The 72,089-nt window shown below is 41.0% G+C and overlaps 1 protein-coding gene across 6 annotated transcripts; it reads right to left on the bottom strand.

Annotated features, from left to right (window-relative positions):
* Nucleotides 1–41,591: 41,591 nt before the first annotated feature.
* On the bottom strand, nucleotides 41,592–70,562 carry SDR16C5 (short chain dehydrogenase/reductase family 16C member 5). Of its 6 annotated transcripts, none has more exons than XR_011493200.1 (10): nucleotides 70,287–70,523; nucleotides 67,003–67,349; nucleotides 60,993–61,124; nucleotides 58,116–58,215; nucleotides 55,941–56,085; nucleotides 55,139–55,264; nucleotides 48,495–48,571; nucleotides 46,995–47,119; nucleotides 43,107–43,406; nucleotides 41,600–41,744 (listed from the first exon to the last, which is right to left on the bottom strand). XR_011493200.1 is itself a non-coding variant. In XM_070481229.1 (10 exons), exons 2-9 carry the CDS (start codon nucleotides 67,333–67,335, stop codon nucleotides 43,144–43,146), a joined length of 1,350 nt encoding a protein of 449 aa, XP_070337330.1. In that variant the 5' UTR covers nucleotides 67,336–67,349; nucleotides 70,287–70,523; the 3' UTR covers nucleotides 41,600–41,744; nucleotides 43,107–43,143. The 6 variants fall into 6 exon arrangements, 5 of the variants coding, with proteins under 5 accessions (XP_070337331.1, XP_070337330.1, XP_070337332.1 ...); XM_070481229.1 differs by having other exon boundaries at nucleotides 46,995–47,168; XM_070481230.1 differs by lacking the exon at nucleotides 67,003–67,349 and having other exon boundaries at nucleotides 41,592–41,744; nucleotides 46,995–47,168; nucleotides 70,287–70,562.
* Nucleotides 70,563–72,089: the final 1,527 nt, after the last annotated feature.

Here is a 72,089-nt window from a genome sequence, read left to right as displayed (position 1 = left end):
GATGGCTAGTGATGTTGAGCATTGTTTTATGTGCATGTTGGCTTCTTGTATATCTTCTTTGGAGAAATGTTCATTCAAATCCTTTGCCCATTTTTAAATTGGGTGTGTATCTTTATTATTAAGTTGTAAGAATTTTTTATTAGTATATAGAAGGCATTTTACTGTGTTCACATGCATCTCTTGTAAGAAGCATCTCGGCACAGATTCTCCACATGATGGGGGAGGGTGGCACACTGTGTGTATAGTATGTAAAAATTCTTTTGAGAATCTGTATCTTATTTGAAAGCTCCTGGAGGATATAAGGAATATCATTCATGGTTATATCCATAATGCTTGGCGTAAGCTTCTAATGTGTAATGATCAACAAATGTGTATGTGTTTGGGGAGATGTGGCTTTTAAAATTGAACACATTGAAAAACATGCAGGTTCAAACAATGCAAAAGGATATACAGTGTCAATCAATCTGCCCAGAAGCAGCCAATGTCAAGCGTTGTCAACATTTTCCATGCATATACAAGCGTATCTGTATATTTGTTTTGCACAAAAGGAACACCATAGTGCATGAGCTGGAGGTACCTTGCTTTTTTCATTTAGTGATATAATTTGGAATAATTCATCATCAGTGATTATAGATTTACTCCATTTCTTTAAATGGCTACAGTTTTCCATTGTGTAGATAAACCATCGTTCAACTGTCTCCCACTGATGGGTTTGCTATTAGAAGCAAGGTTGCAACAAGCATCTTTGTGTATGAGTCTGCTTATTCTGTTTTTGTCTATATGATAAATTTCTTAAGAGTGGAGTTTCTAGGTTAAAGATCTCTGCATTTAACATTTTGTAGATATTGACAAATCATACTTCTATGACGAGAACACCAATTTATACTCCCGTAGACAGAGCCTCTGAGTGTTGCTTTCCTCACACCCTGAGTCCTACTGAGTACTTTAAAACTTGCAGCCTTACAAGTGATGGGTGAAAAATGGAATGGATGTGTTTATTTCCTTTGCCCATTAGATTATTGCTGTGAATGATCTGGGGAATTCTTTGTATATTAAGAAAATTATCTCTTGTCATATATATTCTGTGTATTTTTCCCAGTTTTTAAATTTCGCATTTTTTTTTCAGTGCAGTGCTTTACATTTTAATGTAGTTAAATGCATCAATCTTTTTGTTTATGGTTTCTGGTGCTCAGTAAATATTAAATGAATCCAAGGACAAGTACTACTATTATCGTTCAATTCTCCACAAATATTTGCTAAGTGTCTGTAATGTGCGAAGTGCTAGGCTAACCGGTGTGGAGGAGCATGGTGAGTACGTTACAGCCTGGCCCTCCAAGCACTGCACTATGCTACACGGGAGGAGGACATGAGCGCCACGGTAGTAACAAGGGTGAATGTCTAAGACGGTAAGTAGCCTTAAGAAACACAAAGGGGCACACACACGCGGCGTATTTAGTGACTAGTCCTGACTGAAACCAGGGTATGTGAAGGCAAGTAGCAGGAGGAAAAAAACTAGATAGGTAGAACCGTTCACTTTATGAAGGGCCTCGAACACTGGGCTTGGGACTTTAAACGTGATTCTATAGATAAAGGAATGCTATGACGGTTTTTGAGGTGCAGAGGGTCAAATCCAGTTTGCGTTTAGAAGAGTAATTCTGGAGGTGTTGCTACTGAGAGGTTATTACCATGATCCCGGATCACGCAACTGTCTAAACTTTTCCCTCAAATTCTTACCCCACTTGATTCCTTCTCTTTACTGTGGCCAGGGAAGTCTTTCTAAAATGCAAATACAGTAATTTCCCTGCTTAAAATTCCCATTGCCTCAGGATAAACGTCCAAATTCCTTCCTTTGGTTTACAAGGTCCTCTAAGATCTGCGGACATTTACGAAGAGTGCAGGCTTCAGGAAGTTGGGAAGGGGGTTGTGTTTGGAAACACAAGATCCAGGCTCTGTCCTTAAGGACCTTAGATTTCAGTGAGGGAGACAGATGTGAAATATCTGACTGTATCCCCGCCATGCACAGTATCTTCCTGCCACACTCACCGTTCCCCGAACACACCCTACTTTCTCAATTTGAATGGCCCTCCCTAAGTGTTGCAGTCGAAATGCCACAAGCCCTTTCAACTCACGTGTAATCTCTCCAAAGCCTTTCTAGTACCCCAGTCAGAGTTCTTCTCACCTCCTCTTTGTTCGCCTCCCGTCTGTACTGTGGCATTCACTTTGTGAGCCCCCAGTAGCTGGGTACGTAGGTGGATGTGGTAGGAAATAAAGTCATCCAAACATTCTTTTAATTTTTCACCTTCTGTTTTTATTTTGCAGAGGAAGAATAAGAAAAATGTTGGTTAAGTGTCAAGTGCTTTATTTGAAAAGGAGACTAAAAGAGGTGGGCTTGTTTTGCTTTTCGGTTACAAATGCAGGAACAATTTTCAGTGACAGGATTCTATTGTGGGTGAGTGTGAGGTCTGACACCCGCTGCCTTCACACTCCGGAAGCCCTTTGGATTTCTCTCAGGGGGTGCTGGGCTCTTCTGACAACTGGATGGAGCTATTGCACTATGAAATGTAGTCTGTTTCAGAACGCCTGCTTTTTTTCCAGGGAAACTCTTAAATTACGTTTAAAACTCTGTTCGCCTACAAAAACTGTCACTAGTCTACAAAAGTTACCTAGGTCTGTGCACTCAATTTTTTTTTTCTTGTATCACCGTGTTTAGAGACCACAAATGAACTGGCTTGAGACCAACTCAGATTCCTCTGCCAGTCCTAAGAGTCCTCCCAAAGAAACCAAATAAAGTAAGGATCATTTCAAAGCATTGCACTTCGGTATTGTCGGGATGAGGGAAAGGGGGCCAGTTACAAGGAAGCTTAGACAAGGGGGAGAGAGAAGAATTGATAAAGGTGAGGAGACACTGAGAGAAGAGAAGAGAGTGAGTCAATGAGTACAGGGCACTGGCTATGGATTGCAATGAGGACTGAAGAATAAAAAATAAAGATGATTCACAATGAAAATAAAGGTTCTAAAGCCAGTACCTAAACAAAAAAATTCTGCTTGATACACAGAAGTAAAACATGACATGATATGGAAATAGCATTAAATTTGGAGTCAAAACATCTGGGTTTGAGTTCTGGATCTGCCACTTTTTGCCTGTACAGTCTCGAGTAAATCGCTTAATCTTTTAGAGCCTTTCCTACTGTGAATGTGTATTTTTAAAAATGCTCTAACTCTCCTATAGGTTGTTGTGAGACGCACAGAAGGTTTCTCATGTGTTGTGCAAGTAGATATTAATATTTGAAATGCATTTATAAAAATAGATACTGGATTTATTTGTAATAAGTGGAAGCCTAGCTAGCGCTTGGTCTACTCTGGTAGAGCTATAATATCACTGCTACAACCCTCTCTCTTGACCTCTTCCCTCAAGCTCTCCCCTAAGAAAATCCACCAAACTCCATCTCTGCTACAAGAGGTTACAAAAAGCAAAATTGATCGTTGTTTTATTTCACTCCTTCACTTCTACAGTTTCCTTGTATAATTTGGCCCAGAATGTTCTCTCCTTACAATTTTCTTCTCGCTCACACCTTACCACTATCCTGGTTGCTTCGTGTATACCTGAAGTCTCCAATAAGCAAGAATAAGTACAAAAAAAAATCATTTTTAGAGGAAGATTATAAAAAGAACTGGAAATATTTGCCAAGTCACTCAGGAGAAACTTAATATTATCCATCAATGTTCAGGGCATGACATGCGTAAATAAAACTGACTGTAGGTTACATTGTCCCTCTACCCATGAACAAGATGGGTAGATGGGTAGAAAGATCGCCTTTCTCTTCTGGTCAAAAGCTGTCCTCCATTCCTTTCAGGAATCGCCTTGAGCCTCTTCCACCCCCTTCAATCTTTGTGTGTCAATTGTGCCTCACACTCCTCCTATTCCCAAAGTGACTCCTTAATGTTATACACAGCCTCCCCTCTTTGCGCCTTCCCTGTACCTCAGCACTAAGTGCAGCTCTGGTTGACTCTGTCCATGATTATATGTTGGAACCTATCATTTTGTCCCTGCATTGTATACATAGGTTGTGTCTGTCATGTCCTGAACTAAATTGCAAAAGCAGAGACCATTTTGATACTTCACATTTGTACAGCACCTTGCAGTTTATAAGGTATTGTCAGAAACATGATCATGTTTAAAACTCACTCCAAGCCTGTGAGGTTGGTATTCTTCCTGGCTCGCAGACTCAAGATTAAGACTCTTGCAGCTTAAGCAACCTGCGATCGAGCACAGTTGCCGTGTTGCCTCCCCCGACCGACTCCCATTTTCTCTGTGTGGGCTCTGCCTCCTCACTGTCTTTCATTTCCTTTGCAGCTCTTGACTTGGCTATTATTCAAATTACTATTCAGTTCATCATTTAGTACTTGTTGAGTCTGTACATGCATAAAAGCTTCTGTAGGGGATGTAACAGTGAATGAGAGAATTTATACTCTAGCAGGAAATTTACAAATTAATCAGCATCATTGACTGTATAACTGATTCTCTACCAAGCCTTTTCATAGACTCTAAGAAGTCTTTCAAAATGGTTGACTCTGTGCCGTCAACCCTGTCTCTGTCTTCTGCTCTTGAAGTAACTGTGAGACGTGACATTCATGAGAGATGGCAGTGAAATAGCTAGAAAGAGTAAGGTGAAAGGCCTGGGTGATCTGCAGAGTGGATTTTTTTTCCTGGATAAACAGGTTGGTTTTGTCATTTTGTTATACTGAAGAGTTTCCTCACATGTATGTAGGCTCCTTAAGACTTGGGAATTGTGGGTTGGGTGGGAGTGTTTCCAATTTATAGTTCATATACTTGGCAACTGGAGTGTCATCTTGTCTCCCTGTTTCTTTCACCTCAAATGTATATGTCATCTTGTAGAACAGCATTCCAAACCCCTGACAGCTTCTGTATATAATTCCCACTTATGAAGAAGGTCTTTCACAACCCCAATAGACTACATTTCTCTACCTCTTGGGAAAATAAAACCAAACGACAACAGCAAAACCCAGACTGGTTAATTCTGCTGTGGTCCTGTTAACCATGGGTTTACATCTCCAGCCCCTTACAGCCTTATGACCTCTGAAATGTAGCACAGCAGTGTTTAGAGTAGTGTTTTGGTCAGTTACCTACAATATCTTTTAAAAAATCCCCTTATTGATTTATAATTTTGGGATGGGGGCATGGAGAGACGTGAAAAGCTGAGGAAATAAAGTGTAGTTTGGGAGGTGTGCATTTGGTGGTTGCAGGTGTGAGCCCTGCTTTGTACTGAATAGATTTATAACCCCACTTCTTTCCAACTGTCCTAAGCTGTGGGCTTTGGATAAATTACTTGGACATAAAAGTCTCAAGTTCTGCAACTATAAAATGCCAACCTCAGAGAGTGGTTTGTGGGCATTAAGTAGGATGATGTCTATAAAAAGCTTAGCACGATGACTGGACCATAGGAAGCATCAATAAATATTTGCTATTTTTATTCTCTATTCCTAGCTTTGAGGAGAAGAAAAAGTAAAAAAGATCTCATGAAATCTCCATGCAAGTAATGGGGTTTAAAGGTTGAAAATCAGGAGCCCTATATTTTGTTTTTCATTTACTGGAATAATAGATCAATACTACCTAGTTCCGTGTTGTCGAACTCCTCATATTCTCAAAATAGCATCCTGGTCTTGAGTAAAAATTCTTTAGTGCTGAGTGATTACAAACTAATTATAGTAATTTTACTATCTGGGTATCTCTAAGGGAGAGGGCCAGCTGCGTAAGATTGTATGGTTTAGCAACTCAATTATCTTCAAGAAGACAGAAGCATATTTACAAAAATAGAGCATTACGTTAATTTGAGACCTTTAGGAGACCTTTCTCCTGAAATGTTTATGGCTCTGAGGTTCTGAATACTTTTCTAAACAATAAAACAAATGATGGGATGGATTTACTTAGAACGAGGGAATAACCAAGAGAGAGAATGCATTATATGTTGAAACATGGGGCCCTAAGAATAATATGGGTCAGAGCGACCAAAGAAATGGGTGTGTTTAGATTAAGTAAAAGGTCTGGGCCACAGGAATGTGGGAGGAAGGTAAGGAAAGAGAGTAGAAGAAAGACATGGACAAAATTTGAAATTTCAACCAAGTTTTGTTCCTAGAGGTGAAGAAAATAAACAAGGAAGAGATTTAGCAGTCAGTAGGAGATGCTTTACGACGTCAGCATATGAGAAGTACCCATCTTTCAGCATTCATTCATTTGTACAGCAAATATTTATTCAATACCTACTATGTGTTACACCGTCCTTGGAATTTGGGATTCATTACTGAAGAAAATAGGCAAACACCCCTGCCCTCATGGGACTCACATGATTGTAGAGAGAGAGAGACGATTGGCAATAAACTCAATAAATGAACTAGATAGCATGCTAAAAAGTTATAAGTGCTGTGAACAAAAGGACCCTTAAGGCAAGAGAAGAGGGCAAGGAGTAATACCACGGAGGGGAAGGGTGTGGACGTACCAAGTATGGCAAGGGTCAGAGGCCACAAAGCTCATTCCTCCCTGGCAGTACTTGGGGCCACCACTCAAATAGTGGGTTTGCTTCTTGCTGTTCTGTCTGACTTTGCTTTTCTAATGACCGTCTTCTGGGCTTTAGGATGTGGAAGTAAAAGAGGTCCTATGAGTGTTCCTGTGAGAGCAGAAGTAGGCATTTAAATCACATTTATTGAGGTAATGAAAATGCTCCAGTGAAAAGTAGTGTCGACACTTTCCAGGGTCCAGGCAGCAGAGGACAACAGGGAAGGCAGGAGAATGAGAAAGTGCAAAGAACTTAAAAACCACGTGCAGCAAGGAGAGAGTAGGTGCTGTTGTCATACATAAAATAAACAAAGGCCATGCATGAAGTTTTGGGATTCAAAAACACTTTGAATTTTGAACCTAAAGAATACTAAAGGCTTTCGAAGAAAAATTCCTTCCCATGGGGGATTCCAAGATCCTAACTGAAAAATTTCATTGGTGGTCTGCTGATGTGACGCCAGGCACCTAGACGATTGCTTCTGTTTCTCACCTTTCTCCAGGACATCATTGCACTGTGTACTCATGGTCAAGCTTGGCGCTTTGATCACAGGGCTAGTATAAAATAATTAAGACCAATTTGAGAGTGGACTAATGTATTCTCAGAGAGAAGGAAGAAACACTTTTTTCCCTTTCAGGAAATGTGCTGTGTGTTATACTATGCTAAACACATTGTGTATTGGACCTTTGTCTCTGACAGAGGCAAGCAAACCTAATGAATCCACGTCTTAGCATGGGGAGGGTGCTTCTAAGCCATAGGGAGAATTTGTCAACCTCTGATCTATGGTGACACGTTTATGCCATAGTGGGGTACTGCTCTCCAATTCTCATCCCTGGACTGGAGAACTGGTTTAGGAGAAGGGGAGGAATAAGAGCCCTTGTGGCAAATTCTGAGACCTTCCCAGGGCCACCCCCAGTGTGATTGCACCAAATGTCTGCGTATTGGAGGAAGTGATATGAGCAAGAATTCTCTGAGCCACATATCTAGTTAAACAGGGCTTCTCCCCTCAGATGCTTCAGGTTGGTGCTTGAAATTTCACAAAATAAGATAAGATGTCACTTCTCAGCAGATGCTGGAGGCAGTGATGTTTCCCAGAATGCACCGAATCAGACAAAATTACCTCTACACTTGAGAACACCCTAGATATCCCACCCACACAAGAAGTTGCTCAAGTCAAAATATTTCACAATACTGTATTCCACCCAAATTAGAACAATGGAGACAACTGGAAAGTGTAATAGGAACTGTACAGAACCAAAGGAAGAGAGAAAAGAGTCTGTGTGCATCTTTTCTTAACATCAACAGGCAAACAGAAATTGTAAGCGAAGAATAGGCACCTAAATTTTTTTGCAATTCTTTTTTCAAGTTTGGGGAATTCTTTTGCAGCAGATTTTCTGGACATCAGAAAAGGGATTCAGGAGGTGTAAGAGAAGTGACAAGTGTAAGCCAGAGAGAAGCGGACAGAGCCAGGGGCATAGGAAGCATACTTAATTTTCATTTGAACCTAAACATTTTTACAGAGACTGTCAGAGTTTATTGGCTTAGCTGTGTAACCCTGCTACAAATTGCAATTGTTCCATAATGCAGAAATGAGGAAATGTTCCATGGAATTGTGTTTTTCCCCTTTGGTGTTCCTTGCTTCGGTGCAAAATGTTAAGAAAAAGTTTACTCTGTGGTTTATTCTAAACAAATTCAATTCAGCATCCAGGTATTATTGCTCAATCAGCCAACTTAAGTACTTATTTTTAAAAGTGTATTTTTGACTTTAAACACTTAAATCCATTGTGGTTTATCATGTCAATATATATTTTGGCTCACGCACAGCTCCGAGAAGGCCTGGTAAAATTCCTTAAAGGAGTCTGTGAAAGGCTCCTCCAGCAGAAGCACGGCCTCCCTGTTTCCAGAGAAGATAGATCTGCCTCCGAATACCTCAAAGCCTCCTCTGAAACTGCCTGACCCTCCTGTTTGAGAGCCAAATTCAGGCCCCGACGATGGGGTAAACGTACCAACCAAATACGTTGCTTTTCACTTAGCACAAACAAAATCCAAGAACTGGGTGCATGTGGGTGAGTGAGCTCACATTTTGAAATAAGAACAACTTAAATTTGTACAACGACTTCAATTACAATTCGATCCAAGTTTTTCCTCATCTGATCTCCAATAACAACCTTGGAAAACAGGCAGGGCAGCAACTAAGGTTCCTATTTTCATAGATGAGGAAACAGATGAAAAAATATTCAGCGATGGTCCAGGGCCACAGTATTCCATCCAAGACAGTAGATGGAGGAGCATTTAACATACAATTTGTTTGGTTTTGTACCAACTTCAAATCCAGTGCACGTCTATTATGTAACAGAGCCTCTTGAGAATAAATTGACTTCAGGTAAATACTTAAAGTTCATAATACTAGGCTACTGAAAATTTTTATATTAGAAATATTGGCAGGAATTCTTATTTTTATTAGTATCCCAACTATTAAAGTAGCACAAGAAAGACTTTTAATAAATCAAATGGAACAGCTCAGAAGGGAAAAAAATGTTTCCCCATCTAGAATATTACTGGATGCCATACACTCCCAGTTCATCCAGAACATTCTTTCAAAGGCCCTTGCACTGTTCAGAGAAGATGGGTATTTGTAATGAGCTCCAGTCAAAGATGGAAACATTAATTCTGCCAAGAACATTTTTCAGAGATATTCCACTGTTAATAATTATAAGTTGTCTCCCAAATAGAGCAATATTACTACCCCTACTGCTGTTGCTGCTGCTATATTTCCATTAATATAACAATAACTAATATTTTAAAAATGTTTACTGTGCACCGAGTACTGTGCCATGCACTTTCTGTGGATACATTGCTTTTCTTTCTTGTTCATTCCTCATGACAGGCTTCATCCTCATATTACAGAACAAAAGCCTGTGACTTGAGATAAATAATTTTCCCATAGTCACATAATTAGCATGGGATGGAGCCAGGATTTTAACTTAGGCAATATAATTTCAGGATTTTAATTTAGGCAATATAATTTCAGAACCCACAAGCCTAAATGCTATGTGATATTGCCTTCTCAGCAGCTGCTTATAATAATAATAATTATCATAACAACTAAAATATGTTGATTTTTTATTATCAAACTTGTTTTTAGAAATGATCTGAATGAGAGTTGAAGAGGTGAAGGGATTTACCCGCGTTCCCACGGCTAGTAAGTTAAAGAATAGAGGTTCATATTCAGACAGTCTGATTTTCAGATGAGGGAAACTGAATCCCACGATTTCCCTTCCCGTGAATGATCTCACAAATTAAACTGTAGGTCTAGATTCTCTAGAATGAGGACCTCAGACCTTACATCCTTCTAAATCCAGATTTCACGTTAGGAATTCTCAAACTCTTGAGTTGATGGGGATTCGCTTTCATTCCTCTGGAATATTATGGATTACAAAACAGCTTGAGAGACTTGGGCAGGCATAGAGTCACATTTAAAAAAACCTTCCAGATGATTAGGGATATTTTTATTGACAGTGTAGATGCCTGAGACCTTGAGAGTCAAGAAATTACATTTATGTTTGTCCTGAAGATGCTTTCTACCTGATTTAAAAAATCTGTTTTCCTGAGAAAATATTGCAACAGGTTGTGTGATAGCAGGTTCTGCTGCTGTCTCTCTGGATTCTAAGGCTTTGGAGAGTGGTCCTCACATAGAGCAGGATGAGCTCATCCAGCCTTCACAGGGTCTCGGGATTAACCCACAAAGCGCCGTGGAAGGCTCACTGCAAGGCTAAGGGCATGAGGCTTGTGTGCTTTGTTCCCTCACATCATTAAATGGAAACCACCACAACCATCTCAGGTAATGAAGGTTACTTTTATTATTGCCAATAGGTATAATGAAGGGAATTATCTTCTACCATGGGGTTCTTCTTACCTCTATCTACTCTTTCCTGAGAAGAGACATGTTGTTGTGTTGCTATATGCAGTTTGGCTTTTATTTTTGGCATGTTAGTTTGAATTCAGAATGCTCACAGGGTGCTAGAGTTCCATGGCTTTCTAACTTTCCAAATTTCTGGATGATGCTTTGATGGACATATAAGCCCCTAGAGCAATATGTAAATGTGTTCTCCTACTGCCATTGTAAAAAAGAAAGCACGTGAATAGTTGTGTCTGGAGAGTTGCCTATGGTTGTATTCTTGGGGCCCATCTTAGAGAGGGACCCACATCAGGGAGGGTGTGCTTCTTGGACCCCATCCCTGACAGGTAAAATGACTGCAGTACTGCAAAAAGTCTCCTTGTACATGACCTACCTAAGCTGACAGGCAGTCTCAGAGGTATGAACAGGGATGAAGTGTGTGAATCAATGCCAAAAGTGAAGTATGGCCATGGTTTCAATAAGACCACCAGAGACCAGCCCAATACTGACTGGTTAGAAGTGTTCTATGGATAAGGACGCACGACAGTGAGACACTAGTCAGATGTTTTGAGAGTAAGCCACCATTCTGTGTGATCATTGACAAATCACTCAGCCAGCCTGGTCTTTACGTTCCTCATGTACTAAATAAAAAGTTGGACTTCTTGTTCTTCAACCCTGCCATTCTCACTCTGAAATGCTCTGATCTCTACTCTAGACTTGTATACCATGCTTTGAGAATCATTGATCTAGTAACCAAAAAAACTCACTGTACATTACTTCCCAAGCTGTAGAAAGGATAAAGGAAGAAAAACTTCCTCACTGCTAGAATTTGGTTTCAGAGATATTTAATGACAGCATTGAAGATGTGTCATTCATCCATAGTTGGTAAGAGTCACGGTCAACTGTTTTATTAAATCATATATCATCTCGTTCCACAATTACCAGTCTCTAATTATGTAATTCTATTCCACCAGTTTGTGTGAGGGGAGTCTTCTTCTTCTACTCTCTGCATCTAAACCCTAAAATAAACTTATGACATTCATGATCATCTTACATTCTGTTGCATTCCAAAATTTTTCTGCTCTTGATTTTACTTACGATTATTCCTACTTTCCCTCATTATAGAATCATAATCTTTCAGAACTAAAAGTGATTTCAGAAATGATTTAATCCTGTCTCTGTTTTACTTAATTAAAAATTGAGAACAGGAAAGATCATACAATTTGCCAAAGGCTTACAGCTGGTTAGTGGTAGAGTTATGCTAAGTATCAGGTGCCTAACCCTTGACCTGAAGTTTTTAGTGAGACCCAGGAAGCTCTGGCTTAACCAGAGGGCAGAGCCCAATCTGATCTGATCTGAGAGATTTGGATACAGCCACCTGACCTCAGAAATGCCCAGGTAGTGAGCCATAGTGTAAGCTAGTGTTTGGGTAGCTGGCTAAAGACAGGAGGAGTGGAGAGGGGAGAATAAAAGTGGAGTTGGGAGCATTTGGTCTCCTTTTCAATTTGGCAGAAGGTGAACTCTAGGGATGGGCGAGGGTAGAAAGGATTTAAACAAAGTTAGGATGCCTTCAAATGCTAAAATATTCAGCCAGACCCTTCATTATGTATTTTGCCAAAATCTCTACTTCTGAGGTTTTTTTGTTGAATGTGTACAACTTCATTGAAAGTTCCAAACACAAAAAGCACATGTTTTAAAGAATCCATTGGATAACTATTAGAAATAATTAACAACTACAGTAAAGTTGCGGGGTACAAAATCAACTTACAAAAATCAGTTGCATTTCTACACTTTAATAACGAACTTACAGAAAGAGAACTCAAGAATACAATTCCATTTATGATTGCAACTAAGAGAATAAAGTACCTAGGAATAAATTTAACCAAGGAAGTGAAGGACTTATACAATGAAAACTATAAGACATTACTGAAAGAAATAGATAAGGACATAAAGAGATGGAGAGAGATTCTACGCAAATGGATTAGAAGAATAAACATAGTTAAAATGTCCATACTACCCAAAGCAATCTACAGATTCAATGCAATCCCAGTCAGAATCCCAATGATATTCTTCACGGGAATAGAACACAAAGAATCCTAAAATTCATATGGGGCAACCAAAGACCCCGAATTGCAAAAGCAATACTCAGAAAAAAAAGAACAAAGCTGGAGCGACTGGTACAAAAACAGGCACATAGATCAATGATACAGAATTGAAAGCCCAGAAGGAAAACTGAACATCTATGGAGAGCTAATCTTCAACAAAGATGCCAAGAACATACAATGGAGAAAAGATAGCCTCTTCAATAAATGATGTTGGGAAAACTGGGCAGCCACATGCAAAAGAATGACAGTAGACCATTATCTCATATTTTTCCAAAGAAGATATACAGATGGCCAATAAACACATGAAAATATGTTCAACATCACTAATCATCAGGGAAATGCAAATCAAAACTACACTAAGATGCCACCTTACACCTGTTAAAATGGCTATAATCACTAAGACTAAGAATAACAAATGTTGGAGAGGCTGTGGAGAAAAGGGAACCGTCACATACTGCCGGTGGGAATGCAAACTGGTGCAGCCACTATGGAAAACAGTATGGAGATTCCTCAAAAAACTAAAAATAGAACTACCAGATGACACAGCTATCCCACTACTGGGTATCTATGCAAACAGCTTGAAATCAACAATCCAAAGTAACATATGCACCCCTATGTTCATTGCAGCACTGTTCACAATAGCCAAGACATGGAAACAATGCAAGTGCATTGATGATTGGATAAAGAAGATGTGGTATATATATATACAATGGGATACTACTCAGCCAGAAAAAAAGACAAAATCATCCCATTTGCAACAACATGGGTGGACCTGGAGGGAATAAGTCAGACTGAGAAAGACAAACACCAGATGATTTCACTCGTACGTGGAATATGAACAAACACATGGACAAAGAAAACAATTCAGTGGTTACAAGGGGAAGATGGGTGGGGGTGAGCACAGGGGGTGAAGAGAAGCACTTATGTGGTGACAGTCAAGAACTAATGTACAACTGAAATTTCACATTGATGTAAACTATTATGAACTCAATTAAAAAATTGAAATTGTGCATGGGGATGTAATATACAGCATGGTGACTATAGTTAATACTGTAGCACATATTTGAACGTTGCTGAGAGTAGGTGGTAAAAGTTCTCATCACAAGAAAGAAAACTTGTAACTATGTGTGGTGACAGAATGGTAACTAGACTTGTGGTGATTGTTTTGCATTGTATACAAATATCGAATTAGTATGTTGTACACCTGAAACTAATGTAATGTTGTGTGTCAACTACACTTCAACAAAAAAATTAAATTGTGGTAAAAGAAAAAAAAGGCACGTGTTAGCTGCTTTGGTGAGAATAGACAGGGAGGGGTCAGGTAAAGGCTGGAGCCCAGCCTCTAGTCAAGACATGATGGAGGCTTGGAGGAAACCTGTAGGCACAGGAACACCTGTAGGCTAGGCAGGTGGATTGTGGGTGATTTTATTTTCTTTTTAAATTTTCCTTTTTTCTTGGTACATATTTTATTAAGAAAAGAATAAAAGTAAAAATTGCTTTACTGGATGTTCGCCTGAAATGACATTCTGCCTACCTCTTTTTTATGGTTACCTTTTATTTTGAAACAATTTCAAACTTTTACAGAAGTTGTAAGAATAGTTTAAAAGAATTTGATATACTCCACTCAGATCCACCAATTGTTAATATTTGCTATGTTTGCACATTCTTTTTCTCTCTCTCACCCTACACATGAAAATTACATATTCGTTCTGAATCACTTGAGAGTACATTGCTTTTTACCCCTAAATACTTTATGTATATTTCTTAAGAACACAGACATCCACTTATATAACCATGGACAACTATCAAAATCAGGAAACTTTACATGGATACATTATTATTATCTCACCTATAGACCTTGTGCAAATTTCACCGTGTCCCCGTATTGTCCTGTACAGCAATTTTCTCCTGGCTGAGATCCAACGCAGGATCACATTGCATTTAGTTTTCCCATCTCTTTAGTTTCCTTTAATCTGGATCAGTTTCTCCTCCGTCTTTTGCCTTTCATGACTGACATTTTTGAAGAGTACAGGTTTTTTATTTGTAGAATGTTCCTCAATTTGGGTTTATCTGCGATTTCCTCATGATGGGATTCAGGTTATACTTTTTGGAAGGAGTCCTTTCTGAGAACTGTTGTGGTTTTTCAGGGCATCGTGTTGGGAGACACATAATGTGGTTTGTTAATGTTGCTGATAAAGTTAACTATTGGTGATATTAACTTTAGGGTAAGACTACATATTTCAATAGTGGATATTTTTGTTGTCTTCAGCTCAATGCAGTGTCATTATTAAATAATAGTTTTGGAAATATTTTTAAAATTAACACGGGCTCACATTTAATCCATGTTAAAGTTAGGCGCACCTACAGAAACAAGGGTTGTGAGCATAATTGCAATACCAGGCCGAGTTCTATCACAATAAAAATGTAGATTAGGGGGAAATTTCAGGTAAAAGTGAATGTTGACCTAAGCGGAAATAACTGCTCGTTTTCGGCTTCTGCATGTGTGTACTTTCCAGGGTATTATTTGGATACATACATTTTTCACATCTGTTGCCTAAAATCTAAGCATCAAATGTAAATTATAGCATTTGGGGGACATTATGTATACTTGTGAGCTTCTCCTGGAATGACTTACTTGGTCCTGATTAAAAATGAATGGATTCAGAATGATGGTCCTATAATATTTTAATCTACGATGGATCACTGCAATGTTATTCCTGTTTGTGGCTATGAAAGAAAATGACTTGTTTCTTTAGAGCAACAATGAAAGTTCATAAAGACTTTGGATTTTTGGATGAAATATACTTTATTTGTATTAATCCATTTAGAAACCATTCAGTATTTGAAAATTGATCTTAAAGATGTTGATGAGATAATACTTAACTTTTCTGCAAAAAAGCAATTGGATTTCTATGGCATCTTTGTTTTTGAACTACCCTCATCAGAATTATCACTGGTGGTGCTGTTAAGTGTGGCAAAGGGTGTTTTGTTTTAATAAAAGTTTTAGCTGTAGCTGAACCATCGTGGGTTTAAAAGGTACAGCTAAAATGCTTGCCGCAGAGCAGACCCTGCAATTCTTTACTTTGGGTGTAGAAGGATTCTCTTTCGTATTAAATCAGATTTACTAGTTATTCCACATTCCCAACAACAGTAAGAAGAAAAGGTGGAGTGAGGGAAAGTGGATGGAAACAGGATTTCAGGAACACCAGCGCCCAGGGCTTAGATGGTGCAATAGAGGGAGTCTGGCTGGGATAATTCCTATTTCCATTGCTGTGAACCCAATTCTTTGGAATGTTGCGTCCAGTTCAGCGTTGTGAAGCCGCAGTGCTGCCCAGGGGTGAAAATGGCAGTAGCTCTATGCTGCCATCTGGTGGTAGACTGCTGCACTGCCTCCCCCAGTGAGTCATGGGCCCTTGACCGACCCAGGCGCCAAGGTACAAAACTGGAAAGTTCGGCCTGTTTGTCCACTATGTACCACAGATACATCTCTACTCTTTTGGTGTTATTTTCTCCTCTGTGGACTATGTCTCTCCTCCCTTCAGATAGCTTGATGCCCTTTGTACTGTCTCTCCTTTTCCCATCAGTCCAAGAACAAGAGTAAGAACAACTAACATTTATTGTGTCTGTCCTTGCTCCCAGGTGCTCTAAATGTTCTGTAAATATTATGTTATTTAATCCTGGAAAAAAACACATGGCATAGAGATAGTTATTAAGACATTTTATAGAAAATAAAACATATTTAATAATGGCTGAGCCCATGTTGGATCATTGGCCTGTCTCTCTAGAGCCTGAACTCTTAATCAATACATTGCTTTCACACCTGTGAGTGAAATTGAATAAAATATTACCTATCCCATGGACATTTTATTTGGTCTTATTTCTAATTGTGGAATGAAAGATTTATCTCTTATGAAAAGATGTCAAGACTTAGTGAGCTGGTTGCAAAAATATTTGGGGGATATAGGGACCCTTTAACTAGTGCCTTAAATTTGCCTATAATTAAGGCAGCCATGATTCTGAGCCAATCTGGAGAAAATGGAATAATTTAATAATTATGAAAGTCAAATGAGACAATGCACATGAATTGGGTTTGGACAGCCTACACCACATGAATTAGTGTTATGTCATACTGTTGCATAGATTTCTAATTAATGTTCACACATGAAGCAGTATATTCAGTAGAGGGGTAAATATTCAATTTGTGATGCATTTGAGTTGAGTGCAACTTCTTTTACTTGGAGAATAAAAATTCTGTCCGATTGACTTTAAAGCAAGATTATTTTTTAGAATACTCAAAAAATATTACATATGTTGCATTATTTTTAGCATACACTGTAACCAAAAATAATAGTCAACCAACCAACTAGTCATCCAACCTTCTAAGTGCAGATTCTTATTAAACTTAAGGATTTATGAAATGATACCATGTTTCCAAGAATTTCTTTCTGGTCTGGTTTTTAGATACACGAAATATTTATGATTAAAATATAGACTTTAGGGGCTGGCCCCGTGGCCGAGTGGTTAAGTTCGCGTGCTCTGCTGCAGGCGGCCCAGTGTTTCGTTGGTTTGAATCCTGGACGCGGACATGGCACTGCTCATCAAACCACGCTGAGGCGGCGTCCCACATGCAGAAGGACCTACAACTAAGAATCTACAACTATGTACTGGGGGGCTTTGGGGAGAAAAAGGAAAAAAATAAAACCTTTAAAATATAGACTTTAATATTTTGTATTATATTATGTATATTTAATATTTAGTATTTTATAATTAAAATATAGACTTTAAGCTTGTGGCAAGTGGTGGGTATTCCATAAATATTCCCTTCTGGAGCCCCACCTGAGCACTGGTGTTCCTGAAACCCTATTTCCATTCACTTTCTCTCCCTCAGCCTTTTTGATCTGTGAGGATCCCCGAGTGGGATTCCGAGCTGTATACAACCTGTAGATTCAGCCATGTCTAGAGATATGTAGGAGACCTCCTAGAGATTAACTAACATGAGATGCTAGAGAGGGCATTGGAAAGAATTTCCTTGAAAAGGCCTGGTACACTTACAAGTTTCTTTCAAGCTTTAGAGTAAGAAAGGAGGGGAGATCGTGGGAAAGTCAGTATAGTAAGGTGGTATTGCTCAGATTGTCCCATAGTATGCTATCTCCCACGCTCAGCGTTATGAGGAAAGGAGGCTGTGTCATACACACAAGGCCACAGCCTCCACATCTCTGTGAGATGCTGAACACGGCCAAAAGGACTGTGTGGGGCCCACGTTGATGTGGGGCACCAATAAGAACAAGGACATTGTCTTCTCTTGGACGAACAATGGTGAGAGCACGTTGGAGAATGGAAGAGAGCAAAGGCACTGGGTTAGATTCTGTAGCTTGGTTACTCTAAAAGTCATTCCTAATGTCCTTTCCCTTCCTCTACCATATGGGCTGGAAGGCTGACACACCTTTCCAGATGCCCTTGCAGGAAGAGGTTTCCATATGAGCTAGTTCTGGGTAATGAGATGTAAGTGGAAGCCATTAGTTTGGGTTACTGGGAATGTTTTGGAAAAAGACAATTTTGGCTGGAATGCTTCTTCAGCCCTTTGCGTTTCTCCTTCTTTATCCTTCCCACTTGGAACCAGTTCAGGACACTTAAACTGCTAGATTTCTTTTTGCATAGATAAACAAATCCCTATTTTTTCCTCAAACTCTTTATAGTAGGAATTTCTGCTGTTTGCCTTTGAATGCATTCCTGACTGATTAAGGCTCCATGAAGCACAAGTGCTAGCTGATAAACTTCAAGGTGGTGTCGCTAGCTCCCTGGACCAACCCACTCAGGGCAGTGGAAGCCAGGAATATGGGACGCATTGTCAGAAGTGGTGGTGGGAGAGCTCACGGATGCCAAGGGTACATAAACTTTGGTAGGTATGTGCTTGGGCTGGAGTTCCTAAATTTCTGCAAGTGGGGTGGGAGGCTCAACTAAAGAACTACACTTTGGGTTTTCTTTATTGTGATTGCTTTGTAGTCATCAGCTGGTGTAGCTTGAGGAAACTTGGGTTGCATGTGTATTGGTGTTCATGTTCATGGATTTCAATGTATCAATTTGCTGAGTTTTTACAAGTATCTACCACATGCTTAACAGTTTACTGGATCAAGTTTTCACAAACTCTTGTAAAGGGGCACATAGTAAATATTTCAGGCTATGCAGGTCATTCAGTCTGTCACAACTACTCAACACTGCCCGTTGTTGCATGAAAAGAGCCATTGATAATATGTAAATAGTTGAGTATAGCTGTCTTCAATAAAACTTTATTTACCAAAACAGGTGGTGGGCTGGATTTGACCTGAGAGCTATAGTTTGCCAACCATTTGCTCTGGATCTTAGAGTGGCACAAAAAATGAGTTAGGTTTTCTCTTAAGTTAGATTTACATGTCCCTTAAATCATGTTTATACTTTAATTTGTACAGCAAAATTCATTTGTCTCCATAGAATTTTTCTTAGGATTTCCCCCATAGATGTTGGATGATGTTGAGCAGATTTTCTGGGCCACTTGCCTTTCTGATGCATAAGACCCTCGTAGCAGTGTTTCTGAAACTGTGTTCTGCAGGACATCAGTTCCGTTGGATAGCTCAAAAAAAAAAAAAAAAATAAGGTAGGGATAAGTAAACTTGAAAAGTACTGAATTTAAAAAGTTAAATCAATTTCTCTGTCTTATATGGTACAACATCTATCTGGTCACCCAAGCTAGAAATTTATGGGTTACTTATTTATTTCTGTCCCGCATCTAATCTATTTCCAAGACCTATTAATTTTGCTTCCTAAATATTTTTCCTCCCTCTCTCTCCGTCTTTATTCTCCCATATATCTTATTTCAAGTTGTGGTACCCTTCATATTCAGTCTCTCCCAGACCTCAACCCCACCTGCCAGAATCTTGTGTCAAAAATGCAAATCTAACCATGTGGCTGCCCTGCTTAAAACCCATCCACACCTCCTTGCTGGCCAGGGCAGCGTTTTCTAACTTGTGTTCACTAGGATATGAGATGTGGTGCAAGAATAATTCTGCGTGAAACCTAGAATAAACCAATTTCAACAGAGTGTTTTTGTTTTGTTTTACCTCTCAGGGCTCTTAATACACTAATGAACATTTTGACCCTTAAGAGAAGATATGAGATTTCCCACATCCACTTGGACATGCAGCACCCATTTTTCCTGGGGACAGTGTGAGTGATTAGGATTCCAGTCAACATTTTTGAGAAACACTTCCCGATAGATATTGCAAAGAAGTCAAATTAGTGGGGATTTAATCAGCTCTATATCCCCGATCTAAGGATCTGTTTCTCTTTTGATGCTGCTTACAACAGTTTTTCTTGTTTAGATTGTTTACTGTTCCCTTGCCATGCATGTAGCCTGGGCACGTGGAGAAGAAATTAGGCTTATGAGTCACAGAGTTTGGCTTTGGAATTTCAACTACTTATTAGATGTAGGAGCTCATGTATGTTTCTTCAGTTGCTTTGAATCTCTTTTTCTTCATCATTAAACTCGACAGAAAACCTACCTTATACGAATATTTTGATTAAATTATACAGTATCTATAAGATAAAAAGCTCAGTGACTGGCATGTGGAAACTGCTCAATAAATGCTATTTCTATGTATGTTTGAACTTTCAGGAATTCTTAGCAGGAATGCTGTGGAACCAACTCTATGTTTGGTTCGGCCTTCTACCTGAATAATAACAAAGTCTCTGTGTACAAGGAAGGATCTTGAGAAAATATCTTACGCAACCTACAGAGTATTATCCACACTCTGCCAGTAGGAACTAACGAGCCCTCTAACTAAGGGGGAACAAAGGTGGCCCTCTCTTCGTTTGTGGTTCAGGTGATTTCATCTTCTCCATCGTGTGTATGACAACGCCGAGGATGCCTTCTCGCACAGGCTCCAACGATGCATTTAATTGCACGTTGTTTGTCTTTTGTGTGAAATAATGTGAACATATCTGGTCCTTGCCTTGTGTCAAAAATTCTTCCCCCTCCCTGAATTTATTAACAAAATAAATGATAGATATTTTTGTCTGTTAACGAATGATAGTCTGAACTTTGGGGCTGTGCTATCCACAAATGTTTATTTTTAAAATTTTAATTAAAGACCTTAAAAAATACACTACAAATTTTAAGGAAAATATGAACAAAGTGTGATGTATTTAAAAATGGGCATGGAATATTATTGAGGAGATATAAAATTTTCTGAGATATTAATGCTTTTAAAATAATCTAGAAAAATATTTAATAAAATATGCAGTGGACAGAGCAAGAATTTAGGTAGGGCAGTTCCTAGAAACAGCTTAAAAATGAGAAATCTGAAGCTTTCACTTCTCTGTTATGCTCCATTTTCTCAGTAGATGGCACCCTTCTCCTACCTTCAAAGCTTTTTGTTTTTACACTAGGGTGTAAAAGGCTGACAATCCATTACAACAGTTACTAAATCCTCTTTGGGTCTTAGCTAATTAATTACAGCCCTACAGTACCTTGCACACAGAATAGATTGCATGGTTAAGACAATATTTTAACTACAGTGAAGAAATTTATTCTTGCATTTTACTTTAATAGATTTGCAAAATTCAATTCTTTCATTCATCTCTTGGTGATTCACATCCATAGTCTCAAATATTGTCCTCTTTCCAATATTCTAGCTTCATCCTAGTCCTCTTACTGCAGAAGGTGACCCATCTACTGTTTTATCAAGAAGATCAAGTCATTCATTGTTTCATTTATTCAATTGACAATCGTTCATTCAGTACTTACCATATGCCAGATGCTGTTAAGCTCAAAGGATGCAAAGATGCCTGAGCTATGGTCTTTGCCTTTAAAGAGCTCAAAACTTATTTGGAGGAGACAGAGAGAAACAATTATAATATATGCACAATTATACTTATTACAATATTAGAGATACACCCTCGGTGTTAAGGGAGCCCAGAGAGAGTGGACCAAACCCAGCCTGTGGGAGGGAGTGTGGGAGAGTTCCCTGAAATTATTAACATTACCTAAGCCGAGTCTTCAGAAATGAAGAGGAATTAGTTTTCAAATATCAGGGCGGAGGTACATTCCAGGTAGGGAGTGTTTTGGGTGAAGCACTAGAGGTGAGATACATCATAGATGTGTAGGCACTTTTCAGAGCAGCTCCACCTTAAATGCTATCGGTACTTCTCCATCCTGGCTGCATATTAGATTCACTTAGGGACCTCTAAAAAAATACCAATTTCTGGACTTCATTCCCAGATAGTCTTCTTTAATTCATCTCAAGATGCCTGGGCACTGGTGTTAAAAAATTTCCCTGGGTGATTTTAACAAGGATCCAGGGTTGGGAAATATTGTTTTTGTTGGTGAGGGTCTGAGTGAGTGATGACAAATTAGCTCGGGGGAAGGGCGAGTGTAGACAGGAGTCTTCACATGTTTCATTTGTCAAACCTGGTAATTTTGTAGAATCTGGGCCCTCTCTCAGCAATTCTGTTGAGCAGACCTGAGGTGAAATCCAGGAATATGAATTTCTAACAGTTTCCAAATGAATCTGATAAAAGTGCTTAGGACGTCACATCTGAGAAACACCAGAAGGCATCAAGGAAGCCTTGAGTTATGCTAAGGTTCTCGGACTTTGTCCTGTTGTCAGTGTGGTACTGTTAAAGAAGTTTTGTTTTTCGGCTTTTTGTGTTTTTGCAAGGGACTGAGACGGTTTTGGAATTGCTCTTGAGAGGGGCCACTCCAGCCATCCTGTGGACAGGATGATGTGCCAGGAGGCAGGGAGACAATTGAGAAAGCTCTTTAAAATTCCAGGTGAGAGGGGAAGAGCCTAACCGGGGTGGTGGTTGTTAAGGATGAGGGTGGGGTGGTGGGATAGTGGGCATGCCAGAGATATTTAGAATGACAAGTTGTCAGGACATGGTGACCAATAGGGGCTAAAAGAGAAGGAAAGGCCTAGACCGAGGTTTTTAGGGACCCAAAGTATTAAAAATGAGCTGGTTTGGAGGGAGCTTAAAAATGAACAAACAAGCATGATTTCTAATATGGGGAAAGGCAGTTAAATCTTTTTACAATTTAGTATAGATGTTGATGGAACACTACATATTCCTTTCCTGATTAAATTTTAGACTATGCCCCCCTTTTTAAAGTTTTGCTTTTGATGGAATTTAATTATTTAACTTAGTTGACACAAATAAGAATCTATACTAAAACTGTGACTTGCTATTCAATCACGTACTATAGAGTAGTAAGAACTGGTTTAGAAGGAAGGAAGTTGAACAATTATAAGGCAGAATAGTAATTAGTACAATTGCCACATATAAATATCTACACATATAAATGCATGCATGTATGTATCCATTACATAGATATGCTCATACACACACATGCACACAGCTTACCACAAGGAAAAAATACAGTGAGTCAATAGCATATATAATTTACAAGATATGGTTTCTCCTTGCCTTGAAAATCATGAATTATGAACTTTTGTGTGCATACTTTTGCTCAATACTACTTATAAATTTATTTATTTTTTGAAAATGAAAATACAGCAAATATATATATCAGAATAACTTTATAAATAACTTTACGTTCTGTCATCTATACAGCATAAACATCAGAACCTGTATATACATATATAATACATACAAGCCTTTAGCATTTGATTCTTGTTTTCACAAAATTTGGTAATGATTACGTTATGAAAACATAAATGACTGTGAAAATAAGCCTGATTTTATAGAAGTGGTAAAATCACAGACCAGAAACCAAGTGTGAATATTTTATTGAGGGGAACTCAGGCTAAAACTGTATTTTATTTTCAAAATAGCAATGTCTTCACTTCACCTACACATTATCTTTATTTTATTTCAAAGGGAAATTTTTCATTTAGTTATAGTAATACTCTAGTACTTTAAAATGATTAGACTGCAACAAATGTGCTATATATTTAGGAGAATAGGTTATAGCTATTAAACACTATGATTTAGAGACTTTTAATAAGTTGGAAATATGTAAGATATAATGGTGAGTGGAAAAAAGATAGGGTTTTTTTATTCCAATTTCATAAAAACCACAAAATAAAGGAGTTGAAAAAGACTACATTAAAATGTTGGTAGTGATCATTTCTCTATAGTGTTATTATGTAGAATTTCTCTTTTTAATTTACATATTTCTGAGTTTTTTACATGTTTACAAAAATTCCTTTTTAAAATTTTATATACTTATAAAATTTATAAATGTATATTTATATTTCTTATAAATGTATTTTTATTTATAAAATAAAATTTTATAAAAATATATTTATACTTATTCTTTCTTTCTTTTTCTTGTTTTGGTTGAGGAAGATTATTGCTGAGCTGACATCTGTGCTAATTTCCCTCTGTTTTTTATGTGGGAGGCCACCACAGCATGGCTTGATGAGCGGGGTGAGGTCCACACCCAGAATCTGAACCTGTGAACTCCAGGCCACCAAAGCAGAGAGTGCAAACTTAACCCCTATGCCAAGGGGCTGGCCCCTATACTTCTTCTGATTAATGATCTCTAAATAGAAGAAAATCTAGTGATCTTACCCCTCACTCCCCCAAATAAGATTGTGTTGCCTCATTGTACATGTATATATATATTTTTTGAGAATTTCTTTTTTGAGGAGGATTAGCCCTGAGCTAACATCCACTGCCAATCCTCCTCTTTTTGCTGAGGAAGACTGGCCCATCTTCCTCTACTTTATATGTGGGACACCTACCACAGCACGGCTTGCCAAGCGGTGCTATGTCTGCACCCGGGATCTGAACTGGCAAACCCTGGGCCGCTGAAGCAGAATGTGTGAACTTAACCGCCGTGCCACTGGGCTGGCCCCATACGTATAATTTTTAAAAGTTATAATGGGCCATATAATGAGTATAAGGAAATTCACCCAAGTTCTGTTTTTTGATTTTTTTCCTGTAGTAAATTTTTTTTGTGTGTGTGCTATTTCAAATATTGAATTCTTTCCAGATATTTTTTCTTGTGTCCTTCAGTTGCTGGTACCTTGAAATTCAATACTACTGAGGGAGAATGGAGGATGAATTCCAGGGGGCTTGGATGGATGGTGGTTCCACCAACCGACACAGAGGGTATCAGGGCGGAGGGTCCTGTTTTATTTGAAGGGGATGGATCAGTGCCCATGTCCATCAGGTTTCACATATCCAAGTCCAGGGGCAAGAGCTGGGACTCAGATGCAGATTTGGGAGCAATGGGCATATTTGTGGTTGTTGAAAAAATAGGAGGTGATGATTATTTTTGTTTTATGAAATACACTTGATTGTTTATCAAACCAAGGAAGGTGCCACAGCGAACATCAGAGTGATGTGAGGAAGAAACCCCAGGGACGGCCTGCACTTCAGAGGTGTTGAAGAAAGATGTGAAGAAGAACAAAAAGAAATATCAGTGAGGTAGAAGGAAATTTTTAACAGGAAGCCAGCTGTTAGTTCAGGTGATAAAACAATTTTGTTATGTAACAGACTGAAAAACATGTTCATTGAAGACAGTATTATAAAGGAATACAGGTTGACAATGATAGAATGGAAGGAACCTGCTGAAGTAGGGGAGAAAGATGTAAATATGAGAGAGTTAGAGGAACTGGAGATGGTAATCACAACGGGATACTGAAATTGAAGACATCAGGGATGAGGGAACAGGGCAGGCAAATGTCTTAGTCAGCTTGGGCTACTATAAAAACTACACCAGGGGCTGTCCCGGTGGCGCAGTGGTTAAGTGCACACGTTCCACTTCTTGGTGGCCTGGGGTTCACCGGTTCAGATCCCAGGTGCGGACATGGTACCACTTGGCAAAAGCCATGCTGTGGTAGGCGTCCCATGTATAAAGCAGAGGAAGATGGGCACAGATGTTAGCTCAGGGCTGGGCTTCCTCAGCAAAAAGAGGAGGATTGGCAGGAGTTAGCTCAGGGCTAATCTTCCTCAAAAAAAGAAAAAAATATATATACATACCACAAGGGCTGGCCCCGTGGCCTAGTGGTTAAGTTTGGTGCACTTCACTTTGGCAGCCTGGGTTCAGTTTGTTGTTGCAGACCTTCAGCACTCGTCAACCGCCATGCTGTGGTGGTGTCCCATATGCAAAATAAAGGAAGATTGGCACGGATGTTAGCTCAGGGCGAATCTTCCTCAAGCAAAAAGAGGAAGATTGGCAACAGATGTTAGCTCAGGGTGAACCTTCCTCAGGAAAAAAAAATATGTATATACCACAGACTGTATGGCTCCAATTCTGAATACCATCACATTGAGGGGTTAGGATTTCAACATATGAATTTTGGAGGGACACAAACATTCCATCCATTACAGCAAACTATAGGGAAGCCCATAGACAAGGTGATGCTAGAGAGGAGTAGTGATCCTGGAGAGCTGAACTAGTCATGGGTACAATGACAGCATCATCCAAGTTATCAAAAGGGTGGTAGGATGAAGGGGCAGGATGGAGCCATGAACCAGAGAACTAGGTTCAAATTCTATGAATGAAGGAAAAATTGGGAGAATTGTTAGGTATCAGAGAAATAGAGGGTGGTTTAAACTGAAGACATCACGCAAAGATGGAGGAGTAATAGTCTAGAACCTTGTAAACTAATCTTTGTTGAGTCCTTCCTATATGCTAGGCACTACTTGAGACTGCTGAACATATATTAACTTATTTAATTGTCATAGCAACTTTATAGGATAAATGCTATCATTATCTACATATTACAGATGAAGTAAAAAAGTAATTTCTCGTGGTCACAAAGCTCTTAAGTGGTGAAGCCTAGGTTTGAGTGTGCCATCTGGCTTCAGTGTCCAAACCTCTCCCCACCTCCCTGGGCACAAGTGGTAATCCACTCGGAGCATCTTCCTTTTCTTTTTTCTCCACTCTGACATGTCTGGATTTTCATTCCTTTTCTTCGTTATTTGCTTTTTTGTAGATTGTGCTTATTTGATTAAGGAGGTACTCTCCTGTTCTCAGTTTGCTGAGTTTCTTTTTTATTTTATCATCATTAAATACTTTTTCTGCATATATTGAGATAACCATATGATTTTTTTTTTCTACTTTAAATTTGCTTTCCTGGAACAACCCCAAGTTGGTCTTGATTCGATTTTTTAATCCATTGTTGAGGTAGTTTGCCATTATTTTTGTTTAGGATTTTTCCATCTATGCCAATCAGTGATGTTGCTAGGACACTATTAATAAAGTGAAAAGACAACCACAGAATGGAAGAAAATATTTGCAAATCATATATCTGATAAGGGACTTGCATCTAGAATATATCAATAACTCTAACAACTCAATAATAAAAAGGAAAATAATAATCCAATTAAAACAGGGGCAAAGGATCTGAATAGGTATTTTTCCAAAGAAGAATATATAAATGGCTAGTAAGCACATAAGAAGATGTTCGACATCATCAGTCATCATTGAAATGCAAATGAAAACCAAGATGAGATACCACTTTGCACTCCCTAAGGGAGCTAGAATAAAAAAGTCAGATAATAATTGTTGGCCGGGATGTGAAGAAATTGGAACCCTAATACATTGCTGGTGGGAATACAAAATGGTACCGCTGCTTTGGAAAACAGTCTGGCAGTTCCTCACGTGGTTAAACTTAGAGTTAGCATTTGACCCAGAAATTCCACTCTAGGTATATACCCAAGAGAAATAAAAACATATTTCCATATAAAAACTTGTTACATGAATGTTCACAGAAGCATTATTCATAATCGGCAAAACGTGGAAACAACCCAAATGTTCATCACTGATGAATAGATAAAATGTGGAATATATTTTGAGCTTTAAAATGAATGAAGTATTAATATGTACTACAACATGTCTGAACCTTGAAAACATCATACTAAGTGGAAGAAGTCCATCACAAATGAGCACATATTATATGATTCCATTTATATGAAGTGTCAAGAATAGGAAAAATCTGTGGAGGCAGAAAGTAGATTAGTTACTGCCTAGGGCTGGGGCTGGGGGATAGGCTAACTGGGGTTGATAAATAATGGGAATGGGATATCTTTTTGGGGTAATGAAAACGTTATAATATTGATTGTGGAGAATATCACACAATTCTATGAATAGTGAATATTGTATACTAAAACCCATTAAATCATACACTTAAATGGGTGAATTGTATGGTACGTGAATTATAGATCAATACAGCTGTTAGAAAAAAAGAAGAAGAGGAAGGAAGGGAGGAAGAGGAGAAAGAAAGACTGCAGTTTCCATCTTGGGTGCTTTCACTTGCTTTCTCTCTCTGTCAGATCCCTTGCTACGGGAGGAAGCAAGCTGCTGGGTTTGAGAGACCCATGTGGTGAGGAACTGAAGTCTCTGGCCTACAGCAAGCAAGGAACTAAGTTCTTCCAAGAACCATGAGAGTGAGCAGATTCTCTCCCAGCCCAGCCCTCAGATGAGACTGCAGTCTTGGCAGACAGCTTGATTGCAACTTCATGAGAGACTTGAATGAGAACCACCAAACTAAGATGCTTCTAGATTCTTGACCCATGGAAAATGCAAGATAATAAATGTTGGTTATTTTAAGCTGCTAAATTTTGGGGTAATTTGTTACACAGCAATAGACAACTAATATACCACTTGTTGGTCGCAATGTTCTAGAACCATCTACTAGATCAAGTTTGTTCATTTGCTGTTCACAACTGCTATGTTCTTAGTGATTTTTGTTTCCTTGACCAATCAATTATAGAACGGAGTGTGTTAAAATCTCCTACTCTGATTATGAATTTGTATTTGACTCCTATTAGTTCTGTCAACTGTAGCTTTATATATTAGCTTTACACATTTGAGGATACTTTATTAGGTAAATGCAAGAACTGGTATATTGGACACTTTATCATCCTATAGTAACTCACTTTATTATGAGATGGATCCCCTCATTTACTGCTGGGTTTCCCAGTGTATTGTAGTTCATAGTGGAAAGGCAAGCTAAAATATTGATTCTTTCCCTTTCTGTAATAGTTTTCAAGATAATAATTTCTTCCCTATCATCCTTCTAAGGATGACCCATTTTTAAAAAATATATCATTATGAAATCATGTGTTGAAATATATTGATGAGTTATTAATTGATGAATTATTGATGAATTTGAGCTTTTTGAAACTCAAATTGTCCAATCTTGGGCCAGTGGGAGCCTCTTCAAGTTGACCCCTGAATCCTTTTAACACAATCTTAGCAATCTTTGATAGCTTCCTTGCTGTTGGGTATGATAACTTTTCTAGGTACATCTAGCGTATTTCATGCCCCAGTCTTGCAAGCAGCTCCAAGAAGCTCCAGTTTCTTTTAGTGGTAAATGATATTTCAAGACCACACTCTGGGCACTTGGGATATTTGTTGCTACTGAGTTACTTTTTCTAGGCCTCCCATACACACACATTCAAATCAGGACTAGAAGATAATTTTAGTAATCTCTTCTCTGTTACATCTTTATCTCCTTTCCTTCACACTAAGAATACTGTTCTTGGGGACACAGGAGATTACAGAATTAGAATGTCCAATTATTTCATCACACATTACACACATAAGTTTCAGAATAACAATAGTAATACTACCAATAAATATATTTATTGATCAATGTATTTACTGGGAAGACTAAACTTTTTTTGTATATGCTTCCCCACTCCCCCATTTTTATAGGTGTACAATATCTAAATTGAGCAGACATTGCATGTCAGACTATCTCCCTTTTAGCCCCTATTTAACTTTAGTTCGACTAGTAATCACATGTTGTAGTGCTCACTGCCAATCCTTATGTTGATGTCTGCAAGGCCTTAGCCAACAACAAATGTTAGAGGGTATACAGTCCACACAAAACTGCCCTCCCTTCTGATACCAACTGCAAGTTTGGAAGAGTTCCCCAAATCACCCTCCTGTTCAATAATTTGCTAGAACTCACTGAAAGCTATTATACTAATGGTTATGATTTATTATAGGGAAAGGCTACAGATTAAAATCAGCCAAGAGGAGGGGTTGGCCCAGTGGCGTAGTAGTTGAGTTCAGACATTCAGCTTCGGTGGCCCAGGGTTTGCCAGTTCGGATCCTGGGTGTGGACCTGTGCACCACTTATCAAGCCGTGCTGTGGCAGGCGTCCCGCATATAAAGAGGAGGAAGATGGGCACAGATATTAGCTCAGGGCCAATCTGCTTCAGCACAAAGAGGAGGATTGGTGGCACATGTTAGCTCACGGCTAATCTTCCTCAAAAAAACACAAAACAAGCAAACAAAAAATAAATAAAATCAGCCAAGAAAAGAAGCACATAGGGTGGAGACTGGGCAGATAACAAATGCAGAGCTCCTGTCCTTTCTCCATGGAGTCAGGATGAGTTACTTTCCTGGCATCAATGTGTGACAATATATATGCAGTTTTGTCAACCAGGCCTTGGTGTCCAGAGCTCTTACTGGGGCTCCCCCACCTAGCGTGGTTGCTCCTGTGATTGAGCTCCAGGTTAACCGATTCCATCTGACTCAAAGCCCCACCTCAAATCATATCATTGTTCTTTTTTGGTGTGGCCAGCTCCACCTTAAGGTATGGTCAGTCCCTACTCCAAATTAAATTATTAGACTATCCAGTGTGACTCAAGGTCCCCAGGCAAACAAAGACACTCCTATCAGCCATGATATTCTAAGTTCCTAGAGATTACTTTCCAGAAACCCAAGAAAGGCCAGACCTCTTTTGGGTAAGGATTAAATTCTTTACTACACATGTTTCTGTAGTCTTTTTTTGCTTGTCTGATGTTTATGCTCTAGTAGATTCCACAGGAAGGACTCATAGGAACACTCTTCCCTGAATATTATCGTGCTGATCATACTTTGTCTGTGCCCTTTATACTTGATATTCTTCTCAATATAAAAAGCCTTGGCTCACATTTTCTTTCTTTCAGTATCCTAAATATGTTACCTCCTTTTTTCCTGCGTAAATGTTGCTGTAGAAAAGTCTGGAGATAATTCATTTTTTTATTGCTGAATAATATTCCATTGTATGGATATGTCACTTTTTTTTTAAACCATTCATCAATTGATGAACATTTGTTTCTACTTTTTGGCTATGATGAATGCACTGCTATGAACAGTCATGTAAAATCCTTCATTTAGCTTTGATTTTTATCATTTCTCTCCTTTTCACTCTGTATTTATTTGTCAGTATTATCTGTTGTGTTTATTCACTTGTTCCTGCTGGTTTAGTTTTCACTTCTGAAATAAACTTTCTTTTTATTTCTTTTTCCTTAGTTGTGCGACCTTATTTCGGAGTTTTTCTGGTTCTGAATTATGTTTTTCCTTCTTGTATTCTATTGTTTTCTTCATTTTTGGGGGCTCATTTTAAAAGAAGAGAAAGTTATAGTTTTGACCTGTTCTATGGGCATTCCTTTTGGCATACTTCCATCCATTGTTTCAAAAGATGTTATTTTTCTCCCTGTTCTTTTTTATTAAAGTAACTTTGAGTGAGATTTGACCTTGACTTTTCTGTTGTGTTTTTAATGAGAAGTTAGTTTTCTTGACAATTAGAAGGTGGTGGTGTTCAGGGTAGCTTTTCTAACTTCATAACTCTCCTTTCTTCCTATCTCTTTCTCCTCTCCTCTCTTCTATACAGACTCTCTTTCCTTCTTTTCTGTTGTTCTTATCCTGTACAATTTTGATTCCACTCCCAGGACTTTCTCCTAATGGTTGTGCCCTGTCCTGGAAGGGAGCTCTGGTTAGTCAGCTTGTAGGATTGTTAGAGACTAGGCTCCTCCAGCCCCTGCTCCTCACCGTAGACACATCATACTCACCTTCCATAAGAGTGGCAAACCTCTCCTATTTGGGTCGCTGTTCTCAAAGTGGCCAGACACACATTCGCAGGCTCCTACTGGCTCTTTGGGATTTTCCTGTCAGGCATCTTGTTTCCCTGGGCAAGTTCCCTTACAGGGGCTGTATATCACACAGGTCTTGATGATTTCTTCTCACTTATTTGTCACCTAATTTTGCTGAAAATGTTAACTATGGGTTTTGCTTTTGCTCTTGAGGCTCTGTCTGTTTTTTTTTTTCCCTGTAAGGATTTGGATAAATTGAAAAGCTTTGTCACAGTCTCTGGCATCTCCCCACAATTCCAATTCTGCTTTTTCTATGATACTTTTTCTTTCTTTCCCATGGCTTCTCTCTTTTTAGAATTATTGAATATATTTTCTCATTTCATAGATTTTCCTCCTATTTGTTGAAAGTTATATACTATATTTCTACCTTTTAAAAATTTTATAACCCAAGCAATGTTAGCATATACATTTAATTTTTTAAAATCTGAAATCAATATCTCCTCTCAAGTAGTACATGCGCCTCAGAATACTCTCCTGACTTATCTCTTAATAGTTTTGGATGTGTTTAATCCCACCTTTTTTTAACCCTTCAAAACTATACATTTATTATTGTTTTATAAAGCACATGTTCATTTAGAGTTATTCACAATTTACTACTTTCTGTGCTCACCGTTCTCTCTGGGATCATTTTTTCCCACCTGTGGCATGATCCTTTAGAGTTTAAATAGTGAGGGTTTGCTGGTGGCCACTCTCCCAGTTTTCATGTGTCTGAAATTGTTTTATTCCCTTCTCATTTCTAAAGGATACATTGCTAAAAAGATATTTTAAATAAAATAGACATTTTAGATCACTCATTTCTAAAAAAAATCTTCTAAAAGATATTTCTAAAAGAATTTTTGTTTTGTCCAAACATATTTTGTACAGTTTTATGGTGACAGTTAATTTTTCTCACCTTGAAGACATTATTTCACTCTCTCCTGATTGTAAAGATTGCTTTCGAGAGTTCAGCAGTAACCCTAGTGGTCATTTCTGTTTAGGTAATATATCTAGGTGTGGATTTATTTTTATTTTATTCTGCGTGAAGTTATTTGAACCCTTGGAATCTGAGGATTAGTGTTCTTTCACCAGTTTATCAATTCTAGAACATTTTCCGCCATTGCATTTTCACATATTGTATTTCTTCCATTTTCTCATTCTTCTGGAATTCTAATATGGCATTTATGTTAGAACTTCATACTCTGTGAGCATTAACGTGATAAAAAGATCCTCAGGCTTTATGGCCACTCCCATTTGCCCATCTACCTGCCCCTTCCCCAGACCTCCTTCTCTCTGATAGTTCAAATCTGCTCCTTCCAGGCTCCGATCCCCATGAGCCATTTCTCACCGCACAAGAGTCTGTGTGTATCCTCACTTTGAACCGCTTCTCTTTCACAAAGGAGATGACCAGATATACTGCTTGAAGCTCTGCCCATTAGGATGATTTCTGTTCCCCGCTGTCTTGTAGCTTCCCAGCCCCAGTGGGGTTGAAGTGTAGAAGCAGTCCTTTTTTGACTTGTACCAACACACGGAAGCTACCGGAGTGTGAACAAAGCCCAAGTTTTTTCCTCTGTCACCTGGTCATGGGGGACTTTCTATAGGTGTGAGTTAAAGGAGTGGAACCAATGCAACAGTGGAAGGTGACTTGGGAGCCTGACTGATCTGTATGTGCACCTTACTTGTGCTTTCTGAGCCTGTCCAAGCTTGATCCTGGATAAACCACATCCATCTTGTGATGAAATGAAGCTAGATTTGCCTAATCTTATGTCTTGGTGACATCAGCCAGTTCTTATCTCATATGGGAAGTTCTTGCTACATAGTTACTCAACGTTCAACAGCCAGATGCTCTATCTCTACCACGGCCCAGTTAGATGCCAGTAGCTGATTTCCTACTACGGATAGTGTGATCTTGCTGCAGAAATCCAGAAGTATGCTAGCATCTTTCCTGTTGGATTTCTAGTATCAGGGAGTCTTCCGGGTCATATGGCCCAAGTAGTAGGGCTACGTATGCCACAGCTTATACAGCTCACCTGCAGAGCCCTTTCTTATTCTGGGCCACTTAAAACTCCCAGCCTTCCCACCACTCAATAAATGGGTTGGTTGCTAAAAACCTGTAGGGCTGTGAGGGAAGTTGTATAGGGAAGAGGAAAGAGCTAAGCAGAGTGTGGGCAAGTAAGGTCTTATCTTGACTGGCTCCTCAGGGTGGAGGGGGTCTGGAGCTTAAATTGTATCACTGAGTGGTCTCCCTTATTTCCTGAAATAAGCAAACACAGGCCCTGAGGTGGGTGATTGGATCTAGTTAGGCAAGGAAGAGTCTGGGGAGAAGGTTACAGATGTAAGCTGTTAGCAATCACTTGCGGCAGCGGGGGTGGGTGTGTCAGCGGGTGAAGGAGATCTGGGTGGGGCACCAACAGCATCTATGACACCCACATTGCAGTTTGAAAGATACAGGAAAGAGAAGTGAAAAATCAACCTTAGTCACATTACCCATTGAGGCAACACCTAAGATAGTTTGGGGGCCTGTACATAAGGTATTCCCCAAATGATCTTAAATTGCTTAAAATGTTTTTTGTGTAGTTGTGATTATACACAATTTGTTATCCAAGTTTGTAAAGCCTTGTATCAATTAAAGCCTCTAGCTCCTAAATCTCTTAATCTCACTCCTTTCCCAATTTCAAATCTTTCTTGGTGCAGCTTCAGACATGTCTCAGGGCCTGGCCAAGCTACTTGCCTTGGGAGGCTAAACAGTGCACATCTCTATTAAAAAGGCAGCCTCTTTGGCAAATCCCAGTGCTATTAATTTTTTCTAGAAAAAAATATGTAGATGTTAAAATAAATACACAAGCCCCAACTTCCAATAAAGGCAATGTGGGTATAGAACAAATAGGTGGATTTGCTATCATTTGTAATACAGAAGAGGGGAAACAATTACAGAGAGAGATCTATAATTAAAGATTATTATAAACAGCTACATGATAACAGAAAGCCTGAATGAAATGGCTAAATTCCTAGAAAGAGATAAAACTTCAAAATGAATGCAAGAGGAAATAGAGAACTTGAATCAACCAGTAAAAACTAAACATATGAAAATGATGATCAAAGATCCTCCTTCTCAAAACTTGCAAACCCGTGCAGTTTTATGAGTACAGTTTATCAAATTTTCAAGGAAGAGCTAATTCCAGTTTTATAAGTTACGTCAGAAAACTAAAAGAAATCACACATTTATGATCTTAGTAAAAGAAACTTTAATACACTGGCTCTAAAAATTTAATGGAGGAATTGAAGACTAAGGGCCATGAGAATCCAAGTCAATCTTAAGAAGAACGTATTGAGGACTGCTCTGCCAGACATTAAGAAAACTAGAGGTTTGTCAGTTTTCTTGGTCTCTTTTCTGCCTTCTCTAGTTTTCACCATTTTGTATGATTCCATTTTATCTCCTATCTCAGCATTTCACTGATTTTCTCTATTGTTTTCCTGTTTTCAACTTTACTGATTTCTACTTTAATTTTTATTATTTCTTTTCTTCTCCTTGCTGTAGGTTTAAATTGCTCTTTTCTGCAACGTGGATGCTTAGGTTATTGACTTGAAAGCCTTCTTTTTTCCTAAAGGATACATTTAATGACATAAATTTTCCTCTAAGCACTTTTTTTGCTGCATTCCATACATTTTGGTAAGTTGTATTTTCATTTGTATTTAGTTGAAAGCGATTTTTTTAAAAGATTTTATTTTTCCTTGTTTTCTCCCAAAGCCCCCCAGTACATAGTTGTGTATTTTTAATTGTGAGTCCTTCTAGTTGTGGCATGTGGGACGCTGCCTCAGCGTGGCTTGATGAGTGGTACCATGTCCGCGCCCAGGATTCGCACTGGCGAAACCCTGGGCCACTGAAGCAGAGTGCGTGAACTTAATCACTCGGCCACGGGGCTGGCCCCCTCATTGAAAGTATTTTTAAGTTTCTCTTTAGACTTCCTCTTTGACTTATGTGTTATCTAGAAGTGTGGTAATTTCCAAATATTTGGCAGCTTTTTAGATATTTTTCTGTTATTGATTTCTAGTTCAATTCTATTTTGGTCAGAGAATAGACTTCTTTGGATTTCCATTCTTGTAAATTTGTTATGGTGTGTTTTATGGCCCAGTATGTGGTCTATCTTGATGGATGTTCCAGATGAGCTTGAGAAAAATGTATATTCTGCCATTGTTGGATGGTGTATTTTATAAATGTCAACTAGATCAATCGATAGTGCTATCCAGATGATCTGTATCCTTCCTAATTTTCTACTTGCTTTATTTATGCATTACTGATGGAGGGATATTGAATCTCTAACTATACTAGTAGGTTTGTTTAATTTTTCTTTCAGTTCTATTAGTTTTTACCTTATCTATTTTGACCCTCTGTTGTTAATGCATACACATTTAAGATTATGATGTCTTCAAAGAGAATTGACCCCCTTTATGATTAAGTAATGTTTCTCTTTATCCCTGATAAAGCTTTTTGAAGCCTACTTTGTCTTAAAATTAATACAGCTACTTCAGCTGTCTTTTGGTTAGTGTTAGCATGGTATATCTTTCTCCATCCCTTTATTCTTAACTTGAGTCTTTATATTTAAAGTGAGTTTCTTGTAATATATAGTTGAGTCCTATTTTTGTACTCCACTTTGACAATTTCTGCCTTTTAACTGGTGTATTAAACCATTCACATTTGAAGTGATTTTTCATATAGATTAATTAAGCATTTTCTGCTTGTTGAATTTGTTCTTTGTTTCTTCCCTGCCCCCTTTTTCTTCTTTCTCTGGTTTTAATTAACCATTTTGTATAATTCTATTTTATTTCCTTTCTTAGTGTATCAATTTATACTTCTTAAAAATTTTTTTTAATGGTTGATCTAGAGTTTACAATATATAGCTTTAACTAATCTAAATCTACTTTTAAATAACATTATACAGTTTCATGTGGCATGCAGGTACCTTATAACAGAGTATTACCAATTCCTGCCTTCCATTCTTTGTGACATTGCTGTTATTCATTTCACTTCTCCCCATGCATAATCAGACATACATCGTCACTATTATTACTTTAAATATACAATTGGCCTTTAGATGAATTAAGAATAATAAAAATAAAAGGTTTTATTTTACCCTCATTTATTCCTAACACTCTTCCTTTCTTTATGTAGATCCAAATTTCAGACCTATATATCATTTTCCTTCTCTCAAAAGAACTTCTTTTAACATTTCTTGCTTTCAGGGTAGGTTTACTGGTGATGAATTCCTTCAGCTTTTGTTTGCCTGAGAAAGTCTTTATTTCTCCTTTACTTTTGAGGGATAATTTTGCTGGATATAGAGTTCTAGGTAGGTAGTCTTTTTCTTTCAACACTTTAAATATTTAACATGCACTCTCTTCTTTCTAACATGTTTCTGATGAAAGGCCCCCTGAAATTCTTATCTTTGTTCTTCTATATGTCAGGTTTTTCATTCTTTAGCTTCTTTAAGATTTTAGTCTTTGATTTTTTACAGTTTGAATATGGGGTGTGTGTGTGTGTGTGTGTGTGTGTTTGGTGTCTGTCCTGCTTGTTATTCTTTGAGCTTCCTGAATGTGTGATTTGGTGTTGACATTAATTTTGGAAAGTTCTCAAATATATCTTCTTCTTCCTATTCTCTTTCTTTACCTTCTGGTATTCCAGTTACACATGTGATACACCTTATGAAATTGCCCCCCAGTTCTTGGATGTTCTGTTCTGGTTTTTTTCCCCCTTTTCTCCCGTTCTTTTTTTCTTTTTGTTTTTCGATTTGGGAGGTTCCTGTTGATCTATCTTCAATCTCATTGATTCTTTCCTTGGCTGTGTCTAGTCTACTGATGAGCTCATTGAAGGCATTCTTCATTTCTACTATGGTGTTTTCTATTTCTAGTATTTCTTTTTGATTCCTTCTTAGAGTTTCCATCTCTCTGTTTACATTACTCTGATGCGTGTTTTCCAACACCACCAAATTGGAAAGACATATTCCTCCTGTGTTTCTCCTTGACTCTCATACTACTATCCACTCACAACACTTCTGACACCAGATGTATGGATTTTTTTCCCACACTAAGCCATTTTCCAATTCTCAGTGGACACTGATTAGGTGTCCTACAATTTAACTCAATTCTGACACTATCTACCTGGAGATAGCATCAAATCCCACAGGTTAACGGCTCAATCCCACAAGATGGCCCCACTTCCTTGAAGCCCTGGCCCACATGAACTATTTTTTCCCCTTAGGTGAGACAGGAGGGCTAGAAGGGGGTAGAATGGGGAGGAATGTCCTTACTCCAGCTGGAATAAGGCTCTGGCAAAGTCCTTTCCCTGGAGAGTGGGCATTGCTATGGGGAAGGCTTGGGGCTTATTTCACAATGGTTCCTCTTCCCTAGAGCCAGGAGGAGATCTTTCTGGGAGCTTCACTGTGAGGACCTGCTGGAATTCCTGGAGATAAAGCCCACTTAGGTGTAGGGGCCCTCCAAAGACTTTGATCCCAAGAGTTTCTCACTTCCATGCTAACTCATACTCAGCTTGCAACAATTTGTCAAAATTGCCATTTAAGTATTCCTCCTAGTTTATAGCTCCAGTGGCTTCTGCTCTGTCTCTCTGAATGATCTTGTTTCTCCAGATTTTGGGTGGCAGTTTGCCCTCAGTTCTCTGGTGGGTTAAAGAAAAAGTAACTTATTTTCAGTTTATCCTGGTTTTTGTTGTTAAAGATGGGAATGATGTGGGGCTGGCTTGGTGGCATAATGGTTAAGTTCACACACGCCACTTTGGTAGCCCGGGTTTCACAGGTTTGGATCGTGGGTGTAGACTTACACACTGCTCATCAAGCCATGGTAGTGTCTCACATACAAAACAGAGGAAGATTGGCACAGATGGTAGCTTAGCAACAATCTTCCTCAAGCAAAATGAGGAAGATTGGCAACAGATTTTAGCTCATGGTCAATCTTCTTCACCAAAAAAAGAAAAAAAAAAAAAGATGGGAATGACAACTTCCATGTCAGAGATGAAACCTGAGATTTGGAAGATAAAACCTGAAACCTGAGGTTGCTATCTATTAACCTGTCTTGCATGGATATATTTAGTACTCTTTTTTTTGAGGAAGATTACCTCTGAGCTAACATCTGCCACCAATCTTCTTCTTTTTGCTGAGGAAGATTGGCCCTGAGCTAACATCCATGCCCATCTTCCTCTACTTTTTTTTTTTTATATGTGGGGTGCCTGCCATAGCATGGCTTGATAAGTGGTGTGTAGGTCCACACCAGGGATCAGAACTGGTGAATCCTGGGCTGCCAAAGTGGAATGTGGGAACTTAATTACCGTGCCACCAGGCCAGCCCAAGTGCTATTTTTTTTTAAGAACATAAAAGTACTTATTTTACCACCCATGTGCTAATTTGGTTCAGCCAAAATTTCAAGACATCGAGTAAATGTTCCATTTAACAGCCTATAATATATATTTGCATACATACCACAGAGTACTTTGCAAAGTGATTGAAACATAATGGACATTCAGTACATATTTTTGAAAGGAAGAAAGGAAGAGGTAGGGAGACAGAGAAGTTAGAAAGAAGAAAATGAGGAGGAAAGGGGGCATAAATAGGAATCATAAGTAGAAAGAGAGCCAAGATCCAAAGTTTATCCAAAATTAGATCAATATAAATGGCCCACCAAGAGTATACTGAATAGTGATGTGAGTAGAAACTCAAAGCAGAGCATTATATCTTCTCTTTCCTAGTATACTCTCCAAGGCTTTCAGATTACAAAGCATTGAAAGAAACCTCATTCTATAAAAATCCATAGCTCTAAATAATTCTACTTCCCCACAACAAAATAAGAAAATGCCCTTAAATACTAGTTAAAAAATGTCAACATAAATCTGATCTAAAGAGATTTCAAGTGGTACCAGACACATTGTCACAAACTAGAAGTTCAAGGTCAGAGTTTAGCTGGGGACAGAGTAGAGGCTGGTGTTTATTGAGCATTAATATGTACCAAACCCTACATTAGGCATTTTATATCTGCCAGCTCACCTAATCCTTACAACAGTCATATGAGGAATTACAGTCATTTGAAGAACCGGAAAAGGGTTACGGAAATTGCAAATGGCCTGACCTGAGTTGCATTGCTAAACTGATTTGGGTCCCCACCTGTGGGGGGGGGGTGACTTTGGAGAGCCTATGGCCAAGATTACTAATGCCCCCTTTTCCCATTCCTGGAAACCTCTGCAGTTATTAGATAGAATCATGGCTGCTATGATAAAAACTATAATCCCCAGCCTCACTTACACCTGACTAATAACGTTTGAAGAGAGTGTTGTGTAGCTGCTTCTAGAAATATTCTTAAAAGGAAAATTGGTGCCTTTGGCCTTTTTGTCTTTATCCCTTCCTACATCTGTTGCCTGGAAGGTGGCCAGAATGGCTGCCATTTTGATGACAATGATCCTTGCCACACTCTCAAGATGGGCGAGTGGGGTGTTGTCAGTAGCCCTGATCCCTGGAACTTCACAGAGCAGAACCAACATAGAAGACGTGGTTCATCTATCTCAGGACTTTGACGCGATGGAGTACACATTCATAGTTCTTAAATCGCTGTTATTTAGGATCATTGTTACAGCTGAACCTCACTTTAAACTAATAGAGAGCTCAGCACCTTGTAGAGGACGGCTGCACATAAGAGAAATGGAAGTACGTGATATAACTAGGGTTAGGTTTCCAGGTGAGGGGTGGCAAGTGCTCAGAATCTTACAGACTAGAAGTCTGGAAATACTTTTTGGCAAACAGAGGCCAGGCTCGAAACAGTCTGTAATTCTTCATCCCTCTAGTGTGACATACACAATTATAGTCTGCAAAGCTTACCTCACATATGGCCTTGGAAAAAAGCAAACAACAAAGAGTTTCCAGGGCTATGGAAGGCAAGGACAAGGGGACAGTTCACAGAGCAGAACCAGAGAGAACCACCTGAGAAAGTGATTCCTTTCTCAGGAGGCCTTCTGATTCTTGCTCAGCAGGATTTTGTCACTATAGACCATTGCTGTGTTTCCTCTGCCACCCTCCTGTTTTTGAATGGAAGGTTATTTTTTCTCTTTCTTTTCTCTATCTTTCTAATATGGCTATCCTGCTTCCCATGCACCATTGCATATTGAGTGTGATGGGGATAAATCACTTACCTTTTACCTTCTTGGTTGCTGCCGAGACCAGCTAGGCAGCCAGCCGAAGGGTTGGAGGGAATTAATAGACAGAACACGATCTATATTATTCAATGGGACAGGAGACCATCAGCCCCAAGGACTGAGGTGAGGTCCCTCGGATCGCCACATATTTATCTGCTGGTAAAGAATCACAAGCAATTACAATAGCAGAAACTCATGCCTGCAGGGACACGCAGGCCAGAGTCCAAAGGTTCTAGTCTTCATTCCCCAAAGCACACCAGCCCATCCCAGGTCATTCCCTTGAGGAGTATCTTAAGGACAACCAGCAAGGTATGCAGGCAGTGTTCTGTTCCTGCAAGGGCCCGGGGATCCTAAGCCCCTTGCCTTTATGCCCAATAACATATTCCCCTCGGGCCTGAGAGTCCAAAGCACAAGCAATCTGGTATAATGATTATGAGAATCAGCAGATCACATATCCCGCCAGTCACCCATTTGGAATTTACTTTTCCTTAGGCTTAAAGCCTAGCAAGAATGCTGCTATGATCTCCTGCAGCATTTCCCCCTTTATGTTTTGTAAGAGGAGGTAGGCGGTCCGGGCAGTTTCTCTCTTAGTCAGTTCTCGGAAGGTTTTTCTCATGCATCTGAGGACTAAGCAGAAAATAACGAAAAATATACATCCTGATATAACAGTTCCAATAAGGCCACTGCCAATGGTTTTTATCCAGTCAGTAGGAAACATCTTTGATAAGTCAGTATGTATACTATCAAATAGTTCAGATTCAGGTAGCAATGATAGTTTAGCATCTTGCATATGTTTTACTTTAGCTTGCAATAATCTATATCTAATGTGAGATTTTCCTTGAAGTGGCCCTTTAAATGCCACCTTATAGTGCTCCAGGCATGCTCACTATCATCATAAGGATGTGGTGTAATACAGAATTCAGTAACATTCCAATCACATTGAAGTCTGATCAGCTTTTTTTTTTTTTTAAAGATTTTATTTTTTCCTTTTTCTCCCCAAAGCCCCCCAGTACATAGTTGTATATTCTTCATTGTGGGTCCTTCTAGTTGTGGCATGTGGGACGCTGCCTCAGCGTGGTTTGATGAGCAGTGCCATGTCCGCACCCAGGATTTGAACCAACGAAACACTGGGTCACCTGCAGCAGAGTGAGTGAACTTAACCACTTGGCCACGGGGCCAGCCCCTGATTAGCCTTTTAAAGTTATGTACTTCGTCTCCCAAATTAATACAGCATTTTCCAGATCCACTAGCCGTTCACTGATTCCCTGATCAATTCTTATCTGACTGTTCCATGCTTCACAAGCATTTTTGTGCCGTTGTTGAACAAAGGTAGTGGTTTGAATTGTTTGATGCAGTACCACCCCAGCACCAGTGGCAGTGGATGCTATTGCTATAATGCCTGATATAGCAGCAATTAATAATCCTATAAATCTTTTTAAGATTTTCTCAATTATTTGTAGTAAGGCGTGGCTATCAGGAGAGCCTTCCCATGGCCTATTTTGACTTACTGGAAGTCAAACGCCCAAACGTCGCCTCAATAGCATATATGAGTGAGAATCATTGTATAAGGAGCTATTGATGCAAGTGTATAATTTGCAATCCTCACAATCCACAGTTTTACCTGCTTCATTAATAGATACCGTACCTACGGCCAATACATATGGATCTCGGACACAGGCTTTGATGTAAAAAGTCCAATTGGCAGATGTGTTGAAAGACAATTTTGTGTTCTCATAGTTTCCATCCCAAATTCTGAATCATCTTAGACTGAAGGCTAGTTTCCATAAGTCAATCTGTGGTCTACCCATATTAAATTGAGGTTGCAGAGGAGAAAATCCTTCCCCGCGCCATAAAATGGGATATACACTATGTGTTGTAATAGTAGTGTGCTTAGACCCTGAAATTTGCCATCTTAACCTTTTATAGGGATTGTAGGCGGAGTCTGTATGGGAGCAATTTGAGAGTGCATACCCCTTGTAGGACCAGTCCCATACTGTTCCATAGGAACCATTAATCAAAATTACCCCCTCCGTCCCACGACAAACATCTCACTGTATTTGATCAATGTTGTCCACCCATAATCTTTGGCTAGCACACACTGGATGATTTGGAGCAGTAAGATTGTTTTGGGGGGCAATAGAATAGTGGAAACTGTAGCCCCATAACATGTGTAATTGTGTTTTGCTGTGATTTCTATCGAGCATGTAAGTAGTTAGCCAAGCCTGTGTAGTGAAATTTAAACAGCCTCTTCCTCTTCCTATGCAAATAGGCCAAGGGTCGAAACCAAAATCAGTTGTTTCATATGGGGTACCTTCTTCCTTTTCAAATATAGGTAGACGGACATCCTCGGGCCCCAGGACCCAGGATGAATCATTAACATATACAGGGATGGAATTTTCTCCCCAGTTCACTACTCTGATCAATGGGGGGTTAGGAGTATAAGCCCAATATGTGTAAGTACTGTTATTCGGCTGGGCTATGGCCCTGGGTATACTTACGGCCACCAACACCAGCGCGAACATTGCCAGAGCCAAGTTATTTGGAATGACAGATGTATTTTCTTGTTCTAACAACTTCTCTGCTTGTTGACTCAATTTCTTTATTTGTCCCCAGGTTGGAATTGATGCATGATGCATCTGTGGCAGTGGGAATGTGATTTTGGTAGTCTTCAGGCTTAGACCCTGAAACCTCATCACCGGTGGTTCGACGTCCCACGTGAATCGACGTTTTCTTGGTGGGGTGCTCATGATATGGCTTAAGATGTCTAGAAGGAGCCCAGATCGCCTTTTCTAAGTCTCCTGTCGAAACACAAGCAAAACCTCGTCCACATGTTATTAGTGACCCCCTATTCTATGTATTACTCCTAGGATCGAACCACCAGATAGATGGTTTGTTTTTCTTCTTCCGCTCTTGTGCATAATGCTTTTCTGCTGGGGTCCCTTCCTCATATGGTTGCAAAAAATTCAAAGTGAATAATGCTTTATAAATTCTTTGTGGAGGGGAGATAGTGGCATCTCCCCCTTTTTGTTTTCGTAGCATGGCTTTCAGAGTTTGATTTGCTCGTTCTACAATGGCCTGTCCCTGAGGATTGTATGGAATGCCTGCAGAATGGCGGATACCCCAATCTGTTAAGAATTTAGCAAGAGAGACGCTGGTATAGGCCAGACCGTTATCTGTCTTTATGGCTTTAGATTGGCCCATTACTGCCATGCAACTATGAAAGTGCATAATCACACGTTTGACAGTCTCTCCCATAGTGGCAGTTGCCCAAATATAATGAGAAAAAGTATCAATACAAACATGTACAAATGACATCTTCCCAAAGGAGGGAATATGAGTAACATCCATTTGCCAGAGGTCATTAGGTTTTAAACCTCTAGGATTAACTCCTGTATGAGTTTCAGGGACTATGTTTACTTCTTGGCAAGTGGGACAAGTACGTACAACTTGATTAGCTTGGGCGCATGTTAAGTCATATTGCATCTTTAAACCTTTAGCATTATAGTGAGTTAAAGCATGAAAATGTTGAGCGTCAGAAAAAATTGAGAATAGTAATGCATCTGCTCAGGCGTTTCCCTCTGTGAGAGGTCCTGGAAGAGAAGTATGGGCTAATTATTGTAGCATTAATAGCTCTCAAATCGGTTAACCTTCTCCATTTTTCTGTTTTCTTTTTAATTACAAAAACAGGAGAATTCCACGGGCTAAATGTCTCTTTGATATGCCCCTTTTCGAGTTGTTCATTAACTAATTCTTTAAGAGCTTCCAATTTCTCCTTTTTTAAAGGCCACTGCTCTACCCACACTGGTTTGTCAGATTTCCATACCAGTGCTATAGGCATCGGTGGGGGAAGCTTTATATGAGTGGTGATCTCCATTGAAAAGGCGAGTATCCTAATCCATGCTTATTCTGTTTCCCACTAGGGGCTACAGGGCTTACTTCTCCCTGTAATTGCTTTCCTAGTCCTAAACCTGGGACATATTGTTGTTTTTCCATAATTTTTTGTGACTGCTCACTATAGACTACCCGAGGAGGAATACATATTTCTGCTTTCCATTGTTCTAAGTCTCATCCTCATAGATTAATGGGAAGATCAGCGACATAAGGCTGTAAGGTAGCCTTTTGTCCATCTGGCCCCATGCAATGTAATATATTTGAATTCTGCCACAAGCCCTGTGCTTCCCCAAGGCCAATAACTGAAATCAGGGGAGGAATGGTAGGCCAATGATAAGGCCAGTGTTTAGAGCTGATGATAGAGACATCTGCCCCGGTATCAGTTAACCCATCAAATGTTTTTCCATTGATGTTAATTTTGCAGGTTGGTCGAGATTCTAAAATTTTTTCAGTAAGGAAAACCCCCGCTTGTCCTGTACTGCCAAATCCTTGTTGCCCTCTAGTTTGTTATGAGTTTTCTATAGCAATGAAGGGCAAGATTAAAAGTTGAGCAATGCGATCTCCCTTTTTTATCTGCCAGGGAATTGATGTAGACATCATAACCTTTATTTCCCCTTGATAATCACTGTCTATAACCCCAGCATGCACCCTAACCCCTTGTGAAGTCAATCCTGACCTCTCTAAATGTAGTCCAACTGTGCCTTTAAGTGAGGGACCACATATCACAGTGTTAATCAGAGTAGGAGTTTCAGAGGGAGTGACTATACAATTCTCACTGCTGGTTAGGTCTACTGCGGCACTTCCGCTTGTGGCGGGGGATAAATCCAAGGCACGGCATTGTAATTGTCAGTGTCGTTTTCCTGCTTCTAAGCAGGGAAGGCCCCCTTGTTTGTTGGGGCTGGGAGCCCGCCCCTCTGGTAGTTTCCTGATAGTACATTCCCATTTTTATGAAATTTAGACTGCATTGACTAGCCCAGTGATTCCCTTTCTGGCAACGAGGACACAGCCCAGGAATGGCAGGTGTTTTCCTCATTTTTTGGTTAGAGCCATTATCACTTTTCTGCCTTTTTATCTTTCATTCCTTTCGAGTGTGGCCCGATTTCCCACAACTAAAACATACTCCGGGAAATTCGCCCGCTCACAGCCCTGCCATGGCTTGTGCTAACATCTCCGCCTTAAAAGTCTCAGTTCCCACTCCCTGGCACATTTTTATATAATCAGTCAAATTACCCTTTCCCTTAAATGGCCCAAGTACCTTCTTACAATCAGAATTAGCATTCTCATAAGCCAGTAATTGTAAAATTGTGTCTGCTGACTCTCCGTTAGTTACCTGTGGTTTAATAGCTTCTTGTAGTCTAGCAATAAATTCTGTGTATGATTCTTTAGGCCCTTGAATGATCCTCTGAAATGAGACAGTGGCAATACTTTTCGTCTCAATCTTTTCCCATGCTCTCAGGCAACAGCGTCTTAATTGTTCTACAGCCTGATCCTCCATCCTTAGTTGATTTTGTACTTCAGCTCAAGGTCCGATGCCCATCAGTTGTTCTAAGGAGATCGGGATCTGTCTGGTCTGATTATGCACGGCTGCTGTCTCCGTGTGATCTTGCCACCACGTACGACATTGTAAAAACTCCCCGGGGGCTAAGACAGTTTTTGCCAAAGTTGACCAGTCCGCAGGGATCAGTCTATTGCCCTCAGCAATCCCCTGAACTATCTCGATTGTGAAGGGAGAGTTAACTCCATAGTTCTCTACTGCCTGTTTTAACTCTTAAGATCTTCAAAGGAAAAGGATGATGAACAGCTTCATATATGCCACTGGGATTTTGAGGATCAACACCAGGAGCCACTCTCTCATGAACCGTTACAGGGAATGCCACGTGAAGGGCTTCCAGATCTCCCTCCTTTACTGCTTGTCTAATTTCCATTTGTAAAGGTGAAAGTGTGGAAGCCGGAGGACGCTCAGCTATGGCGCGGCCAACAAACTACAGAAGGGTGGAGGAAGGAGTGGGACCGGAGGGGGCGGTGGAAATATATCATCAGGCTCAGGTGCCATCGGCCACATGCACTCCTTCCTTTTAGTAGCCGTCCCTTCAGGGACTGCATATTCAGGGATCTTTATGTGATCAGTAAAGGAGCCTCCATCTTCTCTGTCTCTCCTTCGCTCTCCTCTGAGGAGTCATGGGTTTGGAGGGGCTCTAGTACGGAACGACTTAACGACCAAGTGTTCCATATTGTCACAGGCATCAGAATGCCCTTCTGATATTCCTTCTTTAATTCAGTTCCCACCTTTTCCCATAATTGTAAATCTGATGTACCTAGAGTAGGAAACCAAGTACAATGCTTCTCTATGATTTGCAACATCTCAATTTATTTTTACTGACCTTGGCCCCGCCCCTACCCTCAGCAATTGCCTGAGTAAGCAGATGTAAGGGAGATACCGTTCTGTACTTTCAAAATTACCCGTTTACCCTGTTAAAACTTCTGGAAGCACTTACCCACACGGGGAATCTTCCGAGGCCTCACACCGCTTCCAGGTTCCGCACCACTGAAACTCCACCGTCGTTCTTTGGCGACCCTTCCTTTGTGCCCCACGTTGGGCGCCACTTGCTGCCGAGACCAGCTGGCCAGCCAGCCGAAGGGGTGGATGGAATTAATAGACAGAACACGATCTATATTATTCAATGGGACAGGGGACCATCAGCCGCAAGGACTGAGGTGAGGTCCCTCGGATCGCCACATATTTATCTGCTGGTAAAGAATCACAAGCAATTACAATAGCAGAAACTCATGCCTGCAGGGACACGCAGGCCAGAGTCCAAAGGTTCTATTCTTCATCCCCCAAAGCACACCAGCCCATCCCAGGTCATTCCCTTGGGGAGTATCTTAAGGACAACCAGCAAGGTATGCAGGCAGTGTTCTGTTCCTGCAAGGGCCCGGGGATCCTAAGCCCCTTGCCTTTATGCCCAATAACATATTCCCCTCGGGCCTGAGAGTCCAAAGCACAAGCAATCTGGTATAGTGATTATGAGAATTAGCAGATCACATATCCCCCCAGTCACTCATTTTGAATTTATTTTCCTTAGGCTTAAAGCCTAGCAAGAATGCTGCTATGATCTCCTGCAGCACCTGGTCATCAGGCCGTGAAGAGTCATTTCTGGATCTGATGGAGAGTGCTGCCCTGCACCAGAAATTCTGAGCTTTGTGGGGCATGCAGGAACTGGACAGGGGTTTGAGGTGGAGCGGATCTGTGGGTTCTATCCGATAATAGGAAGATACATAGATATTTGGGGATGTAGACTCTGGCAGAAACTGTAAGTTGACACCTAACATCTGTTCTTACCTTTCTCCACAGTAATGGAACTCCTGATCTTCAGCTGGCTCATGGCAGTGCAAAATAGAGACCATACTCAGCATCCTTTGCAGGTTGGTTTAGTCACGTGACTAATGCTGGCTAATAGAATGTGTTGTTTGTGGGATGTGTAATGTACATGGATCATCCTTAAAGGACATAGATGTGCCTTCTGCCTTCTGGTCTCTTGCAGGCTGGAACGTGGCATAATGGCTGAGGTCTCAGTGGTCATTGTAGACTGTGCTTACAAATGATGTTTGGCCTGTAAGCCATGCATAGCAAATACATAGAGGAGATTGGGTCCCTGATACTGTGAAGCACCCTACCAGCCTGAACAGCTACCTCTAGGCTTTTTAAACCTCAGAGAGAAAAACACTTCCATTTTCTTTAAGTCCTTGTTACATTGGGGCTTTTCAGTTATCTTAGCTGAATGTAATCCTCACTAATACAGTGAGCAAGCCTTGATGCAGAAAGACTAGCTGGGAAAATATTGCAACAGATTATAAGAGCCTGAACTAAGGCAGTAGTAGTGGGGATGGTGAGGAAAGCTGCTAGAAGATGGTCAAGAGGCAGAGCAGACTGGATTTGATTACTAACTGAATGGGGAGGTGAGAAATGAAGTGAAAGCAAAAGTAGAGCATCATACCTGGGTTTCCAGCTTGGTTGGCTTGAAGGGGCATGGGACGAGGAGCGATGGGCATGGTTAGGCGCCTCCAGGGTAATCTACAAAGTGAGAAATCCAAGGAGAGAAGCTTGAAGAACAGTAATAATTTAAGGAGTGAGCAGTGGAAGAGGCTGGTAGGCAGATGATACCACAACCAAGGACAGAAAGGTTAATAATATCTGTCATGAGAAGTAAAATAAGATGAGCGATGAAATCCCCAGAGGTCTTTTTCATAAAAATTGCTGTGAGTTGGTGAACGTGAAAGCTGGATGGCTTAAGGAGCCAATGACAAAGGCGAGGCGAGGAGATAGACAAATTACACTAGGCTGCATTTTAAATGATGTAGCTAATGGAAAGGAGGGACAATTACTGCCATAGTGAGATGGAAGTTTATTTTTAAGTTACAATTTAAGTTTAAGTTAAAGACCATGGTCTTTAGTGTGCTTTTAGACACGGGGGAGCAGCTTGAGGTGGAGAGGTTGAGATATGGGAGAGGGGACCTCTGAGGAAGCCCTGGAAAGCCCTCAGTGGATCAGCCTGATCAGCCTCAGGATCAGCCTGAGCAAGTTCACTGCTTCCTCTGAGGCTGAGAGAAAAAGGGAGGTGGAGGCAGAAATAAATGCCTTTGAAGATATTGCTTTGGGGAGCTGAGGGAGTTTATACTTTTCAGCTTCAATTTTCTTGGTGGGGTAGGAGAGAAAGCTTATCTTTGGGAAAGAGTAGGTGACAGAATTGTGGTGGGCTTGAGAAAGAAGCCGGTCTGAAAGACCACCATGGGAAAGAGGAGACAGAGCTAAGGGGTGACAGGTCTACCTGGCTTTGTATGGAGGGCTAGTGTGATTTCAATGCTAGCTAGCCTTTGTAAAATGTGATGATAAAGACCAATGTGAGACAAATCAATGAAGTCCTAGGCCTGGAAGCTATAACTAATAATGATGAGCTGAGCTGTCTTATCTGATTCATCACTGCTTCAATTGGTGCTGATCCACAGTAAGGATATCCAGGCGCATGTGTACCGCATAGGCACAAATGACAGAGCCTTCACCATTACCACCCTACAAGCAGACTCCCCAAGGGATGAGCACCAATGAGTCATGCACCTGATATTGGTTTGGTTTCCAATTTGATAGCAAACTTTTGAAAAAACAAAAAGGGAATGCAGGCCCCAGGCTCTCCTCTATGGCACAGTTGTGGCCTATTCCACGGCAGCAAAGGGAAACTGTTCAGCCGCTTGGAAGGGAAATGCGCTGGGGATGCTTGGATAAACCCTAAACAGGTCACTAGCCTGGAAATGTTGAAGGTACCTAGACTGCCATATGATCTTTTCACAGAACCATTCTGCATGGAACGTCTTCCCTCACATAAGCTTTTGTTTGGTGGTCCAAACTCTTAGTCATGTTTCTTTCAAGTGCTGACTCTCAGAGGTTTGAATTAGGTGTTTTTCCAAGCATCTCCAATTTACTCTACCTCCAAGACTGTAAACGATTTTAATTGACAAACTGTGACCACCTCAGCATTAGGATACTAGGAGTGTAAAGAACCCTGTGGCCCAGATTTACTTTTCTGTCTTGGTATCCATAGGGACTGAATGTTTGTATGCCCTTACATTCACATGTTTAAGCCATAACTCCCAGGTGATGGCATTTGGAGCTGCAGGCTTGGGGAAGTAACTAGGGTTAGATTAGGTCATGAGGGTAGGGTCTTCATAATGGGATTAGTGGCTTTATAGGAAGAGGGAGAGCAACATCTCTCTCCCCATGCCCAAACACCAAGGAAAGGCCATGTGAGGACACAGTGAGAGGAGAGGCATCCTGAATCAGGAAGGGAGCTCTTACCAAAAAGGGAATTAGCTGGCACCTTGATCTTGGGCTTCCCAGCCTCACGAATGGAGAGAAAGTAAATTTCTGTTGCTTAAGCCACCTAGTCTGTAGTATTTTGTTATGACAAATTCTTCTTAGTTCTTGAGCAGCACGATAACTCCAGGGTGCTAGATGATGCCATCCTGGAGGGCAGAGTGCCCAATCCTGGGGTGCAGCCCTTGTCCGTTAGCTTTCCATTTCATAGGGCTTGCTTAGGTGTTGGGTTCTTGATTATGGCTTCATTAGGATTAAATTTCAGATGGAAACTGGTTATGAAACACATGCTGAGAACATTTGCTCCCCAGTGGTATTAAATCACCTTGTTATTTATCGCCCTCTAGAATGCTCTAATTTACACATGGTCTCTTCTCATATGAGTGCTTCAAGTAAATCTGAATTTGTTTAGACAATTTTATGGGTATTATAAAACCACAATTGAATTTCAGGCCTTTGTAGTCATCCAGTGAAAATGCACTCCAATTAGAAATAATTGCTGTTAATGCTGTTATGATGTGGTGGATGCCCACTACACCCCAGAACTTTGTTCTACTAAATCCGCTAAGAATCTCTTCTTTATTCTACAACTAAATAGACAGGCCCCTGGAATATACGCTTTTGGAATTGTAATATAGGAGCAATATTGTGCCTCTCTCTTAATTAACCTTGTTAACCAAGGATTTGGAACATCAGTTGGTTAGTCTAAGAGGGCCTTTTGATCCTCTCAGTACACATCTACAGTTGAGCAGGATGTCACTTTTGTGAAATAAAATGCCTTTTATTCTTTGGCATACACCAAATACCTTTATTATTCTTTGAGTAATAATGTGATAGTTGTGTTTAATGAAAGAACGTGTGCAAAGTGCTCAGTTTCATGCTAGGCATAATAAATACTTTGATTTTTAATATCATAAAACAAGCTTTTTTTATTTTTTAATTTTTTTAAGGCTTTCTGAATGTAAAAGAAATACAGGGACAGTGTTGTCAGAATCATGCAATCAGCTCAAAATAAGTGAGTCCACAGTGGATTCCAGACTCCACATTCCCTGAGACCGTTGCCCTTCTAAGAGCATGTTACCCCCAAGATATGTGAGCTTTCGTCTGACTCTCACAGGGTCCTCCACGGGACCTCTCATCCTCTCCTGTTCCCCACTCAAAAGAAGGTAGGACACGAGGGCTGCTGTTTTTCTCCTAAGGCAAGGAAGGAGCCTGCCCACCAGCCTGGGAAGGAGTTCCAGGGATGTGGTAATTAACAGATTTTTCTTAGTCATGCTTTTATAGTTAATTTTCAAAGCATGAAAGCAGTTGGCCAGTTAATTAAACTGTAAGAATATAATAGATCTGAAATGAAGACAGCACTGATGAATACAAGTGCATAAAACTTTCCATTCTGTAGAAAAATATCTCAACATGAATCCCAACTTGAAATAGCAAATTAAACACCTGAAATTAACCACATTACTATGTCTTCTGGATTAATAGGTAGAGTTCATGTAACTTAGTAGAAAGTCATTTTCAGAGAAGAAGCAACCATTCTTTGATATATTCTAAGAAAAAAAAATGTGATCCTATTTAGAGTTTGGTCTGGGATCACTGCTTGCTAAGCTCATTCAGGGAATGTGCAGTAAGGCTCCTTGACAGGATGGCACCTGATGGACTTTCTGCAGGATTGGCACTTAGTCTGTGAGTACCCAGGGCGTGTATAAGTAAGTGTTTGTGTGGATGCTTTGGAAAGAAGGACAAGGGAGGCTGACCTTTTATACATTAGGTGGCACAAGTTCAAAAAAGGCCGAAACTGAGAGGAAGGTGACAGGCAATTCAGAGCTCTGAGTCCTCTGGAGAGAGAACACGCCAACTAAACACTCACTCACACTCTCCATCCCTCAGCCAAGCTCTCCAATGCGGGCTCAAGCACAGACACCTGCTCCATTTGAGCCACCACCCCAATGCCCAAGGTGAAGGGTAGTCCATGAGAAAGCAGATTATCCCTCTTTCACATCTGCTGCAAGCAGAAATGACAAAACGGGCTGTTTTTTTATTTTTAAAACTCAGTAAAACAGCAGATAGCAATATTATTTTTAAAGGCATTGGTTGAAAATACTAGTCCAGATAGAAGAATAAGAATGGTACTTGTAGTCTCCAGATATATCTTTTTGGACAAAAACACTTTTCTTCATTGAAATAAGCATTATGTAATGCTGGGTATCAGATGACATCAGCCATAAAGTTGGTCTTTAGTCTTTCTTCTTTTTGCCAACGAAGCCATCCATTACATTAAAGATACCCAAATATTCAAACAAAAGTGTTGCTATCTTGCTGGAAAGGATGCTAAAGAGAAGACAAGAGAAAACTTTCTTGGTTATCAGTCATGAAAGCATCTTTACCAGCTCAGCCGAAAAGCAGCATCACTGATTTGTTGCAGATGAACTCATTCACACACACACATTAGCGTGCGTGCCTTAGGGTCACCAGGGCTTGTCCACTATGGGGCAGAACACTGGCCCAGGGTCTCTACATCTCTCCTTGCTTGATACTCCTTGATACTCTATGTAACGATTGATGGGAAGCAGTGAAGTCTTGTGGAGACGGGTGAGCCTGGCTTGAATCCTAGCTCAGTCATTTACAACACTGTCTCAAGCAAGTTACTTAGCACACAAGCCTCAGTTTCCTCCAGTGTAAAATGAGATCATTACTCTTTCTGGGACTACTTGGAAGATTTTATGCAGTAACTCCTCAGACCTTTGGCAAGACCCAATTATGACTGTTCATCTTCTCCACCCCGACTCGCCCCTCCCGACAGAGCACTCTGACTCCACAGATCCTGATGTCCATACTGCAGAGCAAGGAGAAGCACGGTAAACAGAACAGGCACAGTCAACCTGAGACTTGTCCTAAGTGGGGGGTGAAGAAAAGGACCCTGTGCTCGCTGTCCCTCTGGGGGCACCCCAAGATATCCAGGTGATTCCTGCCCTCTGCAGCTTCAGGTCTCTGGTCAAATGTTACCTTCTATGTGAGACCTCCCCTGAATGCCATACTGAAAATTAAATCTCAACTTGCACCCCTCCACCTCCCCTTCTGGGATTTCTTTTTCCTGCTGTACATTTCTTCATAGCACTTCTGACCATACCTTTTCTTTTTCTTTCCCTTTTTGCTTGTTTGTTCCCTGCCACCCACCCCCTAAGAGGACAATTTCCATGAGGGCAGGGACTCTTCTCTCTCTTGTTCTTTGCTGTAAACCTCAGATCCTAGGATGGTCAGCAATGTATGCACACAGTAGGCACTCTCTAATGCTTGTTGAATGAATATTTGAAGGAGTGTGTGATCTGATCCCCTTCACCGAACTTCTTCAGGTTTCCAAGCCTTCTCAGGAGCTATGTAGAGCTCTCTGAAACTGGGGCCCAGAACTAATATCCTGTAAAAGTAAACATAATCTCAATAATTATTCAAAATGTTAAAAAACTTAAGTCCCACGTTCTTTACAATTGGCATTACTATCCTATAAACCTCTATCTATTAGGCAGGAGGTAGTGAGCACACACATTGCCCAATAAACAGTGCATTAAACTCACTAATCCACAAGCCATAACCAGTGTTGCCTTGTATGTTGTAAAAGAGGAGACCGGACCCGGAGAGTAAAATGCATGCTCAGAGCCACAGACTTAGTAACAGCAGGATCAAAACTTGAGATCTCAAACTGCTTGTCAGAGACCCTTTGCCCTGCCCCAAACAGCCTCAGTCAGCCATACCACTCTTGTGTTAGGCGAAGTGTGACAAAGGGGAAGGATGTAAGAATGATTTTTATTCATTACACAAAGTAGATACAACTAGCTAAAGAAAGAAGACATTTCCTTATGCAGGAAAGGCAACGGCTGCTAGCCATGCAGTGGACTTGAGGCATGATATCTGTGTTCAGAGAACTGAAGAATTGTTGTTATCAAGAGGAATGGAATCACTCATAGTGTTAGAGGGCAAAGCTAGAAACAATGGAAGTGAAAACGAGGCAGAATTCAACTCAATAGAGGGGAGTGGTTCAGTAACGAAATGTGCTTCCTTGCAAAGCCTCGTCTGGGGAAGTATTAGAAGAGGGGGCAGTATTAGAGGACCTGTCACAGTCTAGACAATGAATTGAGACTGTGGGAATAAGCAGGTGCATCAGCAATTCAGAATTTCTGTAACGGGGTCAAATGTTCATAAACTGCAGCCAGTGAATCTCAGTGTGAAACCCAATGGAGAGCGGAGAAGGATGGGCAAAGATGCTCTCTCATGCTTTTAAGAGGTGGTTATCTTTTCAGTTTTTTCCCCCCAAGTTCTTTAACCATCTGATAGCTCAAATTTATCATCTATTATCAGTTTTACCCACACCACAAATTCCTGAAATATTTGGCTTATTGTCTGGTCTTGACTTTGGGGCCCTGTACTTGAGAAGGCATGGACACAATATCTATTCCAAGATGATTGTTCCATTATGAGCACAAGAAAAAGTGTCTTGCCTAAAAAAAAAAAATCATTTCAATCTGTCCACAGATCATTTAGCAAATATACTTCTTTTTGACAACAATGCAATACTAAGATGACTAGAAGGATCCAATTCCATTTTCTAGACTCGGGGGGCACTGCAACTATGCAACTTTGAGATTGTGCCAGCAAATGAGCACAATGAAGAGCTCTAAATTCACTTAACAGGTAGTTTCTAAGTGGCTCCTCCGGGTAGGATTTGGAATAAGCTGTTGACTGGCACAGTAGAGAAATAACAGAAGCTTATATTGTTACCTTTTTAAAAACACCAGGAAGTACAATACCCTTGGTATATACAGGTACACTTTCTCTTGCAAGATAGCATCTACTATCTTTCTCACTGCATATTCTGGTTCCAGAACTGGTAACAGAGAAGGAAACCTGAGGGTAAAATAATCCCCAAATTAACAAACTCATAAAAACAATTCTTACAAATTAGGGATAAGAGGGTTGTAAGACATGATCATCTATTTACTTCTTTCCCTTCCATATGTGATTTATTTCTATATTTATGCCCTTATAAACATGATGAGTAATAACATAACTAGAATTTGAAATGGAAAATGATGATTCTAATTAATACACTGATGTAACAATATGCATATATGTAAAATCATATTAAACAAATGGTCTAAATAATGTAAAGCAAGTCTTTGAAAACCAACTGCCTGTGATCTCCCTGAGATACAGACTTGGGCATTTGTGCCCCTTCAATGATGTCCAGTCCTTCTGCGGAATCAGGGAAGAGGGCAGAATGGAGCTGGGTGGCGGAAAGTGGATGTGACCAGGAGCCCCAAGGAGATGGATGAGCAGATCCGGGCTGCAGGGTGGCTATGAGATGGACACAGCCTTGATTACCCATTCACATTAAACTCAGTACCTTAAACACAAACACGTCTGAGGAAAAAAAGAAATTGGGAAACCATTTATAAATCAGGCCAAAGCCTAGAAAAATGTCTTCTTAAGCAACTTTAACAAACAGATAAAGAACGAAATAAAATACATGGCCAATCATTTTTAAAAATGTAGTTTCTTTGAAATCAAAGGATATACTTACTTAGTGGTACAACCTTCAAACATTCCAGTGTTTATTAAAAGTGGGCACACAATAGTGGTTTTGATCCCCATTTGTTTCTGAGCGACTGTTTCTGCAAACACAGCTTCAGCAAATCCAAAGGCTGCAAATTTACTTGCACAATAATCTGAAAAAGACAAACAATGCTAATGTATATTCTAACGTCTTTAAATGGCATTACATTAAGGTTTTCTCGAAACACTCATACTGACAGAGACTGGGACAACATCTCAGGTTCTTATTTTGTATGATCTTGGTCTACTCCCACTGGAAGAAGAGTGAAATGAGTGGGAGAGAACATGGTCAGTTGATAACGACCAAGTGGACTCAAGAGAAGCAGGGTTAGCACAGGAGAAACTGTGCTAGCTATTACACGGGGTACAAAAGGTGCATCCAGTCCCTGTCCCAAAGAGCTTCAACCCAATCAGGGCAGGAAGACACACAAAAGAAGAAGCAAAATAATAAGTGATGTAGGAGTCTCAGCAAGAGAGATCAGTGTGGGTTGTGATACTTGGATCAAGTTTTCTTCCAACTATAACTCTTTCTCCTACTTCTAGAAGAAAAAGAAAGGACTCAGTAGCTTCAACATCAACTTCTTAAATATCTTGAAAATGCAGGGGTAGTGGAAAGCGGCATTTATGTTAGTTTGGAGCTTTCTATCTTCAGACACTCTCACTTCAAGTAAACACCTGAATATTCAATTCACTGAATGGCCAAGTTTGGAGAAGAAAAGGCATTTAGGTAGACTTATTCTTTCCTTTGCCTCACACAGTCAGAGGCATACTTAGTACTCTGTTAAGGAGTAGCTACTACAACTGGCAAGAACCAGGCTACAAGTGCCAGGCATGGGGTTGACGGGCCCTGCTCTTTCCAAGACAGTGGGTAAGATGATAGAGGGAGGAAAGGGGAGAGAAGGGGTCCTGAGCAGCTTCAAGGATCGTCTGAGTCATTTGGCATAAATGCAGCTAACTGAGCCCCTCAACCCCTGAGATTCGGATGAACAGACATGGCCCAGGATCCAGGGAACCTGCATTCTAAATAGCACCCCTAGTGGTCTGATGCACAGGAGCCCCACGCTGTGCAAATTACAAAAGGCTGACACTTCACTGGGGGTGGGAGAGTCTTGTATCTGAAGATAGAAATACTATGTCAGAAAAAGGATTAATAGGAGCTGTAAATACACCTGTATTATTTTAAAGCCCCATGACTCATCAGACATATGAGAGAGAGGTAATAAAAAGAATTCTAAGAAAGATAGAGGAAGGGAAGTCTAGGGTACAGGGAGATGTGTACAGACTGGTAATATTTTGGGTGACTGGTGGTTCTGAAAAACCTATCCACATAACTGAGATGAACTATGCTTAGACTAGTGTTGTGAATGTTGAACTATGCTGCTCAGCTCAAAAGCATTAGGAAGTGCCTGATTAGCAAACTGGCCAATCTGTGATCCGAATGTTGCAGCTAGGGTTTCTGATGGATGAGTCTCAGGGATCTGCACAAGCCAGGACCCAGGGTGTTTGCTCCAAGGGACACCCTGGTAGGTACGGACAAGATTTCTGTTCGCCCTAGGGCCAGCTTCTGAGTGGGGCTGCCTTCACCGAAGATCTTCGTGTTTCTCTTTGTCCCCTCCCCACTGCTAACGTCAAGTCAGTTGCAAAGGAGATGGAAATGACAACCACTTTCGGTAAGTCTTTAACCAGCAAAAAAGCAAAGAAGTTAATTTTAGGTTTCCTGGGGTCAAGAAACTTTCTCCAAACTCACAGCAGGGGTTTCCGCTCTACCTACTGAAAATTCAGAAAGCATAGTGGTCCTTCCACCATCCTGATAAAGAGTGCTAGGTGAATTTTGGAGGACAGTGGCTATGCTAATCACTTGTATCAAAAATTTATCAGTAAAGCCTCTCTCTCTTTTTTTAAACCAAGGGGATTGCATAAAACCTAATGATTCCCAAGTGCATAGTTCAAATTCATCTATGTATACCTGATGGGCAGTTTTGCTGCACAATGAAGTTTTCAATAACTTACCTCATTGAATGTACTTCTTAATTTACTATCCTTTATCATCAGTACATCAAGTTAATGCTGATTCTTCAGAACTATCATGTAAGTTAAAATTCTAAGACATTTTTACAATTGCAAAATATTAAATTTCTCTTACCTGCCAGTCCATTTACTCCAGTTAATCCAGCTGAACTTGAAATGCAAACCAAATGTCCATGGTCATTTGCAATCATAGCAGGTAGAAAGGCTTTATAAGTCTAAGAAGAGCAAAGTAAAACTTTTAACATTTTACACCACATTCCATATTTTTTTTAGATGTTTATATGATCATTTTGATTAAAAAAATTTTAAGCTCATAAAAATACCTGAAGACACTGGGATATGAAAACAAACATCTGGCAAGTAATCATCTTAACTTGTTTAACTTATTAAATCAATATTTGCCTGGTGGCAATTCCAATATTATTAAAAATAATTTATTTAGACATATTTTGCTCACATTTGACTTTTAAAAACACAATATTAAGACAATAATTGAAGCAGTATAGGAAAATCTTAGTTGTGGCAGTCACAGTCCAGAAAGGAAAGGATATGATTATTTAGACTATAATCAAGGATATGGTTATTTAGATTTATATTTCCTTTTTTTCCTCCTTGGATCATATTTGAATTTCAAGTGTTTCCTGAACATTGTTCACAGGACTTGCTGCTCTTGGCTTCAGTTTAAAAGTATCACTTGGTTCTTAAATTCATCTCTACTTCTTTGAATAATGGTTTCTTATTTTTATTCCTCGTCATAAAAAAGAGTATCTGTTATGAAGAGGGGGCATGTACTGGGTCTCAGTCTATAGAACACCTCCACCTTCACTGTGGGATCTGGAGAAAGAAGGTAAAGGAGAAAGGAGCTTTGGGAGAAGATATATTTTGCAACAAAAAAATAATCAAAGATGAATAACTGCACACTCATATGACATAAGTTTATATTTCATATTTCTTTTCAAATATGAATAATATTGATGTAAGAAAATTTTATATATTGAGGTATATGGGAAAGCCATCTTTGTTTAAACTTGATTTGGCCTAAATTTTATTTAAACCAAAGAAGCCTGACTTATGGCCTATGAAACATTCATTGTACGTCTGCTTTAATCATTATCCCCAAGGAAACAATGTACTTTTTGAAGACAAGAATTGATGCCTCCCTTCTTATGACTCAGTAGTTTTTGAAGATAAGTTTCCCTTTCCACACACCAGGGTCATATTGACCTGCTGTGTACGTGCTGACTTGTAACAAAATATCTCCTTAAATCCTTGAAAGAATACACTCCTGTCACGCTTGATGTACATCTCTTTGTTAGGAAATGGTATATAATGATGCTGAAAACCATTCTTTGCAGCACTATGTTCCCTTGCAAAGGCTGCACTCCCAGGCTATAGTCCTCAGCTTGGCTGGAATAAAACTCCCTGCTATAGAATGACAATTGATTATTTACATTGACAATATGAATAAATATGAGAAAAGGGATCTCCTATAAAACTCAAACAACCTTTGTTTGTCTGCATTGCAGTGAGTTTGAGAGAGAAACTAACATGTAGACAGAGCTAGAAAATCAAAACCAGCAAACAGTGCAGCATAATAAAAACAACTTGAGTTTCGATAGTCTGCAGTGGTCACTTCCTTTCTCCACGGGGACACTCCGCTTGGGAGCATGGTCACCATGAGCTCCCTGACCCACTAGCAATTAAATGCCCATTCCATGCAGGGGCTCAAAGAGTGTATGCAAACTTGCCCAGAAGGAGCATATAGGGTGAGAAGAGGGGAGGGGATGACAAGGGCCAGAGAAATGCCAGCACTTCAGGAACAACTAGAAGAGAGAGGAAAAGAAGAGAAAGGGGAGACCATGAAGGAGACTGGAGAAAAACAGAGAGATGGGAAAAGAACACTAAAGCTACAAGAGTGGAGACCTTTAAGGAGATCATGTCTTTATCTTCATCCTGACCACATATGCTAATGAAGAAGGACCTTTGGGACAAGACAAGAGAAATCACTTGCAGTAGTTCCTGAAGGAACATCGTGGCCACTTAGTTCTGAATCTTTCCATCTTTCGCCAAAAACTAGATGGAACACCAAGAATGCCACCATTACACTAATGGCACCATTATACTTTTGGTGAAACTAGGGGACAGAAAACTGACAAACTCCAAATAATATGTAAAGGTGGGTCAAAGGAGAGCTGGGCAGGAAGTCCATCTGGAGAGAGGTGAGGAGAATGGAGGGGGATCTCAGAAATCTCCAGCAAAGACACTCTCCCAGAAGGAGAGAGCTTGCCCAGGGAAGGATGAGCTGTGAACAAGGCAGAATGAAATGGGCCCAAGGGCTGGGAGGGGCAGAACGAGAAGTGCGTGGTGTGGGGAGGCCTGACATGACTGGTCTCAGCAAAGGCTGGGGAAATGCAACTTCTGAAAGTAGGCACATCATCTTAGAAGTCAGGGGCCGTGCCACTCACGTCTGCAGCACGTAGTCACCAAGTTTGACTGGTAAAAACTCTCCTTTCCCTGGTTAGGTCTTCGTTTGCCCAGAACAGACCTGATGAATGCTTGCTTATTAATGATGCCTCCTTTCACTTTCAAAAGAGTTCCAGCTTAGGCAAGTGATAAGGTCACCCTGGTCATGTCTAAGTGCAATCACTTGCTGTGTAGCTTTGAGCAAATCTTTTAACTTATGTGATCCCTTATCTCACTGAGCTGTTTTAGGGATTATACATGAGGTGCTTAGGATAGTACCCGACATAGGCTGGCCATCAATAAATGACCACAAGGACAGTTGTGTCTTTGTAGGATTCCCTGAACAGAGGCCCTGGGAGGTGTAGGTTAAGTAGGATCAGGAGAGGATGTCTGAGTAGACCAGGACAAATCTAAAACTGAGAAGTCTGTGCTTTACTTAGAGGCTGTTATTATTGTAAGAGAACAAGAGGAAGGTACTTCTAAATGTCAGAGTAACTTTATATTTATTATGAGAAGAAAAAATAATTACCCATAAATGTGCTTTGAAATTCACATCAAAAGACTTTTCTATAAGCTCATCCGGGCAGTCGAGGAAGTTTTTGCCAGTTACGATTCCAGCATTGTTGATGAGGATGGAAATGTCACCAACTTCTCTCTTAACCTGAATCGAACAGCAAGAGCAACACCGCACATGCAGTAATTCCTCATAGGATCTAGGTTTAATTTTTGCCACAGTTTTATACGCTTCTTAGCCTTGTTAACGCAGATTGAGTTTATGCACTCTAAAAACAAAGTATGTCTTATTTCTTTCGCTGAGTTTACAGCGCACCAGTGATCCCAGTCTGATGCCATTCCTCTCATTTCCTCCCCTTCTTATGATGGTGCCAACGCTGCAATGTTACTTTCCTTCTACAGTTAAAGCTATTCTTATACTCAGCGATTAGTAATTTTGTTCTATGCTGTGTATAACTAGTACATAATTTTAACCATTGCAATGGGACGTAAGATATTAGATCTATGTCATAAATCAAGACCTGGCACACACTGACATGGGGGTGGAGCAGGGAGAGAGTGGAGGAAGTATGATATTCAGATTCATGTTTTAAACACACAGTGTAGCTCAGCACCCATCTGTCCTGTTTTCATCAACTGTCTGGTGGGCATATGAATAAAGAGAAACCGCATTAAATTGGAGTCAGGAGGCCAAAAGGGGGAGCTTTCATGCCTTAGGTTGATAGCAGAGCCCAACAAGAAGAAGAAAGACTCCCTCTTCTTGACCAGCAAGCTCAGCCAGTGAGAGACTTAACTCAGTCAACGAGAAGCCACGACACCTCGACCTCTGTTTACTTCAGCCCCGCCAACTTCCTCCTCCCCTCGATAAAAGAGTTTCTCCTTCCTTGCTGCTCTGGGACTTGCATGCGGCTCACTGTGGTTGCGGACCTTGAACTGCAATTTTTTGCCGATCTCAGATGAATGCATTTTTTCTGGAGAAATAACTAGCTGTCTATTTGTTTAAGGTCAACACTTAGGCGGCCTGTAAGGGGATCCAGAGAAGACCCCCGAAGACTCTGAGGACGGTGAGCAAACAGGTGTGGTACCCACAACAGAGCCCACTGAGCCCGCTGCTTTTCTCACCAACTTCACAGTTTGAGGGTGAGTCTTTCTCCTGGATCCGAGCTTCTGTCCTCTGTGTGTTTGAAGCTCTCTAGGTTTCATCGGTTATCTATTTTAAGGCTTCGTCTTTTTCTGGTTAAGGCCTTGTTTGTCTGTGTGTACTCAGGTGGCACTTCAGCCTGACTCATCGAATCAGGCTGTTCCTTGGAACTGTGCTAGCCTTCGGTCTGATTCCTTTTGTTTGTTTGCTGAGGAAGATTCGCCCTAAGCTAACATCCACTGCCAATTTTCCTCTTTTTGTTTGTCAGCTGCCACCATAGCATGGACACAAATAGACGAGTGGTGTAGGTCCGTGCCCAGGAACCGAAGCCAGGCCACTGAAGTAGAGTGCCTAGAACTTAACCAGTAGGCCACTGGGGCTGGCCCTGATTCCTTTTGGAACTGGAGTGTTTCTACTGAAGCGGTGCTGGCCTTCAGTCCGACCTTCGGACAGTCCGTTGGAGCTGCGCAGGCCCGCCTCCCTTGGAAGCAGACTGTTCCTCGGAGATGCAGCGATCAACTTTCTGTCTGATTCCACTTGGACTCAGACTGTTCTTTGGAACTGTGTCAAGTCAACCCTCAGGCCACCTTACTGAAATCGGACTGTTCTATTGGAACTGGCTAGTGTGAAGCCTGCAGGCTGTTTGAGCTGGTCAAGCTGTTTGAGCTGTTTGAGCTGTTTAGGCTGTTTGAGAATTATTCCTCTGCTCTAAAAAAAGCCCTAGGAAATGAGATCCCAGTTATCTAAATATTTTGAGCCCCGCCCTGCCTCTGGCACAGAGACCCTGGCTGATTTTATGGTCACAAACTGTGGTCATTCCTCATGCGCATTTCCAACTAAATGGACTGACTTGACCAAAAGTAATTCAGAATAAGAATGGCCAATTTGGGAAACTTCGGAACTCCCCAAACTTACTTTTCTTAAAGCCGAACTGGACAACCCTAGCTCTGTAATTTCCAAAGCTGAATGGAACGCCTATATTGACTGGTATCTTCAGGCTTCCAAACAGTACCAGGAGTCTCAAATTCCCTGTTTGCAAAATAAAATTTTAAGGTCGGCTGAGGCAAACAAACGGTTAAAGAAAGATAAAATGGTTTCTGAAGTCTCACATTCCTCTTTCTTGGCTTCTTCATCTAAGGCTCCGCCTCGGGAACCATCTTCCTCCTTCCTTTCTGTACAGTCCACACCTCCGCTATACTCTCAGTCACGCCATACTAACACTCTCACTGAACTTCCCCTTTTTGTGGAACCGCTCGCATTCCTTCTTCCTCTGAACCTATCAGAACCTGTCCCTTTAAAATTAAGCCTTCTGAGGATCCAAAGGCTAAACCCTTATGTAATCCCTGGACTAAAGCCTAACTGCGAGCCACAGTCAAAGATTTTTCCAAAGCTCCCTACGAGCCTCACAAATTTGCTGAAGAATTTAGTATGGTCATTTAACTTGGTTTCTTATCAACTTGGTTTCTCTAACTTATAGCAGCTAGTTCATATGCTTGTCAGTGAAGGCCAGGCCCACTAGATGTGAAAACTGCCAATTGAGAAAATCCTACAAGGTCTCTTGAATTACAACCAGGAAACCAACCCTCGGACCTGTTGTATGATCAGGCTCAGGCAATAGCTAGACAACTTCATTGGGAAATTCCTAAGGCTTTCCCAAAGCTTGTTGATTGGAACAAAATTCAGGCTTGTGTTGGGGCCATGCCGTGGTGTAGTGGTTAAGTTTGGCACACACCACTTTGGTGGCCCAGGTTTGCAGGTTTGGATCCCGGGCATGGACCTATACCACTTGTCAGCCATGCTGTGGTGGCAGCTCATATATAAAATAGACAAAGATTGGCATTAATGTTAGCTCAGGGTTAATCTTCCTCAAGCCAAAAAAAAAAAAAGAAGAACAAGAAGAAGATTGGCAATAGACGTTAGCTCAGGGCAAATCTTCCCCAGGAAAACAAAACAAAACAAATTCAGGTTTGTGCACAAAAACCTGATGAACCTGTTCATGACTGTTATAATTGACTCCAGATTGTTTTTAAAGAAAATTCTGGTCTTCCTTCAGACGCTGATTCCACCTGGGTAGCTTTTAACTCTGTGTTTATCAATGGGCTGACCTGGGATCTTTCCCTTCCAGTAAAAAGGACCAGGATATAATGGGAAACTGTGTCCACTGCAGATTTAGTTAATCTGGCAAACCAACTCTCTCACACTCTAGATGAGTCACCTGAAGAAAGACGGCTAAAATTCTTAGTCTTCACCTCCAGCAAATGACGGCCCCTAAATGAAACCAAAAACCTAGTCTCTGTTATTATTGCAAAGAACCAGAATATTGGAAAAGAGATTGTTACAAATTTAAACACTTCAGGTGCCTTCAGCCCTCTAACCAGCCTTTCCAATGTCCTACAAATTGCCAATGACAGGGATCCAAGGAACTACAGGTGTTCTTTGCAATCCTCCTTCTTATTTGGCTTGGAGAAACATTTCTCCAGATTGACGATCAATCCCTTTCTGTCCTAAGTGACACTGGAGCCACCCTCTTGAGGTTCAACCTCACTACTATAAAGCAGCCCTGCCTCAGAGTACTACGACAGTTCAAATAGTGGGGATCTCTAACAAACCTCCAAAGCTTCCTGTCTCTGAACCTATTCCCATTTGTTGAGGCCCTATGAGAGACATACACCCTTATTTCCTAAGTCCCTTCACCTCTATTCATCTTTTAGGCTGAGACTTCTTGGAAAAGTATCATGCCAGAATTTCTTTCTCCCAAAAGGGGAAAATAAGTCTAGAATTTGACAGTAGTTATCAAAATGGCCAACCAGGTGAATTAAATGACACTTTGACATCTTTTATTTGCGCTGCCCCTGACAGTGCTAGCGTTGATTCTGGAAACACGGATCATTTGTCCCTATTGAATCAGCTGCCACCCTCCTTATGGGCAAAATCTCCAAATGATATCAGTAAAATTCACAGCACACCTCCCCTCAAGATTCAAAAAGATCCCTCAAAACCTCCCCCCAGGATTAATTAGTACCCTATAAGTAAAGAGACCCTTCAAGATGGAAAGCCCATAAAAGAGGATTACTAAGGCTCAAGGCCTTATTATCCCTTGTACTAGCCCCTGTAACACTGTATTTTACCTGTGAGAAAACCCAACAGCCAAAGGCAGAGGTTTGTCCAGGACCTCCAAGCAATAAACTACACTGTTAGCCCTCACCTCTGTTGTTCCAAACCCTCACATGCTCCTAACATCCGTTCCCACTGGGAGCAAACTCTCTATGCCAGTTGATTTACATAGTACATTCTTTAGCATCCTAGTTGATGAAGCTAGTCAATACCTTTTTGTCTTCACTTGGGAAGGAAAACAATTCACCAGACAGCAGTGTATGCTGAAGAGAAGCGAAAACTTCAGCAGAGTTTCAATGAAAGCCCTTCTTACTTCTCACAAATCCTGGAGGCTGATCTGGATGATATAAGCTCCCCAGAGGTTCTACTTTGTTAGAATATGTGGATGATATGCTTCCTTGCTCTCCCTCACAAGTCTCCTCATAGGAAGACAGCAGCCACTTGCTAAAGCTTTTAGCCTTAAAGGGACATAAAATCGCCAAGGGCAACTTGTAGTTTGCACAAACTCACGTTTGATATTTAACACCTCTGATATGAGAACAAGGGCTACCTTTAGATCCAGACAGGCTTCATGATGTCTTAAGTTTCCCGAAACCCAAAAATAAGAGCCAACTGCAAGATTTTCTCAGGCTAGTTGGTTATTGCCAAAACTGGATTCCAAATTTCTCTCTTCTGGCCAATCCTCTGTATATTTTACTAAAGAACAACAACCCCGATCCAATTTTATGGGAAGAATAGGATGACATAGCCTTTAAGGCCTTAAGAGAGTTTGATGAACCCACCTGTCCTTGGACATCTGAATAATCAGACTCCCTTTTTCCTTTTTGCATATGCAAGGACTTTCCAATGTGATAGGGCTGCTCGTTGGAGGCTGGTCTGGTTCCTTTCTTCTCACTGCATTGGTGAATTATGGGAGCCACAAAAAAAGTGGCCCAGGAGTGTGATGTCTGGAGTAGTCATGCCAATGTGAGGACAGAGAAATCCTTATGAGGGAAAGGAGGCAGCCACCAAACAAGCATAGCCTCTCTGAACGAAGGAAACCCTTACCATTGGCATATTGGAGCTGTGGTTTCCTGAAGGTGTTCTTTATCTGCGAATCTGTATCATCACCAAAGGAGTAACTGTGGTTAAGAGTCTTTAGGATGAATAAAATATTATGATTTTCTTATGACTGCTTAAGAGAAATACACATTCAAATGAAAGGCACTGTGGTAGGGTGGAAATGGCTGGATTTAAAGTCAGACCAAACATGGCTTCAAATCCTGGCTTAGTCATGTGCTAGGTCTGTGACCCTGAGCAGGTTATTTAATATCTCTGTGTCTCAGCTTTATCCTCAAAGAAGGGTGCTGCCACCTACCTCCTATACTATAATGGGGGCCAGCACAGTCAGTATAGCGTGGTGATTAGAGCACACACTGGGAGTTATCAGACTCAAGTCCCAGCTGTAGCTTTGCTGCTTGTTAGCTATGTTTCTTAGGTACGCTACTTACCTGCCTTAAGTCTTGGTTTCCTTATTTGTGAAATGGAGATAATAATGGGCTAGACTTTATAGGATTATGATATAATACAGAGTGCTTAGCAAGCTGTATTGCATACAGTGAGAACTCAAAAATCCTAATTCCCACTCCCAATATTTTTTTAAATTAAAGAGATATTGGAGACAGGCAAATTGGCACTGACAAAGGGAAATAGACAAAGAAACTGATGTATGTTAAAAGATTAACATGGAGTTCTTACTACCCGGCGAAACCAGTAAGCACTCAAGGTTTACCTCATCGGCCACCCTATACACTTCTTCTCTTTGACTGCAATCACAGGTGTAGGCATAAACTCTCGTGGCTCCAGCTGCCCGAGCCATCTCGCATGTCTCCTCGGTCCCCTCCTTGTTGATGTCCCAGAGAACAAGCACAGATCCAAGGCTGGCAAATTTGAGGGCTAGGAGCCTTCCGAGTCCACTCCCAGCACCTGTTATGAGCACTATTTCACCAGCAACGTTCTTCTGTGGCTTTGGGATTAAGGTAAAAACCATGTCCTCCAGAACACTAAACACTGATTTTCCTAAGAAAACGAACAAGTCCTTTGTTGAGTTCAGGTCGGGCGCCATATTCTGGCTGACACCTATAAAGAAAGATAAGACTCTTATAAAGACCTAGGTGTCCATTCCTTCCGGGTTGCCTACTACATGGAGCTCATACTTTCTGAAACAGTGAAGCCAACTGAGAAGCATGATTTAAACATTTCTCTTGGTAGCTGACTCTGACCTTACACAGGGGAGGGAACCCACAGGAAAGGTATCTTAGCCAACTTTCATTCACAGCACCAAGCTCGATACACACCTGCATGCCTGCTGGGCATTGGGCGTGACAGAAATGTTCATTAACCCGGAACTGAAAGCATATCCAAATTTAAGCCAAGGAGAAGTCCACTGTTTTCACAGTTAACCATTCTTCACAATGACCACGAGTCCTGTTGATTTTATGTTCAAAATCTTGACTACATCATAATGTTTATGGGACGACTACTATCTTTCTGGTTTTATTTTTATCTCCTTTTGGATTTGTTTTCTAATTTGCACTGTGTCACTATTGAAAATCTGAGATTCAAGAGGAAAATGTAAAATCCTATTTGTATAACGTATTTGAAGAGGAATAATTAGTTGTTCTAAACCTTTTCTGATAGATTCGCTGTCGGCACAGGATACCCCTTCCCCAGGCTCTTTTGTCTCCGTGCCACATTATTTACCACTCGGCCCTGTGATTGTAGGATGTTGGTTAGAGAGAGACCTGGATTCCTGTCCTGCCCTGCCCCTGTCTAGCTGTGGAGCCTTGGGCAGGCTGTGGAGTCTCTCTGAGCCTCAGTCGGTCTCCTCATCTCTACTAGTCCTGTGGCACAGGGTGGTTTTGCAGATAAAATAAGAATGTATGTTACATGCTTGACCACAATGCTGGCTCACAGGAAGCACTTTGCAAATCTTACCATGGTTCTCAGATTCATACCGCTGCTCACCAAGAAGTCACTCAATAGGTTTGCTGAATGAATAAAAGGCCTCCCCTTGACAAACTCATACAGGGCTCACTGCTTACATCTTGCTATCAGTTACTCACACTTTAGAGAGAATGAATTTATAAGATGCTTTACTAACAACCAGTTGAGAAAGAATGGAAGGTCTTATTTCTTCCAGGATGAGAAGACATGTTTAGTGGAGGGCATACTGTGCTGGGGACAGGGAGCTTCCCTGAACGGGGTGTCCAATTGAGAGGCACAGATGAGGGCAGGAGACGTTCTTCATTAAAGAGTAGCAGGGGTCTACCCTGTGGCGGAGTGGTTAAAGTTTCCTGTGCTCCGCTTCAGTGGCCCTGGGTTCACAGGTTTGGATCCCGGGTGTGCACCTACTCCAGTCATCAGCCAGGCTGTGGCAGCATCCCACATACAAAGTAGAGGAAGACTGGCACAGGTGTTAGCTCAGGGCGACTCTTCCTCAAGCGAAAAAAGAGGAGGATTGGCAATGGATGATAGCTCAGGGTGAATCTTCCTCACAAAAAAAAAAAAACAAAAAAAAGAGTAGCTGGTCTTCACTTACTGTGCAGTTTGCTAAGGACAGACTAGTTACTATTAATGACTGCAGGTGGATAGATTATCTGCAGGAGGCCTTGGAGCATGGTCAAACCCTTAGGAAATTGTTGTGACCTAAACTGTCGTTTCTTGGTTCATTCTACAGATGGGACTGACTCATGTCTCAATATGATGGGACATGCCACTGTCTCAACGTTGGCATGATGCAAGACCTAGAACAAACGCATTGTTTACCCCTGTCTTGGCAGATGCTTACTAGATTCTTAAAAAGTTGGCATCCTGAGGTCTCCCTAGATTGGGGTTTAGGGTGTCTGCTGGGTATCCGCACAGGTAATGAGGACTAGGCATTAAAGTTTGAGCTGGAATTCTGGATCTGCCACTGACTTCTCTGCAATCTTGCTAAAAATTATTTACTCTCTGAGCCTCAGTTTCCTCCTTTAAACAGGGGGATTCTAGTAGAATGTACCAGTACTTATGGAATAGGGGAGGTGTGGAAGTAAAATGAGTTAACACAGGTAAAGTGTTAAGGAGTGTTAAATGGTCACTATACCGCGCATGGAACTACTAAGCAAGTTGGAAAAAAAAACAGGCCCTTCTTGCTCTAATACAGCCCTCTCCAGCATGCATGCATGCGTGGGGGTGGGGGTGGGGCAAGACGAGTTGGGCTGGATTTCAGCACCTGCCAGATTACACATCGTCTCCCCCTCTGCTCCAAATTCCCATAATGTGGAGGCCTTGCCGGAACAGTGCCAGGCACATAACGACAGCAAAATAAATATTAGCTAGAACTATGACTGGTGTTCCTGCTAGCGTATGAATGAATGATCCTTGGCTAAACCAATGACAGACGGTTACAGTAAGTATACTTACAAACAAGTGTAAATGTAAGGTTCAGTTTTACTGTATAGACTCTTCCTTACAGGTTACAGAGCATATTAAATTTAATCAGGCTGAAGACTTTTTTGGTGTCTCCATCCCATGGCCTAGCCGCTTAATCCAAAAACTGAACTAACTTGGTGCAATGTAAACAGGTGACGTCAGCTTCCCAGCAGTGGCAGGATGTTTACCCTGGGAAGGGGGGCAGGTAAGGGGCATGGGGCGAATTGGGGGCCGTGGGAAGCAAGAAAGAGATGCATTGAGCAGCAGAGAGCAGGGCGCTTGGGCAGAATGGACCAAAGAAGAAGAGCGGACCAGGGAGGCTCCCGCTCTGTGCTCCGGTGGGGAGGGAAGCTGGCAGCTCACCCCTCGGTGCTCGGCCGCGGCGGCCGCAGGGACGCTGCAGCCTGGCGCTCCCTCGGGCTCGCCCCGCGCCACCCGGCCTCGGTTTACCTGCCCGCGCTCACGCCCGCGGCCGGCCGGCCTCTCACCACCCGGGCCGCTGCGGGCCGGCGGGGTGCGGAGGCGCGGCGCGTCGGAGCCAGCCGGCGCCACCTCCTCCCCGAGCTGCTGCCCAGTGCCCGGGTCCGGACCTCGGCAACTCACCCCGGATACGCTGCCCTCGCTGCCCGCCGAGAAGCCGCGCTCGCCTGCCAAGGACACCGGGACCCTGGCTCGCCGCTGAGCGAGGTTCAAGGATTTATCCCAGCGTCCGCCGGAAACCTCGCCCAAGGGCCGCCGGCCGCGCCCCGCAGGGGTGGGGCCGCCCAGGTCCCGCGCCACGTGGGCCCGCGCTCCCTTCCTTTTTTGCCTCGGCCGCCACATTTGGAAGCTGCAAATTCGGTTGTGATGACTGGATGTGCACGCCGGGATTTCGAACATAAGAATCACGCGGGGACGTTTGAAAATCCTGATGCCCAGGCTGCACTCTGGATTATTAAATCAGAATTTCTGCGTTGGAAGGGGGCCCAGGTATCAGCATTTAAAAAGTTCCCCAGGTGTTTCCAAAGCATAGTCTTGAGGTTGGGAAACCTTGTGTTAGAGGGCAGACAGGTGGAGGCGTCGATGGGAAGCGGGAGTCAGGTCATGCCTCTGCAGCCTGCAGCGCAGGGCACGGGTGCGGAGCTCTCTTGCGGCGTCTGACTGCCCTACTTGGGATCTTGGTCAGTTGCCTCCCGGTGTAGGTAAAGGGTCGGGAGGTGCGGGCGGGGGTGGGTGCCACGCTGGCAGGAGGTAGAGGAGAAGTGGGTGAGCGAGAAGTTTCTTCTAACAAGATGAGGTTGAGAAAAAAAGAAAAGTCAACAGTGTACTTTGATCCAACCAGTATTTACTAAACATCTTCTCTGTGTACAAAGATCAAGAGGATGCGGCAGTGCTACGTCTAAGAAAAAAAAAAGATAAAAATCAGTTAATAACATTAGCTAATCATCAAGTTCCTGTAAGCATATCACCACTGAAATGCTTATAATAAAAGGATGGAGTTTGCTGGGTGGCATAAGGAGCAGAAGTATCAATAAATTAGGAGGTGTTGAAGAAAAAACGAGGGGTCAGGACAAGATTGCATTTGGAATTCACCCAGGGTTGGGTCGGACACACACAAGTGGGAAGGCTCAGAGGAGAGCATCGTTAGCCAACCTATACCTGGCACAGACCTGGGTGTGTGAAGAGTTGCACGTTTGTTCTCTCTTTGGCTGTGAGAAGAAACAGGTTGTAGAAGCCTGGAAAAGTAGATGAAGGGTGGAGCCTGGACTGTCATTTCAGTGCTTAGGAGGTTACTTGTGTTCTGTAGGCAGTGGTGAGCTGTGGAAAGCCTTCGAGTGGCTGCTCTGTTGGAAAATGAATGGGGCAGGTGTGTGCTTTGGTTTCAGGTTAGCAGTCATCACCCAGGGGCATGTGCTGTGCAGGGCTCTGTGCGTGACTCTGGGGAACTACCCCGGGTGCACAGAAGAGGGGCACCTAGCCAGCCTGGATAGGGAGAGGTAGGTGGAAGGGTGGGTGTGGAGGTGAGTGGACTAAGGCATAGAAAAGTTGGGTGATGGACTCCAGGTCATACAGCCTACCTGCAAGAGTGCAGATGGGGAGATATTGGCAAACACCAGCCTTATGAAATCTTCCAGGTTTCTCTGAGCAAAGGCCTGGGCTGTCACTCGTTTTCTGGGCAGAGGGTCAGAGTAGAGCTCAAGAAAGAAATCTCAAGCATTATTAGAAATCTCATTAAAACAGGATATGAAGGTAAAGCAGTGAGAGTTCATTGGTGATGTAATTAAGGGAACTAGAGGCCCTGCTGTCTGGAGAAGGCCTCACTTTGACTTGATGTGGGAGAAACTCAGTGCATTGACCATAATCCTGAAAGTTAAGAAAGTATTTTTAAAGAGTCCTGTGTGGCAAAGGCTAGAAACAGACAATTTA

This window comes from Equus asinus, chromosome 12 (genome assembly GCF_041296235.1).
Source record: "Equus asinus isolate D_3611 breed Donkey chromosome 12, EquAss-T2T_v2, whole genome shotgun sequence".
In the NCBI taxonomy this organism is placed as follows: domain Eukaryota; kingdom Metazoa; phylum Chordata; class Mammalia; order Perissodactyla; family Equidae; genus Equus; species Equus asinus.
This window is presented reverse-complemented; position numbering and strand designations above follow the sequence as displayed.

Bases quoted from the DNA above. Each gene is read 5' to 3' on its own strand.
- SDR16C5 (XM_070481229.1), bottom strand. From the start codon at position 67,335: ATGGCGCCCGACCTGAACTCAACAAAGGACTTGTTCGTTTTCTTAGGA. The intron at 56,086-58,115 runs GTAAGAGAAATT...TGTCTTTTTCAG, and splicing joins TGGAGTAAATGGACTGGCAG to ATTATTGTGCAAGTAAATTT. The intron at 48,572-55,138 runs GTAACAATATAA...CTCACTTTGTAG, and splicing joins TTCCTGGTGTTTTTAAAAAG to ATTACCCTGGAGGCGCCTAA.